Consider the following 67,514-nt stretch of genomic DNA (forward strand, 5'->3'; position numbering starts at 1 on the left):
CTTTGGGCCCCTTGGTACCATCTGAGCATGGTTTAAACACCACAGCCTACCTGAGTATTGTTGCTGACCATGTCCATCCCTTTATGACCACAGTGTACCCATCTTCTGATGGCTACTTCCAGCAGGATAACGCACCATGACACAGAGCTCAAATCATCTCAAACTGGTTTCTTGAACATGACGATGAGTTCACTGTACTCCAATGGCCTCCATGGGAGATTCACATCATGGATGTGCAGCCGACAAATCTGCAGCACCTGCGTGATGCTATCATGTCGATATGGACCAAAATCTCTGAGGAATGTTTCCAGCACCTTGTTGAATCATCGACCTGAAGTATTAATGCTGTTTTGCAGGCAAAGGGGGGTGCATTGCAGCGTGTTTTGTCACTGCTGGCTGGGACGTTCTCATTCAGTACCAGACCAGTTTCAAAAATAGTTGTCTCCACCATTCACTTAGGCACAAAAACATGGAAAAATAGGGTCCATCTTGAAAAATACCAAAGCTACCCTTTTGGATTAAAGAAAGACTGTTGTCTTTGTTAAATATTTAAAAAAAAAAACATATTCCACAATCATCCCCTGTTTTTGGATCCTAAACTTATCATGTGGGTTGTGGGATATTGACCTCAATTTATGTCAAATTCCTGAGCTTTGTATGTCAACCATCAACCCCAACCTCCTCCTTTAGACCTCCGTGTAAGAATGTCACATTTCATGGACTGGAAAAAAAACGTTGCCAGTTAACATAACCCAGGCAGCAATTGCATTTCCTCAAAAACATATCTGACAAAGCAATTTAGCAGTATACTGCATACATGTAACTTTTAGGAGACAGGTTTAAATGTTCTTGATTTATTTTGTTTTTTCCCGTAGTGTGAGAAAACAGTTTTTATCTGTGTTTGCTTCAGTTCACAGTGCCACAAGTGAAGCAGGGCTCAGCAACAAAGCTCACATGATTAATTCATTTGCTGGACAGAGATTGTGCAGCTTGTCGTCCAGAAAGGTTAGAGGCTTTGGCAGTTGAGTGAGTCAAAGCAAATCTCATTGTAGTCACTGCAACACTAGAAATGCATAGTGAACCTTTGTATGTTGACGTCCAAACCAGAGCAAGCCAAGAATTTATAGTAAAGGTAGACAGAAATAGTAAAAAGCGCTGATATGCTTCCAGTCAGGCAGGTTTGTGGATGTGAACAATATTTTGAGCATGCAAACATGTGCTTGGAGGAGTCCTCTGACAGCCGTATCCCTGTTTTTCTTCCCAGCATCCTCCTCTATCATCTAGTTGGGTTTGTTTTACCGTTTTGTCTTGTCCACTAAAGGGTGCTTTGAAGTCTCAGTAGTGGTCGTGACTTTGTATGTAATCTTGTCTGGAAAGCAATGCACTTGCTTGAAAGGGCACCAGTGATCTCGTTGACAATAGAGGCGAAATAACGAGCAAGAGCTCTTGCCGCCTCTTGCCACTTCAAAACCTCACTGTCTAATGGGTTGGTGAAGAGGCTCGGTTTGCCAACAAGGTTGCTGGAGGAGGGGAAGGGGAGTAAAAGAGAGGGAAAAGAAAACTGAAGGAGAGTTCACGGCCTAGACACTCTCATGCCCGGCTGTTTCTCTTCTCTCTCTCCCTAATGCCTCCCAGCGCTTTCCAATCTGTTTTGTAGCCGGGCATGCTACTCCACTCCCAGTGTTTATCTGACATCATGAAGGGTTTCGGCTTCCCCCGATCTGCTGACAGCCCAAACCCTTCAGAGTGCACACATAAGCCAACGCGGCAGATGACAAAGCGCTGCTGAGCCTGTCGGCAGAACCACGCGGCTCCCAGCATGCTTTGCCCTCAGCACGTCACCTACCTGGTCTGGCACAGACTCAGCCTCAGAGACCACCTCATTATTCACTTTGACAGGGTTGTATGACCCAGCAGCTACGCCCAAGCTTGTTCTGGGAGCATGAGCAGATGCTTGAATCTGTGGCTATGGCACTGTTATCAAACTGCAACTGAAAAAATGAAGCATTTTCTAAACTTCTACAGTTAATAAACAGGGACAAATTGTCTAGTTGGGGTTATGATCTGTGTTTATTTGAACAGTATCGTACTCGGTGGGATGACACAGTAGTTGAGACAGAATCCACAAACCCAGCCCACATGAGGGGGAACAACACAGTTTTATTTCAATTGAATTGTTATGCAGTGCAGGGTTAGGGGTTAAAAAGAAAGCCAGGAAAGAGCCGATTAATGCACCGCACACATCTGCCTGCAGGTGCATACTGATCAGCAAAGCGTCATTGAGCTCAGGATGATTCACCTAGGCCTTTATTTTGATGGAGCGATTCAGGGCCACACTTGAAGAGCCACCTCTGTCTCTCTATGGTCGCGAGTCTCCTCATGAAACACCGGGTAGCAGCCTGTTGCTAAGGCCTGTGGCAACACAAGCCCTAAATTTTTTCCACAGGCACGGGGGGATTTTTGTTGTAATATATATATTTATATTTTTTTCTCCTGCCTTAAATCAAATGAGGTTTGACCTTACCGTCGCTGGAATACAAAGTAGGCGAGACAGAGGGCCCCTGCTTAAAGCCAGATCTGAATGGGGTGCCACAGCTTGGAAACTAACAGTATCAGCACCCTGCACGCTCACAGATAAGCGCAGTCGGCTAAAAAAAGAAAGAGATACATATGTTTACCATCACTATACTTTGCTGCATCAGGGGAAAAAAAATTTAAGGACACACAAAATGGCTGACCTTCAAAATGCTGCAGCTGCTGGACAAACTCCCTCAAATAATCCTTATTTTCTTATGAAAGGCAAAATCTGATAAAAGCCTGCATTGATATTTTATTAGAAGACATCATGACATTTGTGTGTAGTTTGGTATAAAGAAACTGTTTATCATTATACTGCTCTATCAAAACCTCAGTGCAACTTTAGTGGTCACCTCTAAAGGATACATAGTTTTTCTGGCTTGTGGTTTAAAAGGCAACAAAAGAAGTCGGCCATGATGATAAATGTGTTGTGCTTGTCACATGCAAAAATGGTCTTTGTTATATCTCTTGTATAAGTGTAGGCCTTTGTTGTCTTCACCAGGCATAGGCCTGAAGGGCATCATGCATTTGGTCACATCAGTGTGTGTGTATCTGCCTGTTCGTAGCTTATCTCACAAACTACTTGACCAATCAGCCTAATGCTTTGTGTGCACATTCATGACTCAATGGTGTTGAAACGTGTTTAAAAACCTGTTTTATTGACTGTTTTAGTCCTCACTCCTTTGAACCGGCTGGTCAGGCTCTTGGTTTTCTGGAAATCGGTTGGACTAAAAACCATATTTCGGCTTTCGTCGTGGCAAAAAACTGACATCCATAGGAAAGTTTGGTCTTACTTTGAACTGGAGCATCTGCAGATTAACTCCATACCCGATATGTTACGATCCACTACAGTTAGGCACAAAACAAGATGAATAAATCACCATCTTTGCCGCAATCTTGAGTATTAAGAGAGCTGTGAGGAAAAAATCCACCATTTGCAGCTGAACTGTGTTCTAGCTGCCATAGCTGCGACACTTTTATTCCGTGCACCGCATGGCGCCATACTACAGCGGGAACATTTCAGGTGCAGAGTGTTTTGCCTGCCAGGTTTTGTAGACTTGCTGTTTTTGTTAATTTGGTCATTTGTGTTTCTACCATAAGTAAAAAAGTCGGATATGTACTTAAACGTTTTCTTTGTCAGTTTTTAGTTTAGTTTAGTTTTTGTCTGTTTAGTTGTCTTAATTATTGCTATTTTCTAATGCCGTTCAAAGTCCAGTTATGAAAGACATGAATCAAAGATTTGTGGCTGTGTTTTAGACATTAAAAATCCATCCATCCTCATTATATCTTTATTTCACATACAGTGCCTGTTAGCAGAAAAACTCGATCTGCTCTGTGCAACACGTCATGGCTCTGTCAAAAATAGACGAGACGTGTCTTCTTAGACGCTTCAGAAATGGGCTGCGCCACATCTGCAGGAATTACAAGAATTGTCTCAAGTGGCTTTGAGATCTGTACGCTACTGTGAGCACTTTTCTAGTTTCAATATTAACTTAGATATAACAATAATATACTGAGCAAACTTGGATTGTTATTTCAATTCCATCTCCTTAGTAGCACTTTTTCTGTGTCAATCGTATAAAGAAATAGAAAGAGCTACTTTAGACCTTGCAACGCCAACGCCTTTCCTGCTTTGTGTCAAACAGAAAAGAGTGAAGTAATCGGGATGTGTGGACTTATTTGTTCCCAGTGAAATTGATCTCCAGATCATGCTGGTTTCCATCCCTCCTGATGAGCGACTATACAGAACATAGGAATAAACTGTGACTAATGTTAGCCATTCAGCTGCGTACGTACCAGTTTAGCTGCCTTGCCATTGTTTCAACTACACAACATACGTCAACAGGTCCTACTGGGACAATTTAACGTGCATATGTGATTCAGTGTGGTGGTGTTGAATGGTATCCATAGCAACAAGTGTCATTGAGTTGGGTCTCTGAGCAAAGCAGGTATAGAAGTCTCAACATTTTGACCTGCGTGTGCGTGCTTGCATCTGGGTCTGTTATTACATGTGTGGGCGAGAGAGAACAATGTCTTACTGTGTGTGTGTGTGTGTGTGTGTGTGTACAGTGCCAGTAAAAGGCCAGGCCAATCGATCAGCAGGGGCTTAACAGCTTTAGTCAAAGAGCACATTTCGGCTTGCTGCTCTACGCTCTGTGGGCTTCCTGTGCCGTGGTTGTTCTATCGCTGAATTCAAATGTCCAGACACGGGATGCGTAGACTGAGCCCTGGTGGACTTAGATTTCGGGAAGTCTGACAATGACTCAAGCGCACACTGTGAATATGTGAGTTTGCAGCGCTGCTCAGACAGGCTGAAAGGGACAAACGTAGCCTCGATGAAGGTCAAGAGTTTATAGAGGAGTTGAAATATTTCCTCTCTGTCGAGCTTGCTTTCCAAGATAAATACAGAGTTACATTTTAATAGAATAGTTATACAATGATGAATGATGTAATTGTAACGTACCGCACATTTTAAGTGTGGACTCGACAGACCAACATCAGATGGATGTTATTAGCTCCCTGCCATTATCACCAGCGAACTGAAGACCTTGCTCCAAACCTAAGCCCCAAGACAAGAACAAGCCTCTGTTACCTGATGTCTTTTATGATCATATCTGCAGAGCAGTGAACTGTGAGAAATCTCACTAGTACTGTCTACAGTCAAGCAGACTCTGTGCAAGTCCACACAGAGCCCACACCAAATATTCGCTTGAGAACCCGAGCAGACTAAATGAATTTTGGCAAAGGCCCGGCCTAACCCCTCTGCAAAACCCGCAAGTCAGCAAGTCTGGGCGAGTGTGGACTTTTGGATTCAGCACATCTTCTCTCCTCACCCCCTCGAGGTTGTCTTACTGCATCTGAAGCCCGAAAGGAAACAAGAGGCCTAACAGAGATGCACAGCTCGAGTGAGAGACTTTAGCTCTGTGGTTCAAATAAATGTAAATGTTTTCAGTGTTGACACCTCGTGCTTGTTTGATTTATTTATAGAAGTTACATTTTCACATGTGCCTGTAGGTAAAATAAAATAAAAATCAACATATACTCACTGTTGAGGAGCAGCGAGTCGGTTATATGCAACAAATTACTTTATCTGCTAATGTAGGTGCACAAAAATAGAAGAAATGAGCTCAAATGTAATTAGCAACAAATTGCTTTTCAATTATCACCAGTAATTGATTGCTACTCAGAGCCAGGTCATCCGTTATCAACCGAAACCACATTTTCAGAGTCATTCACCGACTGTTACAACCTGCATATGTTCTTATCTTAACCTCGCTGTTAGACAGTTAATCAAACCACTTTACTTATCAAATGGATCGCCTGAAACCGAGCACAATGGCCTCTCGGCTCTGAGGCAAGAGAGCTCCGCAACGCGTGCATGTGTTTGGTCTCAGCCTCACAGCTGGTTGTTTGTGTTTCCAGCAGCTTTGATTACCGTGCTCCAGCCCACTTGGCGTCCCACATCGCTGGAATACATTGACAGTAGAGAGGAGGAGGCGATGCTTCTCTGCACGCAGTCGTCTCTGAGGATAGGGCCGACTGAAGGGGGAGGTGGAGGAATATGTGCCGTTCTACTGTGGTTTAAAAATAAACACGCTGGTGGCATCATGAGGCGCAAGTCAATGGCGACCCGACTTCTCGTTAAGCGGTTCAACCAATCCATATCCACACTAAATGGATAGCTGTGTAAATGCTAATTTTCAATATTTATTTGATTTAAAAATGTGTTATCGGGGTATGTGTTGCAGATAATTAAATATGAGTCTTACTGTGAATGAATAGGAAACCTAATTGGGGAATTGAACACCTCTGCCATCCAAAAACTTACTGATTTTTCTTCTTACATAAAAAGAAGGTGTATTTGCTTTCTTCATACCGTCAACAATAAGAGAGCAGCATTACACGGATAAGAGGAGACCAGTGGCGCTCATTAGAGGATACATATAGATGAAAAATAGAACAGGCAAAGCAAAAGCCTCTCGAGAACAGGAAGTCAGTCAGCATACGTCAGTCTGACCAGCGCAGACATTATGAATCCTGCTTCACTAGATAGAGATGTTTCCATTTTGTTTATTATTATTGGAGAATGAAGGAAAAATCCACCAAAGAGCAAAACCTTACAGGGAAATCATTTTCTGGGACATTTCCTGTACATTTTCAGCAGCCTGGAGCGGGTATCACAAACAGAAACCAATATGTTGCTCTCAGAGGAAGAAAATAGTAAGACTGATTTGTTTGGAAAGAAGTCAAAGATGAGCAGACATCATGGAAAGTATATATGGTTATTTTAATAAAGCGTCCACTGAAGTAAATAAGCCAATGAATGACAACAGTTGATAACTTACTGCTTATGCTTAATAAATCCATGTGCACAAACTTCCTTTGATCGAGGTTCCAAGCGGGCTGAGCCAATACAAAAGACTGAGTTAAAACACTGCAAACCACTTATGGGTCTGAGAAAATTGTCACTTATCAACCAGACAATTAACAAAGTGCAGACGTTGCTCTGTTTGGTTGCTCGGTGAGTGAAGATGATGTCACGGCAGTTTTTTGTGGCATCGCTATGGTGATCTGCTGAGAATTCTGCCCACACTGAGGAGGTACTAACGTCGACCCAAACCATGCAGTGGAAATGCGGCATTTGTAGCAACCGTTACAGAAACATTTGAGACAGACGGAACATTTAGGTATCATTTTATGTTACAGTTCTCAATAGAAGTTTAGCTGTACCATTCTGTGATAAAATACACGTAACATCATGAAGTGTGTTCAATTGCAGAACAAGTCCAGCACCATTCTTTTTTGTCTGAACTGCTATGCAACCGTGCCCTCACATGACTTTATCATACCCATAATCCCTAGTATTTTATGCATCCAAAGGGATAGTTACAAATTTTGAGAAGCGCACTTGTTCACTTTCTTGCCAAGAGTTGAATTAGACACAGGAAACTTCTTTTTTTTATTTGAGTCAATCCAGTTGCTTAAAAGCTTGTTTTTTGCTATGCTATACATACACGAACACAACCCGCAGATTTTTAAGCTATTTTCCTAACTATGGTGATTGTGCGTTAGGCTCTGAGTACTGCCAAAATGTAGGTGACCTCTAATTAGAACTGTGCTTAAAGGCATCATGTGCCACTGCTTTGCCAACGTGTTTTTTTTTTTGCCTTGTGGGCTGTGTAGACACTGGTATGTATGGAGCTGTAGACACTTCGCCTAGCTTAGCTTAAAGACTGCAAGTTACTTCCTGTCTTGATCTTCTCATCTGAACCTGTGTCTAGACCACAAGCATATCAGACCCGTTTTTCGTTCGCACCTCTCAAGCAACAGATGCACTGTCACTTTAATCTATGCACTTGCCTGCACCGTCTCTGTGCAGTATCACGGCCGTAACTTCCACCTTTAACGTTAATTTAAATGTCAAGTCTTTTCTTATTTTTTGACAATATGCGCGCAACTGCAAGGTTGATGCCCAATAAAAAGGCACTGTATAATTATATGTATCTACATTTTGCAACCTAAGCGGAGCAGAGCTTGCTGTCTCTGGACAGAGCCAGAGAGCAGCACACTCTGCCCCGGTCTGTAATCCCACAGCCTACCCTCACTTTTGCCCAGCAGCTGGGAAACTAGACACAGGAACATTCTGGGTATTGAGGAGCAGCAGTGTTTATTCATGGGCAAACTCAGGCTTTCCACCAGTGTATTGAAAGTCGGGCAGCCTTCCCGGCTTAAGTTGACCCCTACCTGGCTGAAGCATCAGGGAATTTAAAAAAAAAATGTATTTTAAGATGTTTTTTTAACTACAGCAGCCCAGAGAGTAAAGGAAAACACCCTGCTGACATTACAATGAACTGCAATGAAAATGAAACACGCACAGAAAGTACAGAGCAGCCAGCCTCTGACCTGAGAATTCAACCAGTTAGCTAACATTAGACTGTGTGATGTTACGGGTAATATTTTGTTATCGCTAACAAGTCAGACGGATGAAATAGTCTGTGGAGGTGCTGCAGGGCTCGGCTGCACAGATAGGAAACCCCTTGGCTGACAGGATGTGCCACTCTCTCACTCCGCTACTTTGTTTATCTCATGCATTCCTCGGACTTCCGGTTTACTCCTCTCACGCAGGCGCAGAACGTATGTGCTACTTGGCCGTCGTATATAGTCTTGGTAGTGTGTTCAAATGCAACTGACACAGGGCGACGTAGACGACCCAGCAGTTGGCTTTCGTCGCTACTGGTTCTTTCATGTCGGTTTGGTGTGTCAGCACCTTCACTCTCTGCTGGAACATGGATAACTCCTTTTTTAAGAGTCATTGTTGGGACGTCTGGCAGTTTGCTGTACTCAAAGAAAACATGAAAATGTGTGAAATATTTTCCAGGATAAATTTTGTCTGAAACTTGTACAGAGTTTGCCAGGAATAAGAGGAGTTGCCATTGCTGAAGTTTGTAATTGCCTGTATACCCATAAGATACAGGGGTCTCCATGTTGTCGACCAACCTTCAAATCAATATCAGTTTTAATCTTCTCTGTAGGGGACAGTGATATTGGAGGTTAAGTTCTGTGCCGTTCTGATCGACTTGCTTTCAGTGGGGTTATTTTCTGATTGCAGAACCCACATAAACCCCTTTTCAGGCAGAAGTGATTGTCACAAAGATGAACACTTTAATTTCTAAAGGGTGAGAAGTTCAGTGTGACTTGCACCCTCAGTACCATTCAGCTTCCAGTCACCCCTCGGTGGCCTCACACAGCGATTATCCAGCTCTGCCCGTTGCTCATTCTCCTGCTCTTGCCGGACAGAAGGGGACATCTGGGATGACATTCTGAAGCAGATGCAAAGAGTCCATTACGCTTGCCCCCCAGCTCCGCAGCCATATTTCCTCTGTCAGCGTAACCACGGCAATGAGATTCTAAGGGAGGTGACCAAGAGCTTGGCCTCGTCTCCAGTGCAATCTGCTTTCAGGACGGCGGAGCAGACGTGGTGGCGTGAGTGTACGTGCTCGCACACACACACACACAAAGCGGCATGCCATATGGCCACGCCACATAATGAGGGTCATTAATGTGTCGGTGAAACGTGTGATTGACAGGTGGCGGGGTGCACTGAGTGGCAGGTCCATCCACAATCTAAGAGATAGAGATGACAGTGTCATGGCCACACAGGCAGAAGCACACCGGTACAGTTTATATTATGATGTGCCGGTGGCAATGTCAAAGCTTTTACCTGGCATGACCGAGCCATCCGAATGAGACTCCTGATGAAACTGTTTGGATATTTATGTAAAAGTCTAAGAAGCTTTCCTGTCCTCCTTGAGCTGGAATATTATTGATGCCATTTTAGTCTTGTCTGTTCTGCTTGGTTTGAAGTACTGTCATGGCTCGATATGATTATATTAGGCCTTTTTTCCCAGGCAAAGGAAAGAGCACTGTCTGAAGGCAGATACCTAGAAATATAGCAGACTTTTAGGGGACTTTGCTCAGTGCACCCAAACTGCTACAACTGAGAACGATCATGAAGATGAATGGCAGACTTTGCCTCTTTCCGAACTACAGCTTTCACTAATTGGTGTTCTTTGACAGCAGCTCATATATTATAGGGACTATTCTTACATCAGTAAACAGGTGGAGTAACAGCATAAATGCATCGACTTCTGAATCAACCTCGAAGCAAAAGATTGAACAGTGAAGAAGAAACAGTGACAGTCCAGAGTTAATCTGCCCAGACAAACTGAAAGGCTTATGACTCCTTAAATTGGAATCCATTCACTGTCTGATAGGAAAGCCTTTTGCCACTGAGGCAACGGTTTCTTTGTTTCTTTTCTAACTCTAAGGACAAAAGAGCAATAACAATTCATGAGGTGGCTAAAATATCTTCGTCCTGACATTCAGTTGGAATGTGCAAAAAAGCTTTCTGGGTGGCAAGATTACATGCCATTGGTGATGTGCGGATGAACTTAGCCTTTGTTTGGATAAAGTGAGTGTTAAAAAGACAAATAAATGCTTGGTTTTGAGGCCTTGAGCGGAATGGGATGAAGTCAAAGGAACAAAATAAAACAGCCTCTCTATTGTTGAATCAAACTTTTGAAAAGTTAACATTAGCGAAAAGGTAAAACTTTTGTGGGAGCTGTTTGAGGCTTGTCCACAGTCCACTCCTTGGTCAACATTTTTTATTACTGACAGAACATTTCCCCGGTTAAACCCCCAATATTAAAAATTCACTTCTAATATTGGATGCTTGTATTTCCAGCTTTCAGCATACCAAGCAGTAATAACTTTTGCACAAACATTTAGCCTTGCTGTTTATTAGAACTGCAAATCAATGTCTGTGCGAGTGTCTGGCCGCTCTACCTGAACTTATTAGGCTGCACCCGTTATGACAAGTGGCAGACTGATGTTTTAAAATGTTTACAGACGTTGATAAAATGATTGAGCTGTAATAAATCACATTACTTTAGGCTGTATATGAGGAAATAAATAGATGCTTCAGTGATTATACGCAGCAAAATTCATGTTTCTTCTTGTCAACTTGCGGGAAAATTGGAAAGCTCATAAAAAATAAACAGCAGGGCAAAATCAATAAGACAACAAATATTGCCCTGCATTTGGATTTGGATTATTGGACCATTTCAACCTGGCAGCCAAGTTTTACAGTGTTTTTGAGTTTAGTTTATGGCAGAGGTATGCTTTAAAACCACTTACTTCTTATTTAAAAGTGTGTGTAGTCATAGAGGCAGGTTTTTTTCAGTGTACTGATAATGTTCTAACAGTCCTCTCAGAGGTTTTCAGGAATTAAGTTTAAGGTACAATATGCAACATGTTGGCATTGAATTTTCTAAAAACTACTAGACCTATGTCATTTATTTTGATTAGTTGTGTTATCACAAATGTTTTCCAACGGTGTTCAAACCATAAAGTTTATTCAGTGTAATGGTGTGTTTCGTTTGGTCACCTGTAAATGGCTTTTTCATCCCCTTTGTCAGGCTGTTCTCATGCACCGTTTGTAACCTAAGAAAAGTAATGCACCTCAAGCAGCGTATAACCCATGTAATCATGAGCCAGTAATTTATGTATATCCCATGTAATCAGGAAGCCTATTATTATGTGATGAATACACTGACTGATGGGATTAAAGACAAAAGTAGTGTGAAGACTGAAAGTCCATTGACTGCCTCGGTTTGGGTGTTGGATGGGTCAAACACAGGACTCTTCCCCTTGAGACGTGTTCGGAATTGTGTGAAACCAAGTGAAATTTTAGTCATTTTAAGGCCCGTCATCACCGTGTTCCTTTCCCTATAACTAACCTCCATAACTGTACTTCCCCAAACCTAAAGATGCCCAACCATGTTTCTTTTTATTGAAAACTACTGTAACCAAAGTAACTTTTTTTGCCTAACCTAACCTACATAACTTCACTAGTCTAAATCTAACCTACATAACTTCACTAGTCTAAACCTAACCTACATAACTTTACTAGTCTAATCCTAACCTACGTAACTTTACTAGACTGAATCTAAGCTATATATCTTTACTTGACTAAACCTAACCTACATAACTTTACTAGTCTAATCCTAACCTACATAACTTTACAAGACTGAATCTAAGCTATATATCTTTACTTGACTAAACCTAACCTACATAACTTTACTAGTCTAATCCTAACCTACATAACTTTACAAGACTGAATCTAAGCTATATATCTTTACTTGACTAATCCTAACCTACATAACTTGACAAGACTGAATCTAAGCTATATATCTTTACTTGACTAAACCTAACCTACATAACTTTACTAGTCTAATCCTAACCTACATAACTTTACAAGACTGAATCTAAGCTATATATCTTTACTTGACTAATCCTAACCTACATAACTTTACAAGACTGAATCTAAGCTATATATCTTTACTTGACTAAACCTAACCTACTTAACTTTACCAGTCTAAACCTAACCTACATAACTTTACTTGTCTAAATCTAACCTACATAACTTTACTAGTCTAATCCTAACCTACATAACTTTACTAGTCTAATCCTAACCTACGTAACTTTACTAGACTGAATCTAAGTTATATATCTTTACTTGACTAATCCTAACCTACATAACTTTACAAGACTGAATCTAAGCTATATATCTTTACTTGACTAAACCTAACCTACTTAACTTTACTAGTCTAAACCTAACCTACTTAACTTTACTAGTCTAAACCTAACCAACATAACTTTACAAGACAAAACCTAACCTACATAACTTTACTAGTCTAAACCTAACCTACATAACTTTACTAGTCTAAACCTAACCTACATAACTTAACTAGTCTAAACCTAACCTACATAACTTAACTAGACTAAACCTAACCTACATAACTTTACTAGTCTAAACCTAACCTACATAACTTAACTAGACTAAACCTAACCTACATAACTTTACTCGTCTAAATCTAACCTACATAACTTTACTAGTCTAAATCTAACTTAAATAACTTTACTAGACTTAACCTAACCTACATAACTTAACTGGTCTAAACCTAACCTACATAACTTTAATAGACTAAATCTAATCTACATTACTTTACTAGTCTTAACCTAACCTACATAACTTTACTAGTCTAAATCTAACTTAAATAACTTTACTAGACTTAACCTAACCTACATAACTTAACTGGTCTAAACCTAACCTACATAACTTTAATAGACTAAATCGAATCTACATTACTTTACTAGTCTTAACCTAATGTACATAATTTTAATAGACTAAATCAAACCTAACCTTAAACATTAAAACATCATTCAGTGTGCTAATTAAGTTATTTTTACTATGATTGTTTTTACTGCAGGTAACAAAGTGCTTGGCCACCATTGAATTTGCCATATAATGTTTGCTACAGTAGCTGTATGGGTAGTCAGGTCATCTAATGGTAAGTTAGCAACCTATTGTTGTGTTAGTTGTAGCATTAGAATGAAATGACAGAACAAGAATAAAACTGCAACACATGAATACTGGAACATGATTTTTGTCTGAGTCACGTCAGATAAAATTTCAACAACTGTGGCTGTTTAGCAATAAAGACAACAACTCCCATGATCCAATGCTACTTAACAACGTCATCAAAGTTTGTATTTTGTTATTGTTTTGATTGAGAGACCCATAGCAGCAGAAATTACATACTGTGCATGTAATTATAAGCAAAATAGAAATAATTATCTGCATGACTTTAGTCACTTGTGTAGGGTTTATAAGAGAACATTCCTTAATGTTCCAAGCAGTATTTTTATGTCATAAAGTATTTTTGGAGGTGACCTTTAAATACTCTGTGGGGAAACTTCTCCATATATCTTAATTTGTAGGCTTGTTTGAAGACCATTTTCACATTTTCATGTTCAGCAGACCTGCTGTGCACTGACTGAAAGACAACACTGTCCCTGTTTTGTTTATGATTATTGCCAAATTACATATTTCTTTTCAGGAAATTTAGTAAGTTATTGATTGTAAAATAAAACACCTTTTTTTTTCTCCTAATCATTAATGCAGACACGTTTAGCAGAAACTGTCCCACATTTTAGGAAATGTGCTTATTGTATTACTTACCCAGAGGGAGATGAGAAGACTGATACCTGTCTCCTGTGAGAGTTGTATAAATCTTTTTATTTAATGTTTTAATTCTCTGAACAAAGTGAATATGAGTGTTTTTTTAAAGACTTTAAGAACTATATTTGAAAAATCAGCATTATCTTTAAAGTGACCCTTCAGAATAGCTGGTTTTGAAACTAAAACTTTTCTGGTAGGTCACTTCATCAATGTGGCAGGTCTTCAAGATTATCAAAATCATTATAATTAAACATTAAGCAAATTCCAATTACCCACTAGAGGAAGTGGCCTGTTAAAGTGTTTTTGATTGCAAGAGAATTGCAGAGCAGAGTTAAGTTGTAAAGCCCAGGTCCCAGCATGTGGGTCCAAGGGCACATGATTGACATTTCCAAAGACCTCTAGAGCCACAGCCAGAGCCTAAAAGCTGCCGGATTTCCAGCAGTGTGAGCGGCCCCCTCGAATGCCCATCAATGCCGAGGCTGTGTGTGTTCCACCCACATTAGGCATCTCCCGCTGTCAGGGAGACATTAACAAGGCAGGTTGTGCCCTGTCCTCTGCACTCAAACTCCTGTTTTTTCCTGTTGACTGTTGACTGTTGACTGCGACCTCTCCATGCACTTACTGGGAAGAGGTTATGGACGAGGCACCGTTGCCTTCAGGCACCTGCAGTAACAAGTCCGATAAAATACACGTTTTCCAATCCTACAGTGATCGCTGACATTGCATTTTCGTCTGCGATGTGTAAAAGTAAAAAAGAACAAGTATTTTGCCTTTCAGTGACACAAACTATGTCTTGCTTGTCACTGAATGGATCAAAAACAGTTTTCTCCCTCTCTGATTGGTTCCCGCTGGTTACAATTCAGCAGTGACAGTCATTTAGCAGAGTAAACACTGAGTAGAAGTGGAGATCAAGAAGCAGACCTCACCCCCGCAAAGTCAACCTGATGCCCAAAGTCTTTTTTTGTTTTTCTCTCTTTGTCAGAGAGCCTATGGGGAAATTAACTGATGAGATCATGCTGGCAACAGGGTTGCTATAGAAACTTCACATATAAGACTTAGGCTGGAGTTTGTCACCGGAGAGAAAAACAGGAGAGAAAGGGAGAGACAAAGAGGTGGCTGTGTTGAATGCTCACTGGAGAGGCATCAAAGGTGGAGTCATTTGCAACACAACATTAATGCCATGTTTTATTTCTTCTCCTCCGTACCGCAGCCGAGCTGCAGTATCCCCATCAAATCATCACATTCTGCCGCAAGCCTGGCGGAGATACCTGAGAGGAAGGTTTTCAACGAGCATGTCATAAATAGCAAGGTAGACACCATCATTTTTTGTTATGACATTATGAACAGAATTGGGCAATAAATTATACGTCTTACACATCAGCAGAGCAGTCCTCGCTGTCAGTGCGCTTTTGTAGATTTCAGAAAATCACTTTGGAAACAGCATGTTTTTGGTGAACTGTCCACCTGTGAAAAGTGTTTGGGTACATACTGTATTATTGTTGCTGTGTACATATTGATCAGATGTTCTGTTACTGGCCCCTTGTGGTTCAGGTCAGGAATAAGATTGCAGTATCACAAAGTGAAGACACAGAGGTGCAACTTCCTATAGGTGACATAGGCAGCTGCCTGGGGCGCTACCCAAAACTTTTTTTTTTTTGACATCCACAAGAAATGAAGGGAAATGTTGGAGTGGAGTGTATGTAGAGGGAGCATTAGTATAGAGAAAATGGCAGGGCAAAAGCCATACGGGGCACAGTACAAAAACAAGAGCATGAAATTTGCTCATGCTGTGCCCACTGCCTTCATCTCACTCAGACTCACCCTGGGTCTGGGTCTGCAGCTGCCTGTACTGGAGAGCAGCATGAAGGCAAAGAGTGCTCACTGTGCAGCTTCATGTGGGGACCAAAACATCCCCAGAAGTACACAGACTGACAAAAAAAAAACAGACAAAAAAAGGACTGCTCGACTTGAAGAATCTCATTCTACTGAGGGTTGTCTGACTGATTATTAATAATACTGAGAAAAATATGAATTACATATTTATATTTTTGAGCACCCTTTGTACTAGTTACAGCACTGTGGGGTATATGTGCATAGGGAGGACTATGTAAGTATATGCAGGTTGTAGCAGGGTTTTTGGACCTGTCCAGCTAAGGGGATGTAAACTTTTATTCTTCTGGGAAATCTATACAGCAATTCTGCTACATAACCAATACATTAAGGTTTATGTGAAACTCTTTAATGTAGTTTATATTGGTGAAGATTTAGCAGCACACTGTATTCAGGTGCATGCCAACAATGCAAAAAAACCCACTTCCCATTCAGGACAGATTGTTCTTCTCCCTACTTCTTTTTATACAGACAGTAGCATTCAAATCTCTCATTACTGTGATTGAAAACAAATGGATATCACATCTAATGGAGTGAGGAAAGGAAATTGGACTATTCTTTAACAGCCTTCCTTTACTTACGTGCTTTATCAAATCTGTTTTCACTTTAGGACCAGTTGAGAGAAGATGTACCTGTAGAGAAGGGAGATTAAAAGTGATTAAATGGTGAAATTCATTTATAGCCGCAACAGTTGCCCCTGATTTATGACTGTCAGAGCCCATCTTAATTTCAGTCTGGGTGACACATGAGATGAGCGTCAGCGCTAGTCAGGCTTCAGGCTCTGACAGGAGAGTTGCAGCACTGTCTCCCATTGCTCACTCTCGCCTCCCACCACTCTTGATCCTCCCCTTTCCATACCTCTCCTCTGTCTTTCTGTGTGACTTTTAGAGGAGAGGAGTGAGCGTTGTCACGCTGAGCTGTGCTTTCACATCTCTATCAAGTTTCAATGCCCCCCGGAACAGTGTTTTAGGGGAAAGAAAGATATTTTGAACATCTTTCTGCCCATCCTCGTCTCCCCTCCCTGCGCACACTGCCAATGGGTACAAGTAAATGTGCACAGAGAGCGCATGCTCACAGAAACGCACAGTGAGACGTTCAAAGCCAGATGCTGCCGATTTGAGACTCTCATGGAGACGCACTCTCCCTTGCTCTGACTTCTGATCGTAAACAAACACACCAAACTCTCCCCACCTCTTTTTGTAGTCAGTGCCGGCAGTAAGACGCCTCACTTGGATCCAAGCTTTCTCAGAATAAACCTAACCGGGAGTTGACTGGAGTTGGAGTTGCGCTAGAGACAGAAAGTTGGAATGTCACCTTCTGCTCCTTGGCACCTCGACTGGGAGGGCCACGGAGAGTTCAACGGGGCACAGTGGGGGCCCCTCTGAACCTTAGCCTCAGGACAGATGGCAGGTTTGGACCCTTGGACCTGCTAATGAGCAGGTCGTGCCAAGTGGTGTAGGACACGGGGACATAGGTTAGGTTGCTCCATCAAAGCCGTGATCTGCCATGTTGATGGGGTGATGCCACGCCCATCTGCTAAGCTGACAATAACATACAGTGCAGCAGCTAACAATGGGTCGTCTTTATTCAGAAAATATGACACTTTTTTGTAAAGCAGTACACTGTGGCCTAAAAAATGCCAAACTGATCAGCATTGCAGCTTGGCTGCTTGGCTCTGTGTGTTTTTGTCCCTGGTTGAAGTGTGCAGGGCTCAGCTGGATTATTTCCATTTGCCAGTTAAGCAACATTTAAATCAAACGTCCATGACAGTTTCTGGGGTTGTTTACATGCTGCCAGGCCGCTGTCAGTGGTCTTTTGGTACAAAATGTCCTTTTAGTGTGACCACCCTTCCACTGCGGCTCAGCAAGGAAACACTGCTCAAGGACAGTTTTCAGATTTTTAAGGAGCACTGTAGTAACATGCAGATAACGAAAAAATGTAAAACTCATTGCTTGTTACTTTTTTCAAAAGTAGTATCATTATTTCACTTATGTGGATCACACCAACACGTTTTTCCTCACAGTCCAAGTTATTAAAATTTTCTGATCTTGTGGATTTTGTATTTCCATATGTGGAGTCAAGTTATAGAACAGTTTGTTCACAGGGATCACTGCTTACTTTCTCTTATTATATACAGTATTTTTTATTTTTTGGTTAATAATAATGTATTAATATGTAAATAAGTAATTATTAATTTATAGGTACGTGGAGTGTATATAGATAGATAGATAGATAGATAGATAGATAACAATGGTACATTTAGAAAAGTCTAAGGTAAAGGTTTATTTATATAGGGAAGTTGTCTGTTTCTTTTCACTCAGTGACTTATGGAGAATGGGTGGGATTGAATAAGTTTATATGAGTCCTTCCACTCCTTTTCAGAAGTGTAAATTAAACTAACTACACACTGACAGTTCGCTTTTTCACTATTTTCATGTTGTTGTTTTTTACTGTTCAAAATAGATAGATAAAATAGAAATAGAAAATTACTCCCCCGCCAACACTGATTCGTTACACTACTCGCTATATGACTTTTCTGTAACAACCCATAAAATTGGCAATTGCATCCTTTCTCTTCAAAGTTCGGTCGTTGCACCTCTGTGTGAATGTCAGGATAGTCGCTGGTGTTACACTGAATTCTGTGACCTGTCAGAATTCATGACCCAGCCCCTTAACCTTCACCCTAACCACTCAACAACTCTCAGACCTCATTGATTGTTTAAGGGAGTCTGGTACTGGGACACAAAATTGGATGAGTCAAAGACTTTAGTGTTACACTGGTAAGCGCAGTTAGGGATATAGTTTGGAAATTAATTTTTACCTTGTTGCTTGCAGCCAGAATTTCCCGAAGGATCTGTCTAAAAGACAGAGAGTCAGTCTTGGAGACACAAGCTTCATTTGTTCTTTGTCACTCTGAGCCTGTCCAAGATTAAAATCCGCTTTTGGTTGTTCAGCCAGTGCAGAGCTACAGGAGTCCTCTGCGGCTGAGGAGGGCTCACCTTTGGTGGAGTGTATTTCCTGTAGTAGGTGTTTCAGGAGGTTCAGTTTACATTTCCTAACAATGGTCTTGTCATCTTTCCTCCCGACAAAGTCAAAGTAGTCGGAATATCTCCAGCTGCTGAGTGTAAGCTTTTCCATCTTTCTAGCTAGCTGGCTGCTTGGTGACGTGCATGTGCGACAATTACCATAATGAATCCAGGGAAGTAATTGATTGTTGGATTTCAGATCAGTAGGGGGCGACCACAAAAGTAAAGTTGTAGCAAGTTAATGTTTTTGAGGTAGCTGTAATCTTATTAGTAATTCATTTCATTACTTGTTGCGGGGGAAGGTGATATTATTACTCACATGTTACTGCCCGATTTAGTTCGTTAAACTCCATGTATGTCCTCACCTACTCACATTCTGTACCATTTCTATGATTACAAGAAGGCAAGATGTAGGTTTTCTCCAAACTCTAAGCTGGAAGGAACTCAATGACGCATCTCCAAATTCTTTATTTCCCTTTTGTAATACATAAAGTAGTACAGTGGTGAACAAAATGACAGAGGAACATAAACAGAACTGTTAAGAGAAACTGGAGAGAAGCTTCTGCAGCCACAAGTTAGCAGTTCACCGCTAGCCCAACTTATACACACCTTTGGCTTCCAGAGTCTTATGAAGGAGAATCCTCTGTCAGCAGCAGGTCATGCACATAAGTTCCATGTTTTTCTCAAGCATTTGTTTTATGACGATGGCAATTAATGAATTTTGGACCAAAAAGACCGACTAAAGATACCAACTTCACACCCACATCTTTATCCTCTACTGATCTGGATATATACTCGATTTTGGGACCATGTCTGTGTGTGAAAAAAGAAGTGTGTAAGCACCACAGGGAGTATCCCTGCCAGGAACCATTTTCACACCTTAGACATCTGCATTTTACACCTCAGATGGGCCTCCAAATTGGTCACTGCAGTAGATTGAAACTTTGATTGACTAGATGTAGGCACAGGAACATATGAGGTCACATCCAATGAAGCATTATCTGTACTCTTAACAACATTAACTTTAACCCTTGTGAGATTTATGTAACTGCTAATATGCATATGTTATTTCTCTCAGATAGATGTGCCAAATGCCTCATCTGCAATTCTGATGAATCAAGACGGGCTGTTTCATGTCCAGCTCGAGCCAAAATGCTCTTTGTTTGCTTAATTTGTGAGGCTTTTCATTTTGACAGTGAAGCAAAACCATGATCTGCATTCATATCCGCCCCGGTTATCGATCCGACTGTTGGACTCAGATATAGAGCTGTTTTATCTGAGGAGCGAACACTTCAGCTGCGCCTTGAAGAATAGTGCGAAACGGCTGATATTGGTGGGATAGACAGGCCGCATCATGGGAGCTCATTTGTAAAGAGTACAGGTGTAAGGAGGAAGAGAAGAGACAGGTAGGAACTTGTGATGGATGATGAGGGTACACAGTGGACCAGTGACAGGAGAACATCAATAGTTAAAGCATCAGTGATGTATTGCATTTTGTAGTTTTGCAGCACTCAGTTGAAGTTGAAAGTAGTCTGGGGATTGCAGCAGCCCACACCCAGTGCTTTGCTTTGTCATATTTAGGAGGCGTGATGCTTTTGAAACATTATTGTCAGGCATAATCAGTCATCAGCCTGCTCACTGGAGGCTTTTTTGTTCCTCCAACCAAAGAATTGAAGGGCGGCTGATTGACAGTGCATGACAGTCCCTCACATTGTAAGCCATAGTCCCAGGTCCTGCGTATTTGGTATTGCCCTATAATGTGTGTGAGTTCATGTGTGTGTGTGTGTGTGTTTATACTCTTAACATATCCTGTTAAGTTTTGCTCAGAATGCAAACTCCTTCAGCAACAATGCCCTGCTTTACCATCACATACACTTGCGAACGTGAACTGTTGCAGATCAAACAGAGCCTCCAACTGTTGTCAGCTCCAAAGCCGCAAATGACCCAAATGGGCACCTTAACAGCCAGTGTTAATATTGAGGGTGGGGACGACTCTGGGCAAGCGCAGGGGCATATGAAACGGGGGTTTGAGGGTCCTCTACCAGAAAATTTAGAGCATCAGACACTTAATTTCTTACATACTGAACATGCATTTTACTGCATTGGCTTTTCTGCATCAATTTAAGGGGAAAATATCTTTAATTCCATCAAAATAAAAGTCTTCTGCTACTTTCATGTTTTTATTGGTGGGGGCAAATGCACCTGTTGCCGCCGCCCCCCTCTGAAATCTACACCTATGACTCTGAGTCCTTGTCCACCTCCTTTGCCATCAAACGTTGTATATTTTTGTCCCTTTTAGGGCGACAAATTCACACACATCTCCATGCATTTCTTTGTGCATTATTTCTCGGACCTTCCCTGATTGAAATGACGTATTTAGGTGCTGCCCTGATTGCACCCTAATGCTTTTTCAAATCCTATCTGAGGCAAGCTGTGGTGTTTTTCTCTACAAGAATAAATTCATAAATAAAACTAATAAACTGTAATTAAAAAAGAAAAGAAACAAATTAATTAAGCAAGCCTAATTTAATTACTGCTGGTTTTTACTGCCTCAGAATATACAGTCAAAAGAGGCATATTCATTTGTATATAATTGTATAAATGTGTCAGTTCTCTAAGTGTCAACCAACCTATTTTTCAATTCAGAGCACAATGAAATAAAATCACATTATCTATACAGTGTAGAATTAGAAATATAATTGCGTTTTTTACCAGCTGAGTTAATGTTTATGTAGTTGATGGTGATATTTAGTGACAGGTTGCAAAAAGAACACTACTAGATGGTCTATAGCCACGCTAACTGCTTCCTGAGGCTGTACTTAGATGGTCCTTCGAGCTAAATGCTAATGTCAGTGTGCTAACATGGTCACAATGACAATGATCGGTTAACATGGACAGTTTAATTCCCTTTTCATTCGGAATGAAAGTTCATTCCTATTAAAAGTGATCTTGTTAAGATATTTTTTGGGGCAGTTTTGCCTTTAATTGATAGGAAAGTCAAGTGTGAAGGGGGGAGAGAGAGAGGGAATGACATGCAGCAAAGGGCCACAGGCTGGGGTCGAACCCGGGCCGTTGCGGCAACAGCCTTGTACACAGGGCGCCTGCTCTATCCACTAAGCCACCAACGCCCCTAAAGCACGGTCTTCTATCTCCCTTCTTCGACCTTCTACCTCCCTTCTCCTCCTACGAAGCATTAGCAGAACAAGGTTGTTGTCATGGGTTGTAAGAACGGCGTCATCAAGCATCTTGTTATCCGGAGCGAGGACTACAGTCAGAGATATTGGATAAAGCGAGATACCCCACTCAGCTCACTTCCTGATTCAGTGACGTCAGCGCCATGCCCCCGTAGGAGACATGCGGCAGCTCTGAATGTGTTGTCGTCAATGAGGAAAATGAACGTGTTCACAATTTATGGTCAATTCTTTCGCCCTATAGTCACTAAAGTAAATATTGGGTTCATTGTCCAAAAGCCACACATCTTACTAATATTCTGACACTAAAGCTGCATTTTTCATCCGCACAGATCAAGAGAAAGTTAACTTTGTTTGAGCCCTGTCCGTCTCAGAAAACAAGTTCTCGCGAGATCTCATGATCTTGATAAACAGGCGGTAAAATCAGGCGCAAATCACAGTTACAGTGGGGTATCTCCTTTATCCAATATCTCTGCTACAGTGTTTTCTTCTGGTAAACGTAAACACGTAAAATCCGCCCCGCCCCCTATCCAATCAGAAACCTTCCCTGCCCCAAACCTTGCGCGGACCCGAATAAAGGCGTAGGTTTCACTGGGGCGGGGGGCACATATGGATGGAGCTTTTGGGGTCCTTAACCAAAACTTTTAAACTATTAAACTTTTCCTTTTACACTTACAACACGTAATATCAGTTGCATCAGTTTATGGTGAAAGTGTCTTCAAAATAAAAGTCCTTTGCCACTTTAATGTTTATATTAAGGAGAACAAATGCACCCCCCTTGAGCATTATATAGTTATTTCCCTTTTTTTTATTATCACAAAATCAGACATACATCCATACATTTATTTATTTGTGCATTGATTCTTGGACCGTCCCTTACTGAAATGCTGTATTTTAGGTGTTTCCCTGAGTACCCGAGTGCTTTTTCAGTGTTTATCTGAGGGGGGCTGTGATGTTTTTCTCTACAAAAACAAAATGCAATTAAAAACAAAAAAGAGGCAAATTAATAAATCAAGCCTAATTTAATTACGGCTTGTTTTATTTTGTCTCAGTATATACAACAGTCGATAGTGGCATATTCATTTGGATTTAATTTGTGTAAGCTAAATGTGTCAGTTTGGTAAATGTCAGCCAAACCATTTTTCAAAACAGAGCTCAGAGAAATTAAATCTTTCCTCATCTATACGGTGTAGAATTAGAAATATAATTGCGCTTTTTACCAGCTGAATTAATGTCAGTGTTAGCTGATGTTGATATTTAACGACAAAAACAGACCACTACAGACAGCAGACAGTCTCCAGTGACGCTAACTGCTTTCTGGGGTTGCACTTAAACAATGCTTGAAGCTAAATGCTAATGTCAGCATGCTAACATGCTCACAGCGACAAAGAGAACATGCTAATAGTTAGCATAGTTTTAGTATAGCATAGTCAAATGTGTAGGTTTTGCTTTAACATTTGGGGGTGGGGGGCACATATGGAACAGAGCTACTGCATTAGTAGCATTAGTTTAGCATGTTAGCCACGTTTGCTAATTAGCACTGAACACAAAGCATAGCTGAAGCTAATGGCTAAAGACAATGGTGCAAACTGAATAATGGCACAGATAAATAGGCTTTTTCTACAAATTATTTCTGTTAAACTCACAATGGGCAATTTCTTTTTTAGTATTCATATCAGGCTTGACATTTATGAAGTGTAGCTAATCAGCCATCTTCAAGGTTCCTCCTCTATGCCTTACGTCAGCCCTGCACAGTCCACGCCACATTGTCCTCAGCCACAGTCAACACATAAAGTAAATCAATTTACGCCATGCTTAAAATTGTTCTACAGCCATTGTGTGCAATCAAAATCAAATTGAGAACGATACGCTGAAGTTAATATTCAGCATAGAGGGGCTTTAATATACACTTGAGACTCACAAAAGACAGTTTTGTCCAGACGCTGCCCAGACTCCTGAGTAGTCACTCCCACTTGTTCCTTCTGCTGAGCCTCGTGGGAGAGAAATTATTATTGTTCTTTTCCACCTCCTATAGCTCTGACATTTAAAGATTCTTAAATAGGAATTATGTCATATATAAGGTTCACTGTACACACAAGACATTACAGACATCGACATGTACATCCTTAAGTGGAGCAAAACACAGAGGAAAAGCTGTAAATTATGCTCTGAAATACATTTCAAAAACACATCTTTTTCTTTAAAAAACTAATTTAAACAACATCTATCACGGACCACCAGAAATTTTGGGTCGATGCTTGTCACAGCATGACATCATACTCATATTGAACTGCCGCTGCATCATTGTTTCTGGGCAGCAAAGAGCCAGGCTGTTTCTTCTGCAATGAAACAGTGCCATCTATGGAGATACTGAGTGTAAGGCCTGGATATAATGCAGACAAACCTATGGCAGTCCTGTTAAAGCTTTAACACATATCCTCCTCTATAGAAATACACTAAAGGGATATATATATATAAATACTGTGTGCTGCAATTTTTTTGTTTACAAATGTTTTAAAAAGGATGCTCTTGAAGGTGGTGTTCTATATATATATTTTTTTTTTATCTGACCTGATTCAGATTTCCTCTCATAGAGAATTTAAGAGATAGAGTGAGTGGAGAAATTGCTCCAAAAATTAGTCATGGATAAATCCAGGGCTTATGTGACTGTAAATATCTTTCTGACAGTTGGAAATGGCACTAATATGTCAGGCTTGGCTGCTGTCAATCATACTTAAAGGTTGCTGCGAAGGCTTGTCCCTTCAAAGCTACCTTGGGATCTGTAGGGTACATATTAGGGTATATTATATGTTTTATACAGTGATTCATGATGTTTGATTTTATTGCTGTTTGGGAACTTTTAAGTGGATGTAGCCAATTTTAAAGATAAAGGTAATTGTGAGTTGTGACATTTTTTCCATCAGCCATTGCAGCAAGGATTTACAGAACATTTTATCATGCTTTTAGGCTCCTGCAGCTTTATAGTTGAAGATAATAAGAGAAAAACATAATTGTGTCTGCTTGCTATGCTACTTGAAAGGACAGTGACCATGCCAAGTTGTACAGGAAGAAATAATCATACATTAGATAGTATATCTAGGCTTAACACGTATATTTTCTCTAATTGGAAATTATCTTTCTACAGTTTAATAGTATTTTGTGAAATGAAAAGCAGTTTTCCACATCACAGTGTTGCTCTGCTGCAGAGGGATAAAAAAGCAATTCAATGCAACACACTCCTGCGAAACTAATGACATCCTCATCTGCCTTAGCTCTACTTTGTGTTTAATGCTAATTAGCAAATGTTGCTGACACACTGAACTTAGATGGTGGACATGGTAAACATAAGCAGCGAAACATCAGCATACTGTATATTAGCATTGTCATTGTGAGCGTGTTAGCATGGCTGTAGACTCATTTCTAGCCTTCTTCTTGATCTGGGTGTTGTAGAGTGGATATGATACATGTTACAGTTACATGTTGTATTGTTTTACATGTGATGAATGTTTTAATTTGCTGGTGTCTCTACTCTCAAACCAGTTTTGTCCTTTACTTTAAGTACTATGTTTCTGGAAAGTTGCTCTGATTTTGGTTGAAGAAGGCAGCCAGGTGGTAAGTATAGCCTCAGACAGTCCCCAGGCAAGCAGATAACAACAAGCTCATCTCTCTCTGTTTCTGCTCTCTATTAAATGAGAAATGTATGGGCCCAACCTCGAGGCTGAGTGTCCTGGGAGTGAACCAGTGCCCGGGGATTCTTGGAGGCTAGGGGTTGGCCCTTGAGGGCCAAGAGTCTGTCAGTTTCCTTCCCAATCTTAGCCCTCAATTACTGAATCAAAGGCGAAAGGAAGACCAAATCCCATCCTGTGCCTGGTCCTCATCTCACCCTGCTAGACCCGACAGGCTATCTCTCCCTGCTTGTTCACTCTCTCTAACTTGAACGCACACGGAGCAGAGCTCCTGGGAACCTTGCAAGTGAGCCGCTGGTTGTGCTCCAAAGAAGCTTCAAAGTTCATTGCTCTTTCTCGGCAGGAGTGCAGCTGGGGTGAGTTCCCGATATCTCCTTACCTTTTTCCCACACACTCCTGTACATGTTGCTTCTTCCTAAGCTGCTCCCACATGAATGTGTGCAGATGAGACATGTCAGTGTCATTTTCATCCCTCTTCCACTGCGTTATCTCCCAGCCTGTCCTATGAAGAAATGCACTTTTTATCTTATTATTTAGTAAACAATTTCAAGGCTTATAGCATAAGTAGTGAGAGGCTTATCCCAGTAGAAAAAGTACTGCAGTGACAGCTGAGTATGACTGACATCACTTGACTGGTTTATGTGAAATGCACACCGACTGTGAAAAAAGCCTCCTTTTTTTTTTTCCTCGGGTACACTGTAGATTTAAGATGGATATTCTCCAGATGATTTCTGCTTGGGATGGAGGAATGATGCGTAAATTTGCTCCAGCTCTCATGAGAAATAATAAAAGCCAGTCTGAGTTAAAGTAATGCATTATGGTGTTTGGCAAACCAGAGAGTAAAGAGAGTAAAGCATGAACATTATGGAAAGTCATATACTCGACTTATCTGTCAGTTATGGTTTAGTTTTCTATCGATAGAGGTGAAGAAATAATAATTTTGTGACAATACCTTCTACAATAGTGTAGCCTACTGTAAATGTGTCTTATCTCTAATACACTGGAATGAACAACACTTAAAAAACAGTTATTTTGATGAGGTGTTTCCTGTGAAATAAGCAAAAAGAGAAAATAACAATATGAAACAACACTCACACCAGAATTCAATTCAGTATTGAGCTTGACGGTTCATTCTTGACCTTGAAAGCAGCAATCGACAAAAGAATCTCAACTCAAGGTCCACTGACTTGCTTGTTCTGGAGCTTTTCATCACACTGCATATTCCTCATCAGAAGACTGAGTTTGCTCAGTTGCCATGGAAATTTAAATGTGGAAACTTTCCATGATCTTGGGCACTTTTCATCCATAAAAGTTGAGCTTGATGGTTCATGTTTGGCCTTTAAGTTGCAATCCTTGAGATTTCAGTCCTGGTTGATTTAACAAATGCGGTTTTATAAGACAGCAAACAATCAAACAAGCAGTACCTGCTTTGTCAGGAATACAACAGAGAGCAACTGTTGTAACAGTTTACAGTGCAGCCAAACAAACTCACATAGATTGAGTTATCAGTCAGTACTACAGTTTGTGCAACTGCAAACCAGTATCAAGTTAGTAACACTGGATTAGATGCTGCATCGTTTCCTGTGGATCTGTCATGCATAGGCAGATATTTTCAGTCAATTGCAGGAATGGCGGCCACAAACAAACAAACAAACAAAATAAAAACGAATACATAAGGAAGTAATGAGAGAATTGTAATGCATTTAATGGATATTGCTGATCAAATGGCAAACATTAACAGTACCAAAACAGGGTTTGATTTCATAAAAATCTTAGGGTGGGTTCACACCTAAAGGTCAAGGCCTGAATCGAACCAATGTGAAGATGATGCATCGCTTCAACTTTCCAGCTGGTTTAGTTTACGTTTACAGAGGCAAAACTGAAATGGTCCAGAAATGGCTATCCAAGGCAGACAACAATCAAATTTTTTAATTTTTTGTTCCAAAAGCTTTTGACAGCCTCTTATAGTCCTCAACCTTTAAATAAACATTGTTGGAGAAAAAAAAACAACCTAGAGATGTTTGGCAAGTTTGAATGTTAACATTTTATTGTTTTGTCAACTGAGTCAATATTCTTTTTTTATATATATATGTACATTATTAACTTATTATAATATTATTTTAGACTTTCTTCAAGACCCCACATTATCATTTCTTTATTTATTTATTGGTTGTATGTGGGTACTTCATCCAACAAGGGCAAAGTCGAAGTGGCGTGAACTGCGTTAGTTATATACTCTTCATTTACTCTAACTGCAGCTATATCTTGGAAACTTCTCCTAAATGTACTTTAGGCAGTAACGTCTGTCAGAATTTTAATCGTGACGATCCCTCACGGCTCCCACATGTTTGTCTTATTCCAACAAGGCTGTACACTCAGCGCACTTTAACATGTCTAATTCAAACCTCAGTGGGCTCATGAATATTGTAAAGTTGCCTCCGCTATAGTATACACTGACAAGTGTAAGCCACAAGACAACAGTGGTCGAGTGTTTCTCTTTTTCTGTTTTATCTGTTTTGAATTTCACCTGATTCAAAAAAAACTTCACTCAACAATGTCCGCTGTTTTTGATGAGCTACAGCTCTCCTAAAAGTCAGTGCGAAGCAATTAATAGATTTTTAATAGACATCTCTGGCTTTCATTACTCAAGGCAACAACTGTGTAAACACTGACTTGTTTTTGCAGTCCCCTAACAAGCTGCCTAGCAGCACCGTGGAGAAAAGCTGCTGCTTAAGTGAGAACAATTGATATTTAAGTTAGCAACATGCTGAATGAGGGAAGCAGGAGAGCTGTTGTGTTGCGATCCAGAGCCAGAAAGAGAGTGATTAGTTCTTTAGTGACATTATTTGGTGTTTTTATGTGCTGCTATCGGTTGTTTTTAAGGAGAAGACTTAAAGCTGTTGAAAGTGAATATTAAGCCAATATGTGCAATATGTGCTGTCTTCTTCAGTAATTGTTTATGATTACATAGCAGGGTTATTTCCAGCCATTTAATCTTTTTAATGCAAGTCAGACTCCTTAGTCATCCCTGTGAATGCAAACAAACAAGGGTATTACAGCTGCATTTGTGAAGTTGTTTTACCTCGTTGTCACTGGTGTATCGTAAAAATATAACGTGAACATCAATATTCATTTTCCGAATTGATGAGGTATTGTCAGCGTCAACTTTAACAATCAATATTGCCTTGCTTTCCTCAAATGTTACAATGTTGGAGCCCCAAACTAAATTTAAACAGGCAAGGACACAGCAGATACAACTCGTCATATTAAAAGAAGCAACTCTAAAATGTGGAGAAGAGTAGTTATTAAGAGAAACTGTTATCCACTGGTTATAATTTTACAACTCCTGACAACTAATACGTTAGTTAAATTTAATTGGTGACAACTGTCAGCCCGCTGCACAAAGCTGTGTTAGGATAATTGAAGCTTATAAAGCAAAGTGTTATCGGGGACGACAGCTGAGGATACTTTCTGTAAGCACAGTTAGGGACGCTGGACAGCCATTAAAATGGGCTGAATTAAGACTCCTTCTTGCAGTGATTATTTTGCTACGTTTGTTCGTTTTGCTGTGGAGCTACTGGGACTCTTCGGTCATAGGAGGATATTTCTGCAAGATCTGCTGTCATCTCTCCAAACCCTTCAGTGATGGGCCATTATCTGTATAGCTTCATCTTTGGACCAGTGACATGATATCAAGGCGTCTCAATGTCAATAGTCTCTCGAAGTACTCAATCTCAAAGGACTAGATATGAGATGTTGTTAAGTAGGCTCAGATGTGGTTACATTTTTCTGCCACTTAAAGCAGTCAGTCGACAGTTGTACTGCTGTACCACTGGATCTCTATAAGTAGCTCGAACTACCTACAGTATACAGGGTGAGGAAAAAGATAATAAAAAGGAAATGATAATAATGATTCTAATGTAGGGATTATATTTAGCTTTGTGAGATGAGGGTCTAAAGGATAAACTAAACAAAGTAAAGTGTCCAGTAGAGAAATAAATAAAGAAAACATGGACTGTTCATGTTGCTTCTGGGGTATGCCTCAAATATCTGGGGAAGGTAGGTATTTTATGAACAGTGTCCACTATGATATTATGTTGTTCCTCATTATACACTTCAACAAAAAAAAAAAAAAAAATCACGCAGCTCTCTCCGTGGAGATCCTCTCTAAAATAGTTTGAAGCCACAGTGCCTCTTTTAGCTGATCAGTGTCCTTCCAATTCATCACTATCAGTCTTTTAGCTGTCATGCATCTGCTTGTTAAAATGTCTTTGTTGTGTTTAGACAGTGTAATTCAAAAGCAACATTGCTGGATCACAATGAACAGCACAGCGATGATCTATCCCAGGGATTGCATGTTCTTCTCCCAGAAGGTTTTTCCTTGAATGTGAGCCCGTAACATATGATAAAAATACCTTCATCTTATGTGCAGTTCCAACAAAGATCACAGTCAGATACAACCATCCTCTACAATCGAACAAGGGTGAAATTTGTTCTATGCACAAAATTATGATTGATCATTTGGTTTGTCACCAATTAAGATGCTTTGTGAAGTGTTTTCCAGACACAATCCCATTCTTCAGTTTCCAAGGATGTACCTTAGTTAGTTTCATAAATTCTTTGAACAGCACTTCAGTTTTTTCCTGATGGGTTGTTCATTAATTTGTTTAATTAAGAGGTAATCTTGTCCTTCTGTCTGACAGTGTCTGTTGTGTGCTGGTGTTATGTGCAATACATGAATGGCTTATGTGCAATAGGCTACTGTTGTGTTTTTATGGTGTATACTTCATTTCTTCTGGACTGTTATTGTAAGGCAGCAATACTTGTGCAACTCCTGAGCCCAGGACAGATTTTCCTATGGGGGTAATTTAGTTTATCGCATCGCATCGCATCGCATTGTATCGTATCGTACTGTACCGTATCATATCGTATGGAATCGTATCGTATTGTAACGTGACGTGTTGGATCGTACCAGATAGTATCAGTGGCACGCCCAAGGTGGGGGTCAGGGGAGGCCGTGCCCCACATAATACATTTGCTGGCCAATGGCCGATATTACTGCCTTTAAGGACTGTGGCGTGCTGAATTTTTCAGCTAGCGTGAAGGTAGTGGTATCTTAACTGAAACTAAACAACCATGTTGGCATAGCTTGTCGGGAAGAGGGCTGAACAATGCTCCAAAGTTAGGCTAAATTTTGGCAAGAGAAAAACTGCGATCTTCAAAGGGGTCCCTTGAATGAAAATTGGTTCTATGGGTACCCACAAGTCTTCCCTAAACTTGGAAAGGCTTGTTCCCAGTAAATGTTTAATGCACGCCTTCATATTAAAGCGTTTTTTTTGTCTTTTAAAGAGAAAGGACAATTTGCCCTAAAGAATGATGAACTGCCTGACATGTATATACAGATACGTATCACACTAAAACAGGATTGTTGTGGAACTCAAAGTATTACCTGTATCGGTATTAATCTATGCACATCAGATGATTACTAACATTAACTGTAAAATATGAAACCAAAGTATATTAGTATTCCTTAATTCTCATACTGACTGTGTCATTTCAATACAATCTGGCACTTGAAACTGTTACTTGGGGCAAACACTCATCTAGAGCTTCCAGGGCGCAATTTAGGTTTTCCAGGATAGCGAAGGAATTACCAGCCCTACTATCCCTATGATTGGCTGGTACTCGTTGCCTTTGTTGGTTGGATTGGTTTAGTTTAGGCAAGAGAAGGGAAATTGGGCAGTGTTAGGGTGAGAATGTCAGGGTAGACGGGTCGTTCTTTGTTACCGTATGAAGTGCAAATTTGCTTTTAGGGCTTGGCTACCTGTAAATATTCTGTACTATACATATCAGTAGAGTAAGTGTTCAGCTGCCAGGCTAAAGGTAAGGGATGTGGGCCGTCCTGTAGCCTTGCTGTCCCGGCACTGACCTTTCATATTCCGGGAGCTGCCCATTGGTCTGACAGCCCATTGTTCCGACCATATTAAACCCATTGTTCCGAAGTCCGTTCCGAAATCATCATGATGCGCTGTGGTTAAGGTCTGGTTAGGTTTAGGCACAAAAACCACTTGGTTAGGGTTAGGGTTAGGGGGGTTAGGGTTAGGGTTAGGGTCAGGAAAAGATCATGGTGTGGGTTAAAATGAAAAAGAAAGTGACAAACACATAAGCCGTGAGCCTGCTTCGCCTCAAGCCTTTCCCAGCTGGGAGCCATTCAGCACTGCGGACCATCGGACTAATGGGATGTCGGACCAATGACATGGGCCCCCGTAGTCCAACGCTGCTTAGTGTCAGTACTCCATTGACAGTTTTTTTGTTGACATTGAACACGCAGACAATAACTTCAAACAAAACTATCTAAGAATAAAGTGTAAATCAACTGTCCATCTTCCTCGCTGCAGTCAGACACATCTCTCGTCAACTTCTGTCCTTCACCTGGTCCAAATGGTCTCTCTTAATTGCTTCGGTTCGCCCCCCTTTCAAACTAACAGGCTCTACACCTACATGTAGATCTTGTTGTTGTAGATCGTTGTTTCAGCAGTCAAGAATGCCAGTGGATGCCTACGTAAGAATCGCTGGGGTTGTATCATTATATGGATATATTTTAAAGTATCAAATATTGTACCCACAAGCTTAAGCAATCAATTTAATTACAATTTTGTATTACTACTGACCTCCATTCAGATCTTGGAATAAGAGTTGTTACCAGCACTGACTTCACAAACTTTTCACAGTGGTAAAATAAGATGTATTTTTGATATTTAAGCAGAATAATTGGCCAAAACTTTAAAGCACAGTTTTATCTGAGTCTAAGAGAAAGTCTCAGTTATGTGTCAGATGAATCGGGGTAAAAATGCACAGCTCCTCTCTGAGTGGCTCAGTTGGCAGAGAAGTTGTTATTCAACACTAAACAATCCCACTGTCAATAAGTGTTGATTTGACGAGGACAGGTGTTGATTGGAGAGTTGTCTGTTCACACGTGGAATTTATATAAATTCAAGAAAAGTGTTCAGAGGTGCTGAAATGAGTAAATGTGACGGGTGTGGATATAAATAGGCACTAGAATAGGGTTGATTTGAGTGCTCCAACTTAAATTAACTGATTTTCTCTGAAAATAAGCTGAAAATATGTATTTACTAAGCAATCTGTGATGATTATGATGATGCATATGATGCTATATACTTGGATATATGGTGCAAATTTCAAACAGGAGAAGGTTGGTAAATATTATTATTAACTGCTCCTTTTCAGCTGTAAAATCATGAAAATAAAAGGACTAAAAACAATGCTGATTCCCCTGTCAAACTACAGACACACTCAGCACACATCTACTTCATTGTTTTTTGTGCTCCAGACTCAACTGAATGTACTTTGCACTGTGTTTTGTACAATTCTCCCGTGCTGAGCTTGTTTTAATTTAGTTTCTTATTCACTTATGTTCTCAGTTTTTCCTTCTTTGTTTCCTTTGGAGTGAGCTCCGCTAGCTTTTTAATTTCACTTTCAGTCTTTTAAATTTTTTTTTTTTGCTTCTCGCTGTGATTCCTCATTTTACTTGCATTATGCAGCTAAACTAAATCAAATGAGGAAAATAGCAAAAGCATTCAGCACACTGTTGTACATCTCTTGATTAGCCAAATTTCAACAGCCTCTTGATGTGTATTCAACAGACACACTTTTGAAGACAAAGCGAGGATCATGAAACACTGTTTCTGTGAGCAGCCTCCACTCTGACAATGAGCTATTGTGAATACAATTGTCTCATATCACAAAACTTTGCAACATATGTTTAAAATTGTTTGGCTGCAGGTCTCTGAATTTACACACGAACGCACACACATATACAGAGTGTGGTTGTTTTCCTGATCCTTCTCATGCCTCTCCAATGCAGTGTCCCCTTCAACAGTGCCAGCTCCATCATTGCCCTTTTAACGAGGTGATATCCAGACACATGGGAGCAGATGTTGCAAAGAAAACACATTGTGACGTGATTGTGATCGATGCGCACCTCCCACCATATCCACTGCATAATTTGGCGGATGGCATCAGGATAACAACCTGCATTATGTGGAGACAGCTGTCGCCATGGCGCCCGGGCAGCCATTGCATTGGCTCCCGCCTTATTTCAGGCAGAGGCGGAGAAGCCAATTAGGGTGATTTACAGCCTGCTTGTGTCGTCACCACCTTGAAACCTGTGTCTCGGTCCAGCTGAATGAAATACATGGCTACCTGGGTGGTAATAAGGAGGGCAGACTGAAGGGAGTTGTTTATTGCTGAAGTGTATTGTTATTCTGCTCTTAATGAGAGCTTGTTCTTTAAGTTAAGTTAATGGATTTTTGGGGATATAAGGACTGTGTTGCTGCCTACAAAAGCATGTAATATACTGTATGAATATTAATTGTATTATATTGAAAAATGTACCTGCCTGGGGATATATATTTATATATCATCCTTGTGTTGATCCTTTAACTGTTTTTGATTCATGTCACAGTTTTACATATCTTCTACAGGCCATGCATAATGCACCACAGCCAGAGACAGTGCATTTTCATATGTCTCATTGTTTTGCATAATTATAAGCCCAAGTTCCGCAAACATTTGTTACCTATGTGTCATTATTATGCCACCCCAGAGTCCTTTGTAAATTCCTTTGAAACAAACACGCATTACCAATGAGGATAGCATCATCTGATTCTAAATGTGAGAACCTGAACGATGTAAATGAGCAGCGGCAGCAGGTTTGAAGGTTGCTGCAGTAATGAATCCGATACACTGCATTTGATGAAATGGTGAGGCAGATGGAAACTGGGAGATGGCAAGACCGTGTGAAATACAGGAAGAGGACTTGTGATTGACTGTCACTACTAATCCGAGCGAGCTTTGAAGTGTAAAATGATGATGGGATACAGTTTGAATGTATTTGCACTTCTATCGACAGCTTGAGAGGTCACTGGAACGCCACATCAAGGTTCAGTCAAAATACAGACGCCTGTGCGGCTATAACATTAACAGAATGTGGTGTAGCATCAGACTGACAGTCTTTGTTGTTGTGGCCAGAGGAAGACTTGTTAGCGAGAGTGTGGGAACTTACAGCTGCATTCACAAATGATAGACATATGGTTATAGTCAAGCACTGCAGTGCTCATTTAATAAGTCTGCTTGTGAAGCTTTGCCACAGTTGTAAGCAATTCTGAGTTTATGTACAAGATAATCTAAGAAAGATACAAAAACGCAGTCACACCTGTGGGATAAATAAGGATGTCATGATTATAAATAACATAAATTAACCAGATGGAAGTTGCTGATGGGTGTATCAAAAGAATTTCCCTTTTTCTTCTTCTTTTCTTGGTAGATTGAGAAATGAAGGAGAAACACCCCAGCCCAGGAGGTGGCGGTGGCTGAAGACATTGGGCTGTTAGGTCCTCGACACCAGAAGAAGAAGTCGTCGCTCGCTAATGACGTAGATTCCCCGCGTCATTCAACTCAAACTACTGAGCTCGCCTGGAGCTCGCGAGTAAACAGCTTTCTGGAGAAGCACCGGTGTGTTTAACTTAAAAATGCTCAAAAAGAAATCAAGTAGCGCTGAAAAGAAACGGAAACACTCGCAGTCGGAAGAAAGACACGACAGCAACAAGCGAAGAAGTGCGGAAGCTAACTTGGAGGTGAGATATTCAAGCTAGCGTCGTGCTAACGTCTTGTTTTGTTTAGACTACAGTAACGTTTTATCCGTGCTGCCGTAGTTCGGTTTGTTTGTAGACCTGTAGGAGACGAAACAAAGAGGCTTACCTTAAGTAAATTCCTTTAACAAGCACGTTTGAATGTTGTGCTTAACTTGGGCGAGCTGTGGTAGTAACGCTACATTTGTTTGAATTAATTAGCTTGAAAGTTTTTCAGCTGTTCATTCGATGTCAGTGTTTTTTCTTTATTTGCTACATCATAACATGCACGCTACGATTGTAATGAAGCCAAATAATATTTTGGGACTAACATCCCCAGAAAGTAATATGCTCGTTAGCTTCTTGTTTTGTTATCTCTAGAGGGTTTAGGTAGCTGTTTAAATTAATATAGGCTATGGTACTGTCATACTTTTGGCTTCTGTAGCCTGCTATTGAAGATGTTGTAGAAAAACAGGGTGTCTACATGTCCTTAAAAAATAAGTTTTCTTAATATAAGACCTTAAAAAGTCTTGAAATTGATGGGTCTTAAATATTTTCATTCACAATGACTGTTTACAATCATTGGACAGACTGAAGAGTTGCAATAATAAATAGCATTCATGACCGTGATGTGATTTTGTGTTCTTTTTACATTAAATACATTCAACGCAATTGTTGTTATTTTTCCTTGCTGTTCATTTTGAGCTGAAATCAGTGTTTACTTTCAAAGTACTTACACGTGTGTGTGTCTCTCTCTCTCTCTCACACACACACACACACACACACACACACACACACACACACACACACACACACACACACGTATACACCCTAACAAGTCAAACATGGAGCAAATAAATTTATCAGACTTTGGCACAGTCGTTTTTGCCCAATAATGTTACCAACGAATTACAGTAAACTGGATGTTTGATTTATTGCACTACAAAAGCTTAAATTTAAAGAAAAAAACAAGGGGTTTGCCCAAGGATTGAGAATTTCACATCACGTTCAAATTCAAGGTAAAACTGATTTAAACATTAATATGGCATGGACAAAATGTTAAAAACACCATAGTGTAATTCAGCACAGTTCAGTAGTGTCACAAACTACACCCTCTATGTGAACTGAACATGATTAATTAAAGGGCATAGGACTTGTTGGAGGGCTGTTGTATTACTGCATTAGTTTTAGCTTGATGTAACCACTAGTCAACTAAGTTTAGGTTGCAGCTGTGTGATCTGCATATTCTTTTCCATTTTAAGTACTTGGTAACACAAATCAGTCTACGGGAAAACAGTTGAAGGGTTTTTAAGTCCACTTAAGGTCATTTTTACAATTTAATGAATACAAAGAAGTAAAAATGGTTTGACACAGAATGCAAGTCTACACACTGTTTGATTTATTATCATGTAATATTATCACACAAAAAAAGAAAGGAAGAAAAAGCAGAATCTGAAAAACCTTAAACACCTTTTATTACAGTTTCCAAAACCTTTACATCCTTCATTTTGCTTACTCTTAACATCTTTCCTCAATAACTCTAGACACTTTGTCTCAGTAACATGTTGGTTTCCCAAAGCAGGACTCAAAGGATGAGCTCGCTGACGCAGAGCTGGACAGGATTGGCAGTGACATTGAGGAAGGGGGACTTGACCTCAACCTGCCGTTCAAGCCCATCACTGCTTATGCCGCTGACAGGCGGGAGATGCTGGAGCAGTGTCTGCGTGTGCTGGGGGAGAAGAAGCTACGGAGAATGCTGCCTGATGAACTCAAGGTGATTGTCTGAGCTTGAAAGCAACATGTTATATGATTTTGAACTCATGCTCTCAGTATGGTATGTATGGAAATGCTATCAGTGTTTTAAAATTTGAGACTCGTGTGTTTTCATTTATAAATAAAGTATGTGTCAAGTACTGATCAAAAGGCATTTGTGGAGCAACGGACAAAGGCTTAACCGGTCCAAGGAATAAGCCTCATTTATCAACAGTTGCGATGTAGCTTTGGACTTCCTTACATGTTGTCTTCAAGATGTCTGTCCACGGATAACTGAGGCAAATGCAATTTGCTGTCACGGTGCATTTTACTGGCAGTAGTTTGTGGTTTTAAGAACCACATTTTCTGCTTTGCCAAGTGTTGTCTTCCAACATTCATGGCCATATTTTGTACTGTTGGCTACATTACAACAGCACCAGCCTTTGCTGAAAAAGCAACAGGACTTTGAGCAATAGTGATCATTGCATGAAAAGGTTTGTTCCATCTTTTTGTAAGCACACACTGTATTAAATGTCATTGCATCTGATTCAGAAGTCACCTTTATATACATTTTAGTTTTCCACATCACTTAAAAAAAAATCACTTTAAGTTAGACAGGGAATTGCTGTTAGTTATTTAACATACTCTGTGTTTAGTTGCTGGTTATGTTTTTTTATCTATAGCTATAAATTAGCTATGGAGATGTATCGTAAAGAAAATGAAGATAAAAACATACATAGACTTGTGTCGACTCTAGACATTTTTGAACAGATAGTGATAACAGTTATGTAAAACAGATAAAGATGTCAGACTGTAGACTTCTGCTACTTGCTTGGGAGGCTATCAAAGCAGCCCATTGTCAAAGATACTATTAAACACATTGTCATTCACAGGACTTTAGTTTAGAGGAAATCAAAAAAATGTGCTGGGAGCAACTGGAGCCGATCTCAGAGAAAAATCTTTTACAGATCCTAGCAGGTAAGTTTTACAGCTACATACTTTGTGGAACGAAACAATCTTTAAATGGTAGTTCATTCCAGAATTAAAAATACGTATTTTTTCTTTTACCTGTAACGCTATTTATTAGTCCAGATTTTTTTTGTGTGAGTTGCCGATTGTTTCAGATAATAAAGATGTCTGTCTTTGCTTGAATGCAATGGAACTAGATGGCACTACATTGAAAAACTCAACAGCAATGTCTTCTTCCAGATATCATGACCTAGTTACTCAAGATAATCCACAGATCTTGTTGTGAACAGTTTCATGTAGGAACTATTTTCTTTCTACTGAACTACACCCACCAACTGTATCACCACACAGAAGGAAGTGTGCATCGACTGTTGGCTCAACTAGCACCACTAAGTTAACTAAAGTTAGAGGAGGACACCATTGATGTTTACATCTCGCACTGTCACGAGCACCAGCCTCTCCTCAATGAGTAGATTCATGTGTCCTTCTGCGCGGTGATACAGTCGGCAGGTGTAGTTCAGTGATAGGAAAATAGTTCCTACATAAAACTGCTCACAACAAGGTCTGTGGATTATCTTGAGTAACACTCATGATTTCTGTAAAGAGACTTTGCTGTTGAGTTTTGAGCCTCTACTTCCATCATATTCGAGGTAAGGCCGACATCTCTAACATTCGGCAACTCACACCAAAACAATCTAGATTGATAAAAAGCACTGCAAGTAAGAAAATATATGTATTTTTGTTTTTGGGATGAGCTGTCCAAAAGTATGTCATTCACTTAAATCTGCTGTTTGGTTGCAGGAGAAGAACTGACATCTGGAAATGGCGACAAAAACACAGAAGAGACCTTGGAGAGCCAGTGAGTGAACAGTTTGAGAACTATCAGGGCACAATTTCAAAGTGAATGTGGAGTGTGTTTTCATGCTTTTCTCATACTTGCGTGTATTTTATTTTTTTCATTTTTCCCACATCAAGGCAAGACAATAATGTGGACTCTACATCTTGCCTCAAAGACACTGCAAAAACTGAGGACCCTAAGCAAGGTAATTAATACGTAATGCGCTGGAAGAACATCCCCCAGGCACTCAATCAAAGACTTCAAAGACAGAAAAAAAAGCTTTAAAAAGGGGCCATTTTACATTTAAAATCTTGGTGTAATTTTCTTTACAGAGGGTGGCGGTTCAGGAGAGGAGAGCGACGTCCTGAGCATAAACGCAGACACTTACGATAGCGACATAGAAGGGCCCAAAGAGGAGCAGACTGTTAAAGCCGTGGATGGAGCGGTGAAAGTAGCGGACAGCAGCAGGGAAGGCGCTGACCCAGTGGTAAACCCTGACCCAGTGAATCCTAAACCTCCCACGGGCTCTCAACCAGCGGAAGGTGGAAAGAAGGACATCCAAAGCGACATAGACAAAAGCGTCAGTGAGATTTTAGCGTTTTCGTCCTCTTCAAGCAAAGAGGAAGCTAAGGAACAGAGTGCACCTCCGCCGTGCACGGATGTTAGTTTACCTGTTCAAGGCGCACCTGTTTTGGGGCGCGCGCCTGCAGCGTGTCGGCCGTCGATTCAGCAACTGGAGCTCCTGGAGCTGGAAATGAGGGCGAGGGCCATAAAGGCTCTGATGAAAGCAAGTGATGGGAAAAAGCAGAGCGTGACAAAAAATGTGTAGCATGTTTTGTTTGTTGTTGGTTGAATGATACATGAAATCATGTGGTTCTATTACTCCATATTGGAATGATGTGACTTGGGAAGTTAAACACACCAAGGCTTGTCCTACACCTACTGAATGAATGTCTCCTGGTATGATAAACATAATGGAGTTTCCAACTGTATTTTTGTCTATGGCCACTAGATGGCAGTGTTCACCTGCCACAGTACAGTCATGGTAATGTGTCCAATATGAGCAGAAGAGAGCAGGAGATGATTTATCTGCTCATATAACAGTCAGAATGGTCACAACAGCTTGAAAGTCAAGTTTCCCTCAATGATGTTTTTCAGTTATACAGTTGGGGTAAAAATTTGTCAATTTTAAGAGTGTGAGAATATTGGTTGTTACGTACGTAGGCCGAGCTTTGCCAGGCAAAGTAGGTGGCGGCAGTGTTGTGCTGTCATTTACAGTCGACACACCTGCGATATTTCTTCACCAAACACCTGTTTGACTTGTCAGGCTGAAGTGTGCACTGGCATCTCTCTCATACTTGCATCTTCTAAATGTTAAGGCTGGTCTGTTACAACAGGTTAGGCAGAGACAACAAAAAAATACAGCTCCCATGGCATTACAGATAAAATACAGAGGAACCCAAAACTGAAATAAATCAAAGATAATTAGACCAGCTGTCCTCAACCGATACATCAAGTTAAAGAACCCGCCACTGCTATCCTCTGGAGGAACTTTAAAATTTTGTCTTTCTGTGCGTCTATGTAGCGGCTGGAATTAATAGCATCTCTCGCCTAATGTAGTGTTTTTGCTGTAATTTATTCCGAAGCTGCTTTGTTCCTGTATGTGTGCAATTACATGCAGATGCAGAGCAAAACAGCTCTCAACCCCACTACCCCAAAGGAGACAATGAAACGTATGATAAGAAGCCAGTTGCCTCCTGGGTATTTGCATTTAAAAGGGTTATTTCATGGGAGGAAAGAGGGTGGAGAGCGTTAAATGTGTCTTTTTCTATGCATGCGTGTGCAGGTATCTTTGTACTCATTGATGATTTGAAGAGGAAATCGTCCACTTTAGTAAAAAGGGATACATGATTCTAAAGTGCTGGTAGTGTCTATGATTGGTGAGTATTTATCTGTGTCATTTTACTGCTATTAGAATGCCAATTATGATTTGGTATGAGCAGATAAATGGCTTTTTAAGCAGGCATCAAAATGAGTGGGCTGAAAAATGGATTGATGGAGTTGAGATGATGCTGTTTTTGTTGAGGGAGTACTTTTTGATTTCAAATGAACCTCTTGATCCATGTTAAAATATTGAGGTATGACGCTGCCATGAATGGTGCTATTATGAAAGTCAAAAAGAAGGTTATGCAAAAAGTTTCTGTGCTCTCTGATTCATCCGTTTAATAGCTGCACCTGTCATTTTCCTCAGTGTTGTGACCAAGCCTCTGGTAAGTGATACTCATTACACAATAGTCCTCAAAACTTTTAGGGTGGTTTATACCCTCAACTTTATGTTTAACTTTCTCTATGTGACTATTGCACAAAATTAAAGAGAATTTAGGCCCCTGCAAAGTCAAGTTTTCTCGAGGGACTCTCTAAAATGTACCATGGGAAGACGTGGTCCAATATATATATTAAAAAAAAAAAAAAATAGAACTGATTGTGCATTGACTGTACCTTAAGTTCACTTTGTAATGTATGTACACTCATATAGGTGTTCTACATTTGGGAAGTTGTTGTATCTCTCCTAAAAAAAACCAAACAGTTCAGACAAATACAAAATGGAAAAACACATAAACAAAGAAAAACACTTTGACAGTTTTGGTACGTTTGTAAGTCTCTTGGTCCAACACCTTCAGGTCCAGAATAAGATATATCAACAATTAGGTCAACTTAATGGATTGCCATTATAATTTGTCCTCAGGCTCAGAATAATTTGACCCTACTTTAATCTGGCACTGCCACAAACAGGTAAATTGACCCGCTAACATGCTAAATGATAGCATATACATTAAATTATTGACATTTTGAATTACATGCTACCTTTTGCATCCTGGCATGCTAATTTTAGCTTAAATGTACTTCAGTCAACATTACTACTGTTTTAGTGTAGTAATGTTGCATGCTGAGTAGTGATAGCATTCCCATACAAAGTTAACAGTTACGTGCTAACTGTAGTATCCTGGATTTTAACAATTAGATCTAAATCTTAATCCTGGTTACTTGATTTTAACATGAAGAATTACTTGCCAACTATAGTATCCTGGTACCCTGATCTAAACAATAACTGTAGTGTCCTAGCACTTGGATTTTAACATTTAGAATTACATGCTAATCACAACAACTTTATTTTAACATTTACAATCATAAGCAAACATTAGTGTCCTGTCACCTTGATTTTAGCATTTAGAATGACATGCTAACTGTAGTATCCTGGTACTTGGATTTTAACATTTAGAATTACATGCTGACTCATGGTACCTTGCCTTAACATTTAGAATCAAAAGCAAACTGTAGTATCCTGGCAACTTGCTTTTAACATTTAGAATTACAAACAAAGTTTAGTATCCTGGCAACTTGATTTTAATGTTTAGAATTACACTGTAACTTATCCTAGCACCTTCATTTTCACATTTTAAATTACATGTTAACTGTAGTATCCTGGCACCTTGATTTTGATATTTAACATTTAAAATTACATTTTAACTGTTGTATCCTAGTACTTGGATTTTAACATTTAGAATTACATGCCAACTCCTGGTACCTTGACTTTAATATTTGGAATCACAAGCAAACTGTGGTATCCTGGTACTTTGATTTTCACATTTAAAATTACATGTTAACTGTAGTAGCTTGACACCTTTATTTTCACATTTACAATGACATGCTAACTCATACAGCTGGGGTTTGATCCAACACCAGTGTGCCGGAATATAAGTACAGCTGAGGGCAGGGTTAGGGCATCATTATTTATTTATTTTTGCCAAAATAGTGGTAAGGTTCAATAACAAAACTGTCTTTCTCATTCTTTTTAATCCAACAATTTAGTTTTGTGTGTGCTCTGAGCATTACAGCCTTGAACCCAGGTAGGAACACTTCACTGTCTTTGCTGTTGCTAAGGCAAAATAGGCTCACCACTTCCCTCCCCAGTGTTTGTTTTGGTGCACATTTCTACTGTTTTGATATTTCCAATGTTTTTTATTTTTCAGAGCACATTTTCATTCTTTTTTGTGTGCTTTCACTGTTGTGTTTTAGTGTTCGCAGTATTTTTAGATTTGGGGCACATTTGTCTTAATGTTAGTGCTTTCAGTGTGTTTTGTTCCTCAGTAGCCACTGGGGATTGTAGAAGTAGCACTGGAAACATAAGTATGTTTGTGAAAAAGAGGACCTGTCAGTCCAATGCAAAACTCTAGATGTTACTGTGGCACCGCAGAAAAACCGCAAGGACAAAAAAGGGATGAAAAATGTTGATGTCACTTTTTTAAGAACACATCCTGTTTGCATAAATAAAATAATTCTCTTCAAATTTCCTCTGTAGCGTCTCTGTTCTTTCTGCAGCGAGAAATTAAATTGAACTAACAGCTCATGCTGACAGGCAATAAATAACTTAGCACCTCTGTATGACTAAATGAATTGATTTCCCCAAGCAATGACTCATCAGACACATTTCATTTTCTTCAAGTTTCAGACAGCGTTTTCCTTAACAAAGTAGAAGAGATGTTTAATGTCAGATGTCGTTTGTTGTGATTAAATGTCCAATTCTGTAATGGTGCTAATTGCTGTTGCGCTGGCAATAATCATGATTGCCATCTTATGGAGACTCTTACTCGAGGAATAGTGGCAAGATAACTTGCGCATATGTTTATTTCTGGCCCTGATGTTGTAGATTCTCTGGACTTGATGTGGTATGTAATTTGAATGGAGGCTGACTGTGGTCTTGGAAAAATGGATCCTTCTGTTCCCTGTTGAATCCTCTGCTGTTGAATGGAAAAGAATGACAATTGTGGTAGTTTTATCTCAGGTGCGCTGCACATCTGCTCACTATTCACTTCATTTGCGTGCATAAATGCTTTGCTTTTTTTTTCCCCGTCAAAGCGGCATAAGCTTGGCAGAACCCTTTTTTGGAAAAAAAAAAAAAAAAAGTGAAGTGGATAAGTTGGCGCTATTAGAAAGAGAAGAGCCCCCTTTTTTTTAGTCACACTCCAAAATCCCTGAAAGAGAGTTGAACATTTGATATTCCACTCCTGTGTAGCATCTGCATTTTGAGAAAATTCCTCCCCTCCACTGACTCCTCTGACATCTGACTTTCAGATTCCATGCATGCTCTCTCCGCATGGGTTTCCCCCCCCCCCGCTTCAACTTCGGGGTCTGCATTTAAATGGTGCATTAATACCATCAAACAACCATTGAAATTCTGTTGGGTAGACCAGCAAGCCAATAAAGCAAAATGCTTTTGAAGGATATCAGAGACATCAGGCGAGATGGATGACCTCGCACAATCAAATCAGCATAATCAAATGAAATATCACAATATTACATCAAAGCCAACTCCCACCGCGACAGCAACTGCAACACGATCAACAAGCTGAATCCTGGGGGTATCGGTGCTTTCTCACTGAAATATTGTGTTTGATGACCTCTAGTGAATATATTTCACAACTTATAGAGTAGGCTACGTGCAAATCAGTAATATTGCTTTTGAATGCTGTGTGCTTAATCTTTAATCAGTAAACATGACTGATTTCCACTGAAATGAGTATGCAGACTGCAACCCTAATCTATAATAGTTTACAAAGATTTAGCACTCCTTTGAGAAATAAGGGTGATAGCACCCAAGATAATTATGCGAGCATCAGATTATGATACTCTCTACATCAGTAACGCAAAACACACTGAAGCTCATTTGGGTATAATAACTCTTTAAAAAAGCTTTCATGTCAAATAAAATGCACATTAGTTTTGGAAAATTTATGTCACCACACACAATGGAAATAAATCTTAAAGTACTAAAGTCATAACTTATGCAACCGTTTCAGTGTGCAGGATTGAGGGGGAGATACTGGCAGAAAATAAGAACTGTGTTTTCGTTACCTAAGAATGAGCTGTTTATATCTACATAGGGAGTGGGTCCTTATTCATGGGGACAGCCATTTTGCATCGCCATGTTTCTACAGTGGCCCAGAACAGACAAACCAAACTACGGCTATAGATAGGGCCATTCTTGTTTTCGCAATGGCAACTATAGTTAGAAGCACCTGCAGGACGAACAGTGCAAGAAAAACACTGATTTGACTGAAGTGCTTTATTCAGTGGTTTTACTGGTTCAAATCACTGGGTCCATTCAGCTTCTGGTAGAGCCCGGTCTCACTCCGAAGTCATTGAAATCTAGCATTTGGGAAGGGACTGAAAAATGTTTCCTTTAATGTCAGCATGATATGCGGCCGGTTGCCATTATAGTTTAACAGTGCTTGGCAATGTCAGGAGGAAACGCGGCATGACAAGGACGAATGTAAAGGTGGCAAAAGTCCGAGTGGGAGTTGTGGTGGTGTCCAACAAACACCGACTTTCACGCAGGAGAGTGGTGTTCGTGTCCCATAAGAAATTTAAACCCAAACCATGTGTTTTTGTTGCCTAAACCCGACCACATGTTTTTCTTGCCTAACCCTAGCCACATGTTTTTCTTGCCTAAACCTAACCATATGCTTTTGTTGCCTAAACCTAACCGCGTTTTTGTTGCCTGAATCCAGCTAGGTGTGTTTGTTGTTGAAGGAAAAAAAAAAGTCACTTTGCAGTGTTGCACCGACATCATTTAGTTTGAAAGAGACTGTATGTAAATGTTAAATTTCCTTTGAAAACAGAAGAGTATCTTAAAAGAAGACAATGCATGTAACAGGCAGAACATGACACGGTGTCCCAGAACATCAACCACTAACGCACAGTACGCAGGGTACCTTGCACGTCGTATGTGGATGTAGAAAGTCTATGACCAAATGTCAATATGTGACGAGGTCGGAGTGAGAATGTGTTGCTTGGTAAAAAACCTTGTGACTATCTGGATCTTTAGTAATCAGAGACAAAAGGTCAGCACACATTAGCAGGTTCTGGGCTAGCGGGTTGCCATGACGAGCCAAACAGCATCTAAGAAACATTGACTTGTAACGTGAAACTACTTTATTCCGTGTTTTTACCTGTGTAAGTCACCAGATGTGTTTGTTTTAGAGAGCGAGGAGACCTCTGGGGATAATTCGGCTCCTGGTAAAACACAAAACAAAACCCTGAACAATAAACACTGAGGGAATTCTAACCAAAAGTTCACACTTGGCACTTGGAAGAAGTTTCAGCCATTTGCAATCTGCAATCCTCCCCACTAGATGCCACTAAATCCTATCCACTGCTCCTTTAAGCTTGATAAGAAGCACAAGAAATACATTTTACCATGCGGAGGCAAAGTAATTAGAAATGAAGGTATTAATATATTCATTGTAGCCTTCCAATCATTTTCTGTTAGGTTATAGAGTTAATTAATTTAACAACTGTGAGCTGATACTGTGTTGCTGTGATTCTGCCAGGAGAGTGATTTCAATTTGGCTAGTATCCCATGCAAGGAAATTAAAAATATATATCTACACATAGCACTACACTAACATTATAACTTTTCTACTTTATCGCCAGTCCTGTAAGACCCTGGTGTTTTGTGAGTGAAATCTTACTGAATTTGTCAAAAGTATTGTACTGTCAGAACAAAGAACCCTAAAACATACTGTACATTATGAAAAATCCTCAGTATACTGTAGTGGAACATACACCAATCCGAACTTAATGTGGCGCTAAATAAACAATTTAAAGACCCAGAAATGTGAAGAATAAACTGTAAAGCCATTCTTTATCCAGTTTCTTTAAACTAATCACACTATCTGTGAAGCTAAGCTTTAAACAGCTGCATGGATATAGTCCCAGCTGTCCTATGAACGGCAATGGACCACCAAAGTGTCCCCCAGACAGATGATGGATCACAGCACACAGCCCTGGTATCTCACACTTTTATGATGCTAGGTTCAGAGTACACCATTTGTGCTAGGGTTGGAAGACATTGAACTGTCAAATCCTGGTGGGGTGCCATTTATTTATTTTTATTTTGATGATTTATTTCACACAGAAGCACAAAAGGACTGTGCCAAGTAAATTACTTTTGTCAAAGTTGTGATAAAACTGTCAAATTGCTTCCCACCACCAGCTGGCAAGCAATTGTATTACATAAGTAATTGTCAGAAGGAATGTCAAGAGAGGAGTATATTGCTCGATGAGTTTCTGTCTGTCTCTCCGTGAGGGTTTTACGTCCCTTGCCTGAGTTTAATGGCCTTGTCGTGTGTTTTAACTACATTGCAGCATGTATCTCTCCGGAGTCAAGCCATACTGTAGATACAAGAGTCAAAATGAATCTTACTTTTTCATTTAAAGTCTGACACCAACTGCTTTGAACACAGGTCTCTCTTGTGGTTTCTGTGTCGGTGACACCACTCCCACTTACACCTTCTTTTAATGGTCCACAAAAACAAGAAGGGCAAGTGTCATTTATTCCTTTTGACTGATAGCTGATAACTTTAATACTTCCTCGTAGAACTAAACAAACCTCAGGTTCTTATAAGATCAAAAGTTGAAGATAATAAGTCAAGATTTATGAAATATGTTGTCTGAGTCACCCAAACTATTATACCATAGGTTGAGTCATACGCCCAATAAACTGAGTCATACAAAATCTTACCCCCACACCACTTACTTCAAGCCCCAACATCCATACTCCCCTCTCCTTCATCACATAATATGAATGCGGTGCTATTTCTGTTGCTCTCCTTGACAGCCAATTAAGCAGCCAGCGTCTGCTTTACACTTCCCCAAACCGATTGCTTATCCCTTGCTCTGATTGCGAGGGGTTATACAGAAACAGTACTGTCGTGAGTTGAATGGCATTTTGATGTGAAAACAATCTGAGGAATTGGTTTTACTGGTGAAATTGAAATGTCAAGTGTTTCACCGAGTAGAAGAAGAATGAAAAGAAATGCTGAAAGCCTAAAGTTTGTCCTCCACCAAGTATTTCTGTATTCCCTCATCTCCCAGACTCTCCCCACAGTAGGAGGCACATCTACATAACTTAGATGTTTTACTTGTGAATAGTCACATTAGGGCCAGACCCAGGGGTCGCGTTAACCGGATATTCTCGGTCATTGACCGTTTTTTACAACAATGATCGGAAAATCTGAAGGCCGTCCGTCATTTTGACCGGTTGCAATTACCACCCCTGCCCACTTGGCGGCGGAGTGCGCAGTCAGTGGTTTAAGTGGCTGCCGTGTTCACACTGCAGAGAAAAAGTCATTCATCTGCTTCATGTAGCGTTGTTGACATAACGCCCTGGACACACCGGATGCGGAACTGAAGCACGGCGCCCAGCAGCGGTGGCAGTTTTCAGTCAGCGCCCATGTTAACCTATCTGACTGTCCACACAGGCCGCTGAGCAGAGCGGAGCTTCAGTTCGGCGTCTGGTCTATTTTTCACGGGAGCCGCGAGCGCTTCTGTCAAGCTGGATAGAGCGGATCATACCAAACAGGAAGTCGGACACAGAAAAGACGAGCGAATCCGGCCAATTTTCAAAATAAAATAACAACAGCACGCACTGAGGAACGTGAGGAGAAAATACCGTGTTTATAATTTAAAATAACACAACAGTGCATAACCAAACACATTTTTCAATATCATAATCACTTCATTACAATTTTAATTTTGTGTCACCGAGCCTACAGGCATAACTACATAACGCCCTGGACACACTGGACACGTTAGTGACACGTTAGTGACGCGTTAGTGCCGTCCAGTGTGTCCAGGGCGAAGCCTGATGGCACGGGTGTGTGGATGTCTGTTCATCTTTTCGTTCATGTCCTTATTAATGCACACTTTATAACTTGCTTGTTGGATTAACGAACGAATGAAAACTAAATGTCTTTGAATATCTTTATTATCATTTAAAAACGAAAATTAAAATGACCGGTAAAAATAGATTATGACCGGATTTTTATGACCCTGTCGGTCAAAATGACCGGCGATGAAAAAGTCTAGCGCAACGTCTGGCCAGACCATATGTCAATATCGTGATATGAGACTAGATAACGTCTCAGATTTAGGTTATCTTAATATCGGAAGTGTTTTCTTGTTTTTAAAGGCTGCAAGTGATGTCATTCCCTACAGTTACCAGACTGTCCTAGCAGTTCTATTATTATTTGTCTTTGCCCATTTAGTTATCATATCCAAATTAATGATGGTTATTTATCGACAATCTCACTGCGTAGATATTTTGTGAAAGCACAAACAGTCAACCCTACAATATTGCTGAAATATAGATATTGAGGTACTTGTTCAAGAATATCATGATATTCGATTTTCTCTACATCCCCCAGCCATAATTGTGAAATGTACATGTGGTTAGACATTTAAAGTATCGTCAATCCAGTGTTCACGAACACTTTCACTTTAGCTTCTGTCCGAAGTAAAGAGTCCAACTTCTTGCCGATGTCATATTGACGTCAGGTGCCAGCTGGGTAAACTGTTTCACCGAGGTGGCACGTTAAAGAAGTACCAAAATATATTGTGGAGTTTTAACACTAAGTGTTAAAATATGTGATAGTTCCTGTGTGATCAGTGTGCCCTTCATTGTGAATAGAGTTTTTGTACTGTAGTTTACGGAAGACGAGAACGGCTGTGTTTTTTTTGTTTTTTTTTGCACTGTTATCTCGTGATAACGACTTATTTCGTTACCTCGATATAACAAAGATTGTTTTCCCGTGATAATTGTCAAGTCTGATGATTGCGTACTGGTTAATGTGATCGTCTTGATTTCAGCCTACAAGAGCTGCCGTGGTCCTGCTAGATGCCTCCTACTGCTGCTGTTATCATTAGTCACACTACTACTGCTACTCTACTGTTATTATACACGTAGGATTATTGTCACATACCGTATATTTCCAAATAGTCGCCCGGTGGCAAATAGCTGCCGGGCGACTATTAGCCACTGGGGGTTTGATCCCATTATTGCATATTAAACGCCGGGGCGATTATTTCCTCATTCATTGCCTCAAGGAGGGACAGCCCTGCAGGCAGGGAGAGAGAGGGCTGTCCCTCCTTGAGGGACTGTTTGCGCTTTTACGCACTGGTCGGTGGTGAAGTGGCGCACATGACTCGTGCTACGGACGGACGGACAGACAGCCACGTATCTAAAACAGGTAATACATCTGGCTACATCTTTCCCACATCAAATATCCGTGATCACCTACACCCGCGTGCGTAAAAGCGCACACAATTCCGTGTCCTCTTACCGCGGATGCTGTGATTTGATGGCCCGGTACTCATTGTAGCCCACTCTTATAAGACCCAATAATAATAATAATAATAATAATAATAATAAGTTACTGTGGACCTATATGCCATGCCTTTTAACAAAATTACCAGAGGAGTTCGCTGAAAAACAGGTAATGTCAGCATGAATTACTCGCGTGCGTCCCCGGTGAAAATCGCTGAAATACAGCTTGTACAGGCTCGCCTTAGCTCACTGTCAGGACTCAGGGACCAGAATTCGGGATGGCGGACCTGTCGGAATGGCGATATTTCGGTGTGGCGGCCTGTAACCATTGGTTAAATGGCCCGTTCAGTTGGTATTCGGATAACTGGGGCTTTTACGCACGCGGGTGTAGGTGATCACGGATATTTGATGTGGGAAAGATGTAGCCAGATGTATTACCTGTTTTAGATACGTGGTTGTCTGTCTGTCCGTCCGTCCGTAGCACGGGTCATGTGCACCACTTCACCACCGATCCGTGCGTAAAAGCGCAACCAGTCCCTCAAGGAGGGACAGCCCTCTCTCTCCCTGCCTGCAGGGCTGTCCCTCCTTGAGGCAATGAATGAGGAAATAGCCGTCCCAGCATTTAATCGGACCGGTGTTTAATTCGCAAAATGGGGTCAAACCCCCCGCGGCTATTAGGTGCCCGGCAGCTATTTGCCACCGGGCGACTATTTGGAAATATATGGTATGTGACAATAATCCTATGTGTATAATAACGGTAGAAGTGTGACTAATGATAACAGCAGCAGTAGGAGGCATCTGGCAGGACCACGGCAGCTCTTGTAGGCTGAAATCAAGACGATCACATTAACCAGTGCGCAATCATCAGACTTGACAATTATCACGGGAAAACAATCTTTGTTATATTGAGATAACAAAATAATTCATTTGTTATCACGAGAAAACAATCTTTGTTATATCGCGATAACGAAATAATAAGTCGTTTTCACAAGATAACAGTGCACATAAAAATAAAAAACCATGGCTGTTCTCGTCTTCCGTAGTAGTTGGATAATGATGGCTGTTTTGCTCGCTTAATTAATGAACCTCTCAAGATTTGCCTTTGAAAGTAAGGTAATCATATCTGCAATGTTAAAGTGAGCACTGATTCAATGAGGGCTTCGGGGACAGATGTTAAAATGTCATTCCTGATGCGTACCTCAGCAGGAACAGGTGTTACTGGGCCCTGCTGGTAAATGGAGTCTGCATGCTGGGAGGAGAAGAGGTGGCTGTTCATCTCCGTGTCCGAAAGCTTCTTGACCAGCTCCGACTTCTGTGGGGACCTGCACGGCCTGCCCGAAGCGGTGAGTTTGCACCAAGTGTGGCTGCACATTGTCATTCGCTTGTCACTGCCTTGTGGGAATAACTCAAAACAGTGGTGACACATGCATTCATTACAAATGTGATAGCAACCATTTGGTGCAATGTCGAGCAAAAATGTCATTGTGAAATGAATTTGTGCTGCGTGCGGGGTTATGAGCTCAGGAAATGAACTATTTGTTTGTCAGAGGCTAAAACAGTCGGCATACTAACGATTTCTGCGGAATTAATCAAGGTAAGTTTGAAGCGACTCCAGCATTAATCAACATTCCCTCGCCATTCAGTTTAATCTGGTCCAACCCAAACTAATCAGCGGCAGCCAATGCAGCCCCCCTTAAGACTTCACAATTGAGCTTTTATGCCATTTTTCCTGCGAAGATGAATTGACTATCACTTTGCGCAATTAAAGGTCATATGGAAGTGATGAGTCACTTCAAAAATCAACAACCTAAAACCAAAGGATCCATCATGAGTCATTCTGTATGCACGGCAAAGGTCCACCCATGATAGTGCCCCTCAATATTGATAACCTCACCTCAACCTATTCCTAGGTGACTCATTAGTCACGGAGGTAATGGTGTGTCATAACAGAGCAATCAGTGTTGTGGATGTGAGTGATGACTGTGGCTTAGGACATGCAAGCCATGATGTAGTACGCGTCTGATCGGAGCAGGTCTGGTATTTGCAGGAGGGACCAAAACGATGCCCACCCTATCTCTGTTTCCTCTGTTCCCTCGAGGTAAACAAACAACATCCTGCCACTGAGAGTTAGACTCAGCATCCACCAAAGCCTTTTTTGTTTAGATAGCTGAGAAGTCATAACAGCCACGTTGGATGTTTTATCAAAGCTTTATCATCCTTACGCCAGACTCATTACATGGGTGCAGAGACTGCATAATAAAACGTGACTTAATCAAAACCAAGCAGGCCTCCAGAATAATGGCTCCCCACAGCTGAATATGTGAAACAGTCGGGCAGGGGCTACTGTTGTACTTAACCTCATCAAGGGCCATTTAGGTGATGGAGGATACAGATGCTGAGGCGAGGGCCTGCTTGGGGGTTGTTTGTTATTTTCAATTTACGCTTGATGAAATGAGTCAGCAGTTTAGAGGTAATTACAGTGGTACATTTTATTATATGATGCATTCTTATTCTGTTTTCAAAGAAGAGTTGTGTGTGATTGTTTTTCACATTTGGGGATGCCTGGGTGAATGTTTTTTTTTTTAGAGGTTTTGGCAAGCAGTATTTGCTTCCTCAGAAAAATCCTCCCAATCCCCAACTATGTCTTTTAAGAGGAACTATCTGGACAGCTTTAAATGTTGCACAGATAACCCTAAAAAAAAGCTCCAACAAAGTGTTCCACATATCCCTGCTCAGGTAATGCAAGATTCAGGTTTAAAGTTTGAGCAAAAGACAGTTGCAGTGTTTTTACACCGGGGCTGAAATCTTCCCCCGAAAGCTTTTCCGAAGTGATGTGTAAGTGTCTGTTTCTGTAATGGGCTATGCCATGGGAATGTTTCCATGGTAACGTGGCAAAGGCGCTAGTACAGCTCAATGCCGCTCTCTGGGGAGTATCTGGGGAGCTTCTGCTTAGTGGGAAATGATGATAATAGCGCAGAGTGTTGGATAAAACTCAACTGGGGAAGACTAACCCCTTCATATTGCAGGGAAAGGAGACAGCGTTCATCTTCTTTTGCACAGTCTTTTGCTGGCTTTTTTTTTTTTTTCTTTCAAAACCAGTTTCCCTAGTTACCAGTGTGTTCCATATCCATCACTTTAATTTTTTGTAATTTCATGTATCACACTTTGACAGACAGTAAAAGTAACTCTTCAAGAATAAAGAGCACAGAGAGACACAGTGGTGCCGGTCAAACCTCTGATATTTTTATATTTTCTGACAGTTCTTACTGTCAGATTTGTGGGAAGTGCTCTTTTAGAACTTGTAGTGCCCCATTTACAGCTTCACCTATTCAGATAAACACTACAATATCTTAGTTGTAAGAGCCTTTACCTCTGTGATTGTGTTTTCAAATTAAGACTGAAACACTGATGGAAGTGTCGTCATTGCAGTTGCTGCATATTTTGTAGGAAATTGTTGACACTTCTTACACAAACTGGAAATATGTATGCAGAATTGCTCACACATCCACAGTCTGAAAGACTCTTTGACCTGCTGACTCCTCTTGCAGTGTGAAACCTCTGCTCGAATCAGATACCTGTATATACCCCACCGGCACTCTGTTGCTCTTTTCCCAGTGCTGATATGCGCGCACATGTGCGTGTTGTTCAGTGTTAGATGTCGGATTCCAGCAGCTTAGAAAACAGCGCTTTGTATTAGATCACAACTGTGCATAAATTACATGCACAGCGAGTATTAGGCGCGGAGAAATAACTGAAGACTGAAACTCTTTGGAGTTGAAAATGTCACATTAATTTCAAACACATTACCCCCTGCCGAAAGACTTAATGAAGAAGCCCATTAGAATGTCATACCTGCTTACTTGTGAATTTTGTAGAAAGTTTATTTGATATGTCTAAGTCAATTACCCAAAGTCTTTGTGATAAGGAACTGCTCAGTGAACCTGAACCCCCAGTTCTACTCGGGGAGCACTTGGATATTTTATACACGGCGGTGCTTTGAATAATTTCCAGGCGGAAATTTGTCTTTGGCAAGGCACTCTATTTTCCCCCTGCCAGCTTAAAGGTTTTGTCCTTGACGTCACTTTGCAAAGTGCGTGCAACTGATATGAAATAAAGACTTAAATATGTGTTTTAAGAGGAGCCTGTGCTGCTTTTTCGAGACCCTGCATATAAAAAGAGACAGGGTGAGGACAAAAATGCAGTTGAGTCATTGTATCATGACTTTAGCAGAACAAAAAGCATTTTTCTACTTTTCTGAAGAGCTTCCTTTTATTTTTTAATACAGATTTTATTTCATGGTGCCACACCGTGGAATTATTCTTTATGGTTTAAAGGGGTACTCTGGCAATTTAGCATTGCACTTGCTTTAAATTGGAGGGCATACAACAGATTAAAGAAAAAAGAATAATGATTAAAACTGAAGGAGCAGAGGTGACCATATCCTGATTTTTAGTCCCAAGTAGTGATGTCATTTTTTGTTAATTTTGCTTTCAATAGCTCACACCCATTAACTGTTAACAGAGCGCTTCATTTCTAAGAAAAAAAAAGACATGAAATACATGACAACTTTCCTTTTAATCTGGCGCTGAGCTGAGTGAGTGAGCTTTCACTCCCCATTTCAAAATGCTATCCATTTAGAGACGGTGAAATTTTAATGTCTTTTGACCTAAATGTCTCTTATTTTTTTTCAATTTTCTGTTGGCTTTGCTGACAGACAGCCGGCTGGCTATGTTAACATGCTGAAACATAATGCCAACTTCTCACCATTGGGTCTCTATTGGTTACCCAACGTTAGCCTTAGCCGGGTTGGGTGGGAGCTTGCTTGTGGCGCTGCTTTTTTGGTGATTACAGCCAGTAACACCATTTCAAAGGCGGGACATTGCTGCGGAAACATGGTGGCCAGCCTCCGGTCCGGTGGAAGAGCGCCCCTTATCATCTCTTTTTTTCCCATTGTCCAATCGGATAATTTGAGAGTCGGGCCTTCTCTGGTGGTCATGACATCAAGTTTACAGTCAGTAAACAATGGAAGAGAAACTGGTGGTAGCGGTTGCTGGATACCCATAGCTATACGGCCCGACAATAGACAGCAGGTTGTCAAACTTCTCCCCAGTCATCCTAAAAAAATGCTTGGAAATGGCCATCATTAAGGGGGAAGCTCTTGGACCAACTGGTGGTACTTCCCATGATCCACTCTTTTTTTTAGGGTCTCATGTACCCACACAGATCTTGCATTTCCCTGTGCCCAACAAACTATTTGCTGACAGCCTCTCACCCTCAGCCAGAGCTACAGCAAGGACCCTCTGCCTGAACATTTGGGTAACTAGCTACTAATTACTGTGAATTAAAAAAATGGTAGATTGGCTACACAGGAAGGCTAGGGTAAGGAGGTGATGGCGTGGTTGCCTGGCAACAATAAAAAGCTTTAGTAAGGTTTAAGCGAGCTAACAGTGATAACAAAGTTAACAATAATGACAGGTGTTTGCATCTCAAAATTGAGCTGTTTACTCACTGTGGCAACCTGGGGGGACACCAGACGGTGGCCACCATGTTTTCACAGCAACACTGAAGTGCATTACAAGCAGTACTAGCCGAATGAGTGCTGCTGCTAGCTAACATTAGCTCCCATTAGACCCAGGTGATGTGCAGTGCAGTAAAAAGAAGAGTAACAAAATTAACAAATAGACCAACATGTGAAACCAAAGATATTCTCAGCAGTTAAAATAATTATGGTTAACCCTTGACATCCCTAGTCTCTAGTCAGGCTTACTGTCAGCAAATACTGGAGCCTACATTTCCCATAATGCAACTAGAGTCACTGAACTGTTTAAACAGATTTCTTTATGTTGCAAAATATTCATTTAATTCATTTATCAATCCATCCATTTCTATGTAAGTGTATGTAAATAAAGTGCCTCTATGCAGTATACAGACGAAACAATTCCAGTACCCTTAAAACAATACCAAATGCATATATTGTTTGACTATGGAAGTTTCAGTATTACTTGGCACTGAGTTATTTCAGTTTATACCTTACTGGTAACAAGTTGTGGTACCCAGCTCTCCTGACTGTGGTGTATATACTGCTTAAAACATACATTATTGTACAATATTTGTGTTTAAATGTTGCAGCAATTGGCCTACTTGTATTTAAACTCCACTGGAGTCATTTTTATTTGTCAGCATTCTCACACTGGATTTTGTCTCTCTGTGGACGCGGAGCGTTTCATGTCCTCCTCCGACACATTGCGGGAGCGCTGGGACAAACACCGGATGAGTGACTAAGAAAACAATTCCCCTGGATATGCCTGTTGTCTCGCTCTTCCTCTCTTGCACGCTCTTTCTGTGTCTCTTCGGGGTTGAATCACATTTCTCTTGCTTCCCTCCAATGTGTCTCTGTCATATATAGGTGCATGGGCACATGCACACATACACACAGGCATACGCTCACTCCTCTGACACACACACACACACACACACACACACACACACACACACAGAGTCTGACAAATCCCCCCTTCTGCCAAAAAGTCGATAAATAAATGCATTGTCTCTTCACTTTCTGCTGTTGGCATCAGCCTGTCTAAATTGTCTGAGAAGGCAGTGGAGTGTGAAATTGAGTTCAGAACTGTACGCTGTGTGAGGGGGCACAAGATGAGCGTATGTTTGCTTATTTATTCATATTGCAGCAGCATTCAGTAGCGGTTTTGCAAGAAAGGGTCAGTTAAACACGCAGAGGTGTTGTTGGTGGAAATTTGACAAGTTTAAAGGAAGAGTCTTAGGCAGTGGCATTTTGCCCTTGCCAGGGGAGCAATAGGTTACTCATCAAAGGGGTAAATGAAGCTTTAAAGTGAAATTGTGCAGTTACTGTGAGTCCAGTAAGTTTCTTATTTCTGCAGTCCCTGGGTGCTGTGAACCAGGACGACTTCTTTTTGACAGTCGCTATCATTGTTCTAAATGCCATCCACACTGAAGCTCAGTAGTTGCATACAAAGCAAAAAGGTAATTTTACTTGAATCACTAGGTAGTGATTGAATAACTTCACAGTGATTTGCTCTCTCCTTTTTCTGAAAAGATGAATTTCTTTCCCAAAGCCACAGAGTTCATGCGAGAATAATAGCACCTGCCCACACTAATTTGCCAAGAACAAATGATTTTGCTTGAGAATGTAACTTTTGTGCCGCTTTCCCGAGATTTAATCAGAGGTATTACGCAAACCTTCCCTTCCTCAGCTCTTTTCTTGCCATTTTGTGATGAATGTGTTGTTGCCGGATGATGTATGTTTATAGATTGCCCGGGATAACTGCTGTTTTGAAGAGTTATAGCTTCCCCTCACATCACAGAAAGTGCCTCTATGCGAAAATCATTCAGGGATTTCAGGTTTGTCTCTCAATTTCACTGAGCACAACACATGATAAATGTGCATTTGTTAAAAAAAACCCACACATTCCTAAACTTTGTTTCCAGACTTTTTGACAAGGCTGTTTGAATGTCAGTCTCCACTACAGAGTCTGGCAGTCAGTGGGAAAATGATTCACGTGTTACAGCTTTTTTGTAAGATTAGCAGTGGTTGAAGTGTCCTTCACTGTCACCAGAGTCACGAGTATGGAGGTCATCCTCTTATACTTTTTATTTTACAGTGACAGAAATTGTAATGGCAGCATGAACCCTGTCAAAGTCTTTGTATTCTCAGCACTACCTGTAAGAATTGTCCACAGGTCAGCTGATAGTGGAGCCTCCATCCTTGCTCATACAGCCATCTGTGACAGTGATGCTTTTCATTGAGAAATGTAGAAAATACAACAGTAGGTGAGCCCTTTATCAGGCTTGTTTCCCCTCATCCTCATCGTGTTTGTAACTTGAGACACAGAATAATAGAGTATAAAAATATCTAAACATGAAAACATATATGAAACTTAAAGTCACCCCTGTTGGAGTTTTCTTGGCAACAAACAAATGTTATGTTTACATCCAGTGCTTCTCAACAAAAGCCATTGTGTGTCCTTGAGGTCCGACAAATGTATGGAATGTATTTCCTTCTTAAAATGTTTCTGAGCATTTTAAATCATGCAGTGTTTACATCTGTGTTAACAGCTTGCGGTCGTCTTTCTTGCCTTTGTTGGGACATTTCTACAATTCTCTGCATAATACTGCCACCAGCTGTCAATCAGGGCTGTTTATCGTGTTGCCCGCTTGCCCCTGTGTACAAAACAGAGACTAACTGGGAAAAAAACATCGCTCCATAGTGCTGCTAGTGGTCAAAAAAAAAAAAAAAAAAAAATACATTCTTTGCTTTTTATCAGTCTCTGCTGTTTTGGTGGGAATAGCAGAGTGTTGGAGATATCAGTGTAGAGATGTCTGCCTTCTTTCCAGTACAATGGAACTAGATGGCACTCAGCTTGTGGTGCTCAAAGCGCCAAAAAGTACATTTGAAAACTAAACAGCAATGTCTCTTTGTAGAAATCATGACCCAGTTACTCCAGATAATCCACAGACCTTGTTGTGAGCAGTTTAATGTAGGAACTGTTTTCTGTCTACTGAACTACACCCGCCAACCACATCACTGCGCAGAAGGTAGCGTGCATCTACTCATGGATGAGAGGCCCGTGTTCATGACAGCACGAGATGTAAATGTTAATGGTGTCCTTGCTGGCTGAGATGTAACGTTAGCTAGCTCAGTGATGCCAATAGATCACGCCAAAACAATTTGGATTCATAAATAGCACTGTAGATAAGAAAAAAAGTTTGAGGAGAACTGTATCGTTAAAGGACACTAAAAGTTAGTGCTGCACAATATCTGGAAAATATGTGATAACGTTGTTAAATATAGCAATTAGGAATATACAATAACATGCTGATAATATCAGTGTGTCCTCGGTTGTGGCCCATTTTGGCTTTAAAATTAACTATCCAAATTGGCTAACATGGTGATAATATCGGTACGTCAGCGGTTTCTGCCGATATTGACGTTCAAATAAAATATCGGAATTGGCTAACATGCTGATAATATCAGTACATCATTGGTTTCACCCAGTATCGACTTTAAAACGAACTATTTGAATCGGCCAACATACTTTTTTTTGCACAATGAATGAGTATTACACACAAAAAGTATTGTATTTCATGTCGACGATATCACGATATGAGTTTGCATACATGATATACTGATTCCACTACAGGACAGACTTGATGATCACTAAAATTAACCTGGGACAAAAAGTGGGTATATCGATATTGATGTCAGTTAGCAGCCAAATAAGCGGTCATATATCGGCATATCAGATATTGGCAAAAAATCCCATATCGTGCATCTCTAATTACAATAACAATATCACTGGCGTTAGATAAGCTATAGACAAACTGCTATTTAAATAAATAAATAAAAAAGAATTTATTTCCAACATTCTTTTATTAAACAAATTAAATATTGAACTGAACACAAAAGGCACCAATAAGAAAAGACTGATAGTTGCATTTCAAATAACTCAGAAAGTACTGCACTCATTCGTGATATCGCATAAGATGACATTGCCATGATGACAGAAAAACAATGTATTGTTTCCAGGTTTCCATTCCTCAGCATCCCTCCACATGTTTTCTCATTAATTATTATAACATTGAACACAATGTATTAGATCACCACTGAGACTCATAAACCTTGATAAGGAATGTGTGACCATGCCTGACTGGAAAAAGAAAGCTTATTTATGTTAATCACAGTACCTTTAGGACATATTGGCCATTATCTACTTTTAAGCATCTGCACTCATTAACTGAGTAAATACACAATTACTGTCATACTAATTAACGTGTCATTTGGCCCTGTCTTTAATTTTCACAGAGCTACCATCTCCCATTACCATGTTACAATGACACGCAAACTACCAAACAGATTGCATTTTATACTGTCGAAGTCGTTTGCCCTTTTCTGAAATGCAAAGTCATTTTAATGTGGTTAATGATGTAATTAGTTGTTCTTGAAGAAAAAAAACACTCTACATCCAAGGCTCTAATGCCTGTGCCTGTTTGATTTCCATAAGCTGTCACATTGAATGGAGAATATATTCATCTTGACTGGCTCGAGGCTTGCTTTTGAGGCGTGAGCTCAAAAAGTGCAAAGCACATAATGAACACAAACATGAAGAGCTGCTGTTGGGGGATGTTCTTTAAACGTATCGTATACTTTGATCTGATCTGTTTACCAACCATGCTACGCCATTATTGCAAGAAAATGCCATCGGTTTGCCAGCAAAGCCCTGCCTATAAATGTCACACTCACTCCAAAGCGATTCACAGTGTTCACTTTAACCTTTTGGTTTTTGTTTAAACCTGACAACATGCTGTACTTAGACAGAACTGTGCAGAGTAGATACGAAGGAGTGTCAATAACCTATTATCAATACATTCCTCCCAACCACTTCTGCTGTTTCTTTTCACCTAACTTGCTAAATTTACAGTCTATTCTTTCTTGTTTCTGGGAGTCTCTGGAAGCCATCAGCTCCATAGACACTGCCATTATACTAGTTACAGCCAGCGACTCCCTTGAAGTTGACTCGAATCAATATTTCAGTGCTGAATGGCAAGTTTGTCCTTAAACAAAAATAATTTTCCTTGACAACCTGAACAAGCGTTAAGCCAGTTAGAGGAGGTTTGCCCTCCTCAGAGCCCATTAAAAGGGTTTTAATGAGGGGAGAGTGGCAGGCAGCAGCAGGCCCCCCACTGGCTTTTGATACAATGCACTGTCACCTCATTAAATCCTGATGACGTTCAGAGGTATTCCAGGACAGTTGTGGGACCCATGTGTTACTCCGCGGACGCTCAGTCGCCATGGGGGCACTGCCGGGGGGCTGCGGGTACCAGCTGGACTTGGCACCACAGCTTGGCGCTAGACAGTGAGAATGGCCTCCCTGCTTCTTGTTCACATCACATGCTTTGTCACTTTAAACTGCTCTGTAATGGCCTTTATGGGCTGCCATGAATTGTGCAATAAAGAGAGGCGTGGAGGCAACCCAAACAGAATAGTAAGCAAGCTGGGAAGTTTGCTAGAGAGGCCTGCCGAGTGGTAGAAGAGTCGCTGGCTTTATGTGCAGTAGGGATCGACAATATGGAGAAAATTAAATATCAATATTTTTGACCAAGTACCCAGTTTAGACTTTTCTGACAGTATTGTAGGGTTGACTGTTGGTGCTCTCTTAAAATATTCAGACTATGAGTCTTTTGATAGATAATCATCAGTAATGTGGATATAATAACTAAGTGGGTAAAGGTAAATAATAGAACAGTCTGGTAAGTTCATAAATTAAATCACTTTACTGTAATCCAGCCCTTAAAACCAGGAAAATAAAAAACAATACAGTATGACAATATCCAAAAGCTAAGACAATATCTAGTCTCATATGATGATATTAATTTTATATCTATATATATTTCCCAGCCGAGCTGACAGCAGCTAATAGGGGTGGGCGATATGGCCCTAAAATAATACATATAATAATCACAATATTTCAGGGTATTTTATATATTCAATATATAGTTTTACATGTCAGTCTAACAGTTTGCATTCAAACATTCATTAAAAACTGACCAAAAAGGATCTCTCATTTCTTTAGTTTGTGAACAACAACAGTAACTCAGAGTGAGATTCAGATTCTGCATACAATATTAATCGTACAACAAAATAAAATTTACCACTAATTACACATTTAAACAGCTCCCAAATACAAACAAATGTCCCCTGGGATCTATTTATATAAATCAACAGGTGATTTCATTCTCTTTTAGCAAAATCCTCAATGTTTGAGTTTTTTTTTTCCACCTGGACCTTTATGCTCTGCCATTTCTCCTCTAATCAATACGTTGTAACCTGTGACAGGCTGTTATGCTACCAGAACAATTGCACATTCAAATTTATGTAGTGTCATGTAGGTTTACATCACCAAAGGTTTATGACAAAATCACGTGACGACATTGACTCCCGTGTGCGCACGGCAAGAAATGAGAGGTAGAGACACTGTGCTGCTGCCGGAGGAGCCGCTGAATGAGTTCCCTCTGTGTGGTAACTCTCTATTAACTGAGAAGTTAATAAAACATTCAGGTCACCCAGGCCTAACGACGCCACAGTTTATTCCACACTACTGAAGCTGCTCCACTTTTTGGAACAGCCCTGGAGTCAGTAATAATTTCAGCCGTGCTTCTTGTTGCCATACATAACAGTATGACGTCAATATGTCAACAAGTTGAAATATTACCAATATCTCTATGATATGACAACTTCATAAAAAATAGGCCTAACTGCTTGTTAACCCACTCTAATTAATTGCAATTTTAACTAACTTGTATTTTGAGTAGGCAATAGCTAACACTGCTTTGATGCAAACAAGAGTTGTCTTATTTTGTGTATAAAATACCAATACTACTTGAAGAGTTTATCAACTGTAGTTAGCTAATTAAGCTATAGCTAGCTAACTAAGCTAATGTTAGCTACATAAGCTAATTCACCGAACATTAGCTCCATGAGTTTGCTCAAAGTGCTCTCTCTGGCTAAAGTAACATTTCCGGTTAAGTCAGAATCTTGTAAAAGTTGTTTTTACCTTTATTCCATACCTGATATTGTTATTGGAGTATGGAGCTAGTTAGCCTTAGTCTTAGCCATAACAAAACATGTCAGATCAGACTTATTTGCTCTAACATGGTATGTAAGTACCTAAGTACATTTTCACTTACGTTACAAGAGTAGGTTTTTAGGTTTGAGACCTAGAAATGGATGCGGACAAATCAATCTTGTTAGTTAATGATGTGTTTCTTGGCCCTGAGAGTAACGTTATGTCACCACTGTAGGACGTAAGCTTGTTAGCCAGACATGCTAATGATAGCAGCTTATGTTAGAGCAGAAAACACACAATAATCCGTTTCTTACGCTTAAGGCCTTGTGCTTTTTAATTTTATAGAGTCTAGAAATAAAGACACCACCCTCAAAATTCTTTAAATGCAGAGTATCGCTCTTGCAACAACCCCCATACACACTGCTTTCACATTTGGAGAAATCTGGCAACATGGCAACACTGTCAAGTTGTAGGAAGACCATTGTGCAGATCTCATGCATATTTGCCATGCAGCATTACAGAATAACTTACACTCAAAGTCCACAGCTAGCACTAGCTAGAAAACAGACTATTTTGTGAATCTACAACTTCCGAAGCCATAAATAAGCTTTCACACTCAAATCAGAAATGGCTAATTGTAAAATTTATTAAGTTTTGAATAGATATTAGCTGTAATTTTTCATGTCGCTATTGTGGTTACAAGATAAAATAACCAAAACTGTAGTTTAAATGATCATTTTTGAACATTGTAGTAATTTCTGAGTGATGGGAAAGTTATCATGCAAGCATCATAAGTTTTACAATGAAATAATGAAATACATTTTAGATAAACTACCTCAACAGTGAATTCAACTTTGAAGAACTGATTTCCTCCCGAATATGACAACAGAACGGATGGACAAATTAAACACTATTTTCTCTCTCTTTCCTCTGAAATTCATCATTTCCAGCAGAAACGCATTTGATAAATTGTTGTCTGGGCGAAAGAAGGCATTTCAGTCTGCTCGCTTTGTATTTTGCTTTTGTGAACAATATAATGTTTTTGTTTAAATATGTAAAGTGCCCCAGCTCCTCGAATTAAGACATTCTCAGCTCAAAGCAAAGCCATCGCTGAAAACAAGCATGAGCAAATCATGTCACCGTTCTGAGCCTATATTGTTTTTCAGTTTGAATTAGTGCCTAAATGAAGCATTATGATACATGCACACAACCTCTTGGTTTATTATCCCAGCCTTTTCTGCAGTTTCTGTTATTTTAATCACATTGAAGCATGGTTTAAACAGAATAATAAAAGGAACGGGGAGGCTAATTTTAACAGCTTTCATTTTTCATTTGACTCAACCAGGAAGTATATTCCAGGGCTGTTGGTATTTCATAGGTATGCTGAATATTATACTGTTGAATGTCTGGAGACACTCGAGGCTTAGCAGCGCCATACTATAGACATGATAAAAATGAAATGTAATCTGTCTTCAACCGACACACTGAGTTTTTCAATACAGGAATAACATATCAGCTCCGTTTGTCTTTGAAGTTTTACACGGCCCCAGGTTGTATACATGAGAAAATCATAATAAGATATTGAGATACAGCAGGTGGGGTGGAAAAAAAGTAATGGAAACACAAGGCAATATACCGTTTGAATATTATTTACCTAGTGAGGAAACGGGCCACCCTTTGCCTTCAGAGCAGTCTCATTCTTCCTTGTTATGTCGTACAAGTGTTGAACTGTGTGTAGTGGGAAGTTGAAGCATCCCTCAGGACGGGAAAACCTCCAGTTCTTTGAGTGATGAAGGAGGCGGAAATCTGCACTGCACTCTGCGCTCCAGAAATTCCCATAAAGGATTATTCCGGTGCGATTGGAGTGTTGGCTTATTTCCTGCCTGCTTTTACTGATTTACATCACTCCATTTTTTATTTTTTATTTTTTTCAACTTGTATCATGTTATATTAGCTCTGGTTTACTGCTCTAAGTGAAATAGTCAGAGGAATAAGTAGTGCAAAATGATAACCAGTTCATACTAATTGTGTGAAATGTATTTTGTCTTGCAAATTTTATAAACTACAGCCGTGTGTGTTTGACTGTGCCGTGATTTGACATTTGGAGATGAAAACATAAAACTCACAGTCTAAGAAAACTCTGATTCCTAGCTCAGCTCTCAAAGTGATTCTCAATATGTGCATTAATACAAAAAATATATGTTCATAGACATAGACCGCTTTTTTTTTTGTTGTGAAGCTTCCTGAGGCTCTACCACAGAGTGATTTCTGAGGCATGCACAAACTAAAGAAGCAGCACACAACAAACTCTTTCTTCTCTTTATCTTATCTCACACATGCATCATGGCTATAATATCCCAATGCTGCAACATTAAATATGCATTGATTGATTCCTGGCTGCTGGAGGGGAGCCCATATACGCTATAGAAACTAGAAAACAATCTACAGTCGCAGCTAAGCCATTCTCCACCCTTCCTTCTCTTCCTGTCCCAAGGTGAAACTAATGCCCCTCAGAAGACAAAGTGGGGTAAAGCCTTGCAAAGTACTGAGGCATCATAGGAAAGATGAGGTAATTGAGAAGGCAGTGTAGAATTACATAGCATGCGTGACTATTAGTGATATCAATTTCTTGTGTTTATGGTCTTAAAGGAGTAGTGCGTAAGATTCATTGGCATCTGGTGTTGAGAACCAACTAGATACCACTCCCCTCAGCCCTCCCCTTCGAAGTATGGAGGAGAACATTATGCACTAATGAAGACAAGATAATTCCATTTCTGTCAATAGATCCCCCTATATCCTACACACTGCTCCTTTAAGATGGTCTTTTAAAGTCAGTATGACCTTAAGTTTGAGCGTGTGCTATTTTTCACCGAATGCATGGCATACTGTAAAGGAAGGAGCTGCATGCAGAGGGTATTATAAAGAGGAAGATGGTCAGAACTGAGAAGGTGAGAGGTGGGAGGAATGGGTTTTTCAGCAGTGCGGCAACAAAGCAAGGCAAATTATAGCATCCTTTAAACACAGGCTCAGTTTGAAGGGCATCACAGGAGGTGAAACAATGTATTTAAAGAAATACAACAAAGCAACAAGATGACAATAACTGTATGGCTAGATAAGCAATTATTATGAAGGATGTATTTCATATAGTTTAGTTTAGTACTCCTTTAAAGCATAGACTGTATAATTAATGGATGTAGCTATTTTTTGGAGCCAGAAGTGACCATATTTGGATGAGAGGTTGGAGTTGTGGAGGAGTGAGGGGTGGATCTGACTCAGACTGTAGCAGTGCCTCACAGACAGCCTGTCACTCAGGCAGCCCCACCCTTAAATATGCATAACTTTGGGCCTTGATAAAATGTAAATGGGTGAGTTAAAAAATAATTTACCCTCTGCACAGCTGTCATGAATGCTAAAACTAGCCATAGACGCCAAAATTGTCTTTTGTACCGGACTGTAAAGATGGGTATTTTAACATGGGGGTCTGTGGAGATTTACTCTGTTTTGGAGCCAGCCTCAAGTGGCCATTTGATGAACTGCAGTTTTTGGCACTTCCACACTGGCTTCATTTTGTAGCCTTGGAGGTTGCCACTTGCTTTAAACCTGCCATAGCTCATATTTTGGCCACATGGGGGCAGCACAGACCAGCTGTTAACACTGACCATTGATCATGTTTAAAGTTGTTAGCTTACAGACACTTTTTTAGGCATTTATCAAACACGGGAGCTTAATTTGGAGTCACATTTGTGTCCACCTAATAAATTCAATCCCCATATTCTCTCTCCTTTTAGCTCTGTTTTTGGTCTCCACCAGTGTCTGAACTAAATAGCTGGCTCCTCAGGTGCTAAATTTTCCATTATATGTTCATCAGCTAGTTCCTAACTTTGTAGTGTAAAGTGAGCTTGTAGAGCTTTTTTGCTGAGAACAGCTGATGCTACAACTGAAAATGACACTGTTGATAGTAAATTAAATAGAGTAAAGTAAATAAATTAGTATATTAAATCAATATTGTGATATGAAGCAAGATATCATTTTGGATTTTGGATATCATCATATCGTAAGTTCTGTCTTTTCCTGGTTTTAAAGTAAAGTGATATAATTTTCTGAACTTATCAGACTGTTCTAGTTGTTGTATTATTTGCTTTTACCCATTTAGTCGTTATATACACATTATTGATGATTGTTTATGTAAAGTCTCATTGTTTAAAGGGAAGTTTCGGTTTATTTCAACCTGTCTCCTATCGTCCTAAATTTGTTTCAAGTGACTAGTGACAGAAATAATAGTTAGCATGTTAGCCGTTAGCCTAGATACAGCCGGCGCGCATTAGTAGCGTCAGACCTGTTAAAACGTAAGTGGACGGGCATACCTTCAAGTGCAAAGTTAGTCCACTAAACAAGCTTTTTCTCCACAAAGACCGCCTCATATCGTTAGGATAAATGTCAGAGAACATATAGAAAACGACATGTAAACGTGTTGTCTTACCTTACCGGTGTGGTGCCGTGTTTGTTTTTTACCATTTAGCTCTGCTTTCCAAAGCGCGGCTGAAATATATCTCGCCAGCTCTAGATAAAGCCCAGCTGGATACTA

The 67,514-nt window shown here is 40.3% G+C and overlaps 1 protein-coding gene across 1 annotated transcript; it reads left to right on the top strand.

The window, feature by feature from the left end:
- Positions 1-35,416: 35,416 nt before the first annotated feature.
- Positions 35,417-40,153, top strand: LOC126404554 (caspase activity and apoptosis inhibitor 1). The gene is made up of 6 exons (XM_050067842.1): positions 35,417-35,610; positions 37,187-37,378; positions 38,250-38,334; positions 39,127-39,184; positions 39,301-39,368; positions 39,496-40,153. The coding sequence occupies exons 1-6, from the start codon at positions 35,506-35,508 to the stop codon at positions 39,990-39,992; spliced, it is 1,005 nt and encodes a 334-aa protein (XP_049923799.1). The 5' UTR covers positions 35,417-35,505; the 3' UTR covers positions 39,993-40,153.
- Positions 40,154-67,514: the final 27,361 nt, after the last annotated feature.

This window comes from Epinephelus moara, chromosome 17, assembly GCF_006386435.1.
Source record: "Epinephelus moara isolate mb chromosome 17, YSFRI_EMoa_1.0, whole genome shotgun sequence".
Lineage (NCBI taxonomy): Eukaryota > Metazoa > Chordata > Actinopteri > Perciformes > Serranidae > Epinephelus > Epinephelus moara.

Coding starts and splice junctions, on each gene's coding strand:
- LOC126404554 (XM_050067842.1), top strand. CDS start 35,506: ATGCTCAAAAAGAAATCAAGTAGCGCTGAAAAGAAACGGAAACACTCG. Junction 37,379..38,249: donor TGCTGCCTGATGAACTCAAG/GTGATTGTCTGA, acceptor TGTCATTCACAG/GACTTTAGTTTAGAGGAAAT. Junction 38,335..39,126: donor TCTTTTACAGATCCTAGCAG/GTAAGTTTTACA, acceptor GTTTGGTTGCAG/GAGAAGAACTGACATCTGGA.